We start from the raw sequence: 68,930 nt of genomic DNA, 5'->3' as shown, positions 1-68,930 counted from the left end.
CCATGTTTGTCTACTCAGAAAGTCTCTCTATGGCTTAAAGCAAGCTTCACGGCAATGGTATGTTCGGCTTGCAGGTGCATTAAGTTTCAAAGGTTATTCTTTCTTCATGAATGACTACTCCTTATTTTTTAAACATAATGGGAATCTAGCCTCTATTGTTGCAGTATATGTAGATGACATTCTCATTAGTGGTAATGATTCTTATGAAATTTCAGCACTTAAGTCTTTCCTTAGTTTAGAATTCAAAGTCAGAGATTTGGAAAATCTGCATTATTTCCTAGGAATGGAAATTCTCAGGGAAGCACAAGGGATCATTGTATGTCAAAGGAAATTTACCTTGGATTTATTGCATGAATTTGATGTTTCCATTTCATCTTGTGTTTCTTCCCTTCTTGACCATCTTCAAAGCTCAGTGCTGATGAAGGACCTTTGGTCTCCAATCCCACTGTGTACCGGTATCTCGTTGGGAAGCTGAATTATTTGACTCACACAAGGCCCGACTTGTCCTTTTTTGTCCTTAAGCTCAGCCAATACATGCAAAGTCCCCGACTTTCTCTTTATATGACAGCTATTCGAGTTCTGAGGTACCTCTGTTCAGATCCCGGACAAAGGATCATTTTAAACTCAGATCCCTCTCAAAAGTTTGTTGCTTTTTGCGATGCCGACAGGGCTTCTTGTCCTGAATCTCGGTGTTCTGTTAGTGGCTTCTATATAGCTCTAGGGAGATCACCCATCACCAGGAAATCCAAGAAACAAGCCTCAATTTCTTTGTCCTCTGCTGAAGTAGAATATCGATCTATGCGCCGAGTTGTTGCTGAGTTGACATGGTTAACTCGATTACTTGAGGATTTGTCTGTACCTCCATCTTTACCTGTTCTTGTTCTCTCTAATAGAAAATAGGCGATTCATATTGCCCGAAATCCAGTATTCCACGAAAGGACATAGCACGTGGAATTAGACTATCATTTTGTCTGGCAACAGTACCTTTCCGGTCTAATTTCACTCTCACATATTCCTTCCTCGCCACAGCTCACCGATCTTTTCACCAAATCTCTCTCAGGACCAGCTCATATTTCTGCTCTTCGCAAGTTGGATATTACTTTCGTTCCCTCCAACTTGAGGGGGTATGTTGAGATAATAGTCTCTCATGGTTCATCTCAGAAGAAGATTAAAGAAGAAAGTTAGAAGAAGAATGAAGAGTCGCCACTTAGGAGATTTATGGTGTCCCAAGTCACCGGTTGAATCCCGAATCGAGGAAAAGATTGACTCTGTATTATAGTCCGCGAACCAGAAATCCGAGTAAGGAATTCTGTTAACCCGGGAGAAGGTGTTAGGCATTCTCGAGTTCCGTGGTTCTAGCACGGTCGCTCAACTGTCATATTCGGCTTGTTTATCTGATTTTAATACCTGTTGAACAACAACAACAACAACAACAACAACAACAACAACGACCCAGTATAATCCCACAAGTGGGGTCTGGGGAGGGTAATATGTACGCAGACCTTACCCCTACCCCAAAGGGTAGAGAGGCTGTTTCCAGGAGACCCTCGGCTCAAAAAAGCAACAGGAGCCGATATATTAGTACCATAAAAATGCATAATAAAATAACAGCAATATATAAGAGATATGAAACACAGAATACGAAATACGAAATAGATGGCTGGTATAGTAAAACTAGAAGGTAAAGCCCTGCATCAATAGACGACCAATGACATTCTTAGTCTAACTCCTAACTAGATAGTCTCCTCTATTGTGCTGTAGAAATATTCACACTCTCCCCTAACCTACAACCTTAATGCTCGACCTCCATAATTCCCTATCAAGGGCCATGTCCTCAGTGATCCTAAGTCGCGCCATGTCCTGTCTGATCACCTCTCCCCAATACTTCTTAGGTCTCCCTCTACCTCTCCGTGTGCCCACTACAGCCAGTCGCTCACACCTCCTCACCGGTGCATCAGTGCTCCTCCTCTGAATGTGCCCGAACCATCTGAGTCTTACTTCCCGCATCTTGTCCTCCATGGGGTCCACACCCATCTTCTCTCGAATATCTTCATTCCTAATCTTATCCATCCTTGTATGCCCGCACATCCACCTCAACATCCTCATCTCTTCTACTTTCATATTCTGGGTGTGTGAGTTCTTTACCGGCCAACATTCAGTTCCATACAACATGGCAGGCCTAACCACTGCTCTATAAAACTTACCTTTTAGTAACGGTGGCACTTTCTTGTCACACAAGACTCCCAACGCTAACCTCCACTTCATCCACCCCACCCCTATAAGGTGTGTGACATCCTCGTCAATCTCCCCGATCCCCTGAATAACCGATCCAAGGTACTTGAAACTACCTTTCTTGGGAATGACTTGAGAGTCAAGCCTCACTTCAACTCCCGCTTCCGTCGGCTCAACTCCAAATTTGCACTCGAGGTATTCCGTCTTCGTCCTACTCAACTTGAAACCTTTAGACTCAAGAGCATGTCTCCAAATCTCTAGCCTCTCGTTGACGCCGCCTCTTGTCTCATCAATTAGAATAATGTCATCAGCAAATAGCATGCACCATGGAACCTCCCCTTGAATATGATGAGTCAGTGCATCCATCACTAGGGCAAATAGGAATGGGCTGAGCGCAGACCCTTGGTGCAACCCCGTAATAACTGGAAAGTGTTCAGAGTCGCCTCCTACTGTCCTAACCCGAGTCTTAGCTCCATCATACATGTATTTAATCACCCTAATATAGTTACTCGGGACCCCTTTATCCTCTAAGCAGCTCCATAAGACCTTCCTAGGAACCTTATCGTACGCTTTCTCCAGATCAATAAACACCATGTGGAAATCCTTCTTCTTATCTCTGTACTGTTCCACCATCCTCCTAATAATGTGGATAGCCCCCCCCAAGATTTTTTATATTTTAGCATGTAAATATTTAATTTAGGCCTAATATAGCTATTTCAGCTAAGTTTTACTCTTTTACTTTATTTTATTACAAGAAAAATGAAAATTATAAAAATTGTTCCATTAATGTTTTGTATTCATTTTTAATCTTGAAAAATACCAAAAAAATAGTTTATTTTAATGGTCAGTCTTATTTTAACAATTATTCTACTTAAGTAGGACTAATTAATAAATGAGGTCGTATTTTAACCTCGTTCGCGGGAAAAGAATAAAACTTGGGCTCGAGCAACCTATTTTTAGAACTAATTTTGGACCTAGCCCATAATTCCTAGGCTCATACCCCTAACCTAATATCTACCCCTATATAATAGTACCTAATGCCTAAATAATGACCTACATCTAAAAATTTGGATCCGTCGTTTCTTCAGTAAAAACGCACAATAAAATCTGGTGCTTCCTCTCCAAACAGGACAATCCTCCTTAAGCCATCATGGACACCATGAGCTATACCCCTTTCCTCCGTTAAAGCATCTACAAATATTTTCTCAAAAATCATCCATTGAAGTACCTCCCTCCAACCTTAAACACAGTCCCTGTTTCTATACAAAACTCTAGCAAATAACCTTCAAAATTCACCAGATAACAACGACTTTTTCACCATTAAAACCAGTCCGAAAATCTCCATTAATGCAGCTTTAAAACCAGCTGTGTCGCCCCAAAACCCATGTCCAAAACGACCTCCAAATTAAGCCCCAAAACAACTTCAAAATTGCAGCGGAAACACACTACTTCTTTAGCCATAGAACCAGCAGCAGAACCAGCTGCAAACAGTTCCGAAATCACCAAAATCGGAGGTTCTGTCGAGGTCGTCGTTCGAGTGCTCATGTCGCGGATCTTGTTTGACTCTTTATTGGGGTTGTAATCTTTGGAATTAATATAGTTTGTCGATGTCGGGAGCTTCGTGTTTTCATCTATTGAAGAAGTTTATTTACTGAATATTAAGGTTCATTCTTACCCATGCTATTTGAATTCTTTAGTGGTTTTTTTGTTTTAAAATTTTCGTTTGCCATTAAATCCTTTTTCCATATGTTTGTTTGGATTCTATTAATGCATCTGTGATGAGAAAGCTTTGAATGCTTTTTAATTCTTTGTTGTGATGAACTTTTCCATGAGTTTGTTGTGAATATTAAGTGACATAGGTATCTTGCGATTTTTGAAGTGAACCAAAGAATAAGTGGATAACTGATTTTTTTGTATAATACAATTCATAGAGCATATAGTAAAATAGATATTTTCGAATGTAAATGAATGATACATAACCATGTTTGGTATACAATCACGTGAGAATAGTTTGAATTGCTTGGTTGTAATCAATATTAGTACTGTGTGTGGTTTACCTTTATGTGGTCAAATATTGAATCATGCTTTAAATGTTCATATGTGAATTCCTCCTGGTTGTCATGTTTTAGATAATATCTAGTGAGACAATTTGTGTATTGCTGCATGGATAATTTAATTGGAGACAAACCAACAGTTCATTGATTTAGGATTTTGAGCTAATAATTTTGGTGCCATTCTCATTAACTAACCCATGACCCTCATGTAATTAATATTAACTCTTTAGAAATCGAGGCATGTCATTAGCTGAATTATCCATGGCCCTCGCAAACTTAAAAGTGTGTAGTTGTTTTAGGCGCGTTATTTAAATTAATTTCCTTAAACTCGGGTGTGCATTTCATGTGACCCAAATCTAAATCTCAACAATGTTAAATAAAATGTGTCGTGGACCGCGGGTGCATTTCATGTGGCATGGTTCAAGGCGTATTTTAAATAACGTTGGATCTTCCTAAAAAATAATTAAAAGCGGTTTAACGAGTTAAAATGTACCATAGGCTAAAACATGTATTAGAATCAGATAATAGGCCAATTATGATAGTTTAAGCGACCGTGCTAGAACCACGGAATCCGGGGGTGCCTAACACCTTCCCTCGGGTTAACAGAATTCCTTATTCAGAATTTCTGGTTCGCAAACTTCAAAAGGAAAGTCGAAATTTCCTCGATCTGGGATTTAAAATAAACCGGTGACTTGGAACACCAATTAAAATATTCCTAAGTGGCGACTCTGAATTGAATAAATAATCCCATTTCGAATAATGTCACTTAAATTGGAAAAACTCCCCTATATACCCTCGGGTGTGTAAAAAGGAGGTGTGACAGCTCTGGTGACTCTACTGGGGATAAGAACCCAGAACTTCTGGTTCAGGGTTAAGAATTCGAGCTTGGAATAAGTGTTATACTTGGCTTTATTTATTATCTGATTTTTACATGTTTGAGCCTAATGTGCTAAATGCTGCTTTTTACCGCTTTGATATTGTTTGAATTGTATATAAATTGTTACGAGACCCTCTTCTCTCTAAGTCTTCTAAATCATCTAGGAAGTGTGCACTTCGTGTGACTTATTTTTCTATTAGAGTCTTATCCCAATTTTAGAACGAGGTTCGGACAAGTTGCAAATCTGGTGAAGCTTCTGTATTCCCGGTACGCTGCCCCCCCTTCTTCAGCTTGAGTTGTCCGCTCGGGTAAGCCAGGTCTAGAACAATACACCCAGGTTCTTAACCCTAGTATAACATAGCCTCATGTCGGATCCCTAGTAGGTACGTTTGTTTGCATCACGTGCATCTGACTTTGGGGACTCAACACAGGGGATGGGTCCGTCTAGGACAGGTGTACCCAAATTAAAAAGACCATCCTGATGCATATTACGTGCTACTTGAGCATCTGTTTTTTCAGCTTACATGTTGACCGGCTTTTAGAATAAGGAAATAAAATCAAAAAAAAAAGAAGGGGTGAGGTAGGTATTTAGAAAATTCTGAAACTCTACCGAAATCTGGAAAAAAAAAAGTCATTTCAAAATGAGCCAAAAATTTTCAAGTGCCACGCCTCCCCTGTTCTGTCAAAACTGACCGAACTACGCGGGTTTGATTCTCACCGGATGTGAGATACGTAGGCAAACCTCGTTGGTTCCGGCCCCAATTTTTAAAAATCCAAAAATATTGTCCTTCACTTCTTTTTTTTAGAAAAGTCTTTCTTTGAGACTCCAATTTTCAAAAATCCAAAAATATTTTTCTTTAGTTCCTTCTTTAAAGATCTTTCCTTAAAAAATTCAAAAAAAAAAGAAAGTCTTTTTTTAACTCAAAATAAATAGTTTCCTTCTTTCTGAAGTCTTTCATAATGAAAAGGAAATAAAAATCAAAATCCAAAATACAGGTTTCCTTCATTTTGAAGTATTTTTCCAAAACATCCAAAAAAAATCATTACAAACAAAAATCCAAAAAAACTCTTTCGATGTCTTTCTTTTGTAAATGTCCATAAAAATTTTGAAAAATTGAAGTCCAAAAATATTTTCGCTTTTCTTTAGAAGTGCTTTTGTAAATAAATAAAAACTGAGAAATCCAAAATATTTTCTTAAAAGTCCCTCTTTCGAAAATTAAGAGGCAACATCTGAAATCCAAAAATATTTTTCTTTCTTCTTTAGAAAAAGAAAAAACAAATGAAAATTCAAACAAAATATTTTCTTTTTACTTTTAAAATTCCCAAAGTTCGAATCAAAAGCAAATGAATTTTTTTAGAAGTCTTTCTTTCAAAAAAGCAAAACAAAAAATCAAAATCAAAAAATCAAAAAAATATTTCCTTTCTTCTTTTAAAGCATTTCTTTCAAAAATTCCAAAAAAAAGAGTTAGTTTATTTACTCTATTCTCAATCTTCCCGAACTACGTAAGATTTGATTCATGTGGGGTCATGATACGTAGGCAATCCTCATCGGATTTGATCATAGCCATAATATTAGTTGAGTGAAAAATAAATTGAAAAAATAAAGAGAGTGAAAAAAAGAGAGTGACCAAAAATAAAAGAGTGACAAAAACAAAAAAGAAAAGAGAGTGCAAAAATAAAAGAGCGGCAAAAACGAGATGAAAGAAAAATCAAGATTGATTAAAGAGAGGCAGAAATGAAGAAAAGAGGTACAGAGTGAAAAGGGCTAGTCAAGGCTGGGATGAAACATGCAACCGTTCAAACACATGGTAGAAGCATTTAACTGTTAGGTGCATGCATCTCAATGTGCGATTTCCTATATGTTAAATGTCTCAAAACTAACAAAGTTGTTCGATGTGCAAATTAGCTAGGTTTTGGTGGTTGGTTTTGTTGGTAGTCTAGCTTCCCCTCCTTCACAAGATCCATAGGCACAGATGGCCTCCGCAATCAATCTATCAATCATCGGTCCTGAGGATAGCCCGACATCGGCTATTTTGCTGTTAAAATCAGCAGCTGCTGAAGAGAATAAGATGTTGCGTCTCCGCATATTGGAAATGTGAGATGCCTGATCCAATGGTAGGGAGCTGCCAAGTGCAATCTCTGGGTTCCCTGAGTTGATCCCCAGGTCAAGTGAGGTTACCAATGCCTCTATACTCAACCCGCTCATCCCATGCGGGCACCCTCCAATGCCCTCCAATGATCCTGGCATGTCTTCTGTGGTTCGCCCCCAGGCACCAGCTTCAAGGGCACCGCCTCCAATGTTTATCTTTCAGGTCCATAGCTTCAACCAGAAATAACATATGTGACCCCGTACTCTTTCACTCAACCTCCACAATATGATCTCCCGGGGGAGCAAGAAAAGGTTGTTAAGAATCCCGAGCAAGAGGAAATGGCTCGGAAGATGAAGAGACTGGAACAAAGTCTGAAAAATATGCAAAGTCTGAGTGGCCAAAAGAGTGTCCCATACTCTGACCTCTGTATGTTTTCCCGTCCACTTGCCAGCTGAGTTCAAGATGCCAAAATTTGAAAAGTACAACAGGCATGGAGACCCGGTCGCTCACCTGAAACGATATTGTAACCAGTTGAGAGGCGCTGGCGGAGAAGAGGAGCTGCTAATGGCCTATTTTGGGGAAAGCCTCATTGAAATCGCTTCTGAGTGGTATACGGATCAAGAAGTTACTCATTGGCACGTGTGGGACGATATGGCCCGAGATTTTGTCCGCCAGTTCCAGTATAATGTGGACATCGCTCCCAACAGAAATACTTTGTCCAATTTGAAAAAGAAATCTGCGGAAAGCTTCCGCGAATATGCTGTCAAATGGCGCGAGCAAGCTGCCAGGGTAAAGCCTCCAATGGATGAACTTGAAATGGTCATGGTCTTTCTACAGGCCCAAGAGGCGGACTACTTCCAGAACATGATGTCCGCTATGGGAAAGCCATTTGTTGAGGCTATCAAAATTGGAGAAATGGTTGAAAACGGTCTAAAAACGGGCCGAATCTTGAGTCATGCTACTTTAAAAGCCACATCATCAGATGTTCAAAATGGTTCGGAGGGTTTGATGAACAGAAATGGGACTGAGGAGGGAGCCATGATGGTTTCAAGCTCGAGGGGGCCCGCAGGTCATTCAGCAAGTCATATATGCCTCCTATGGTCCCACACTATTATCCCCTTCAAAATGATGCTTATGCAGTGGCACCTCCTCCCTATGCGGTGATGAGCGCTCAATCTTACACCCAACCACAACATTATACACAAAGTCGAGCTCCACCTCCCAGAAATATCTATCCTTTCCAAGCTCCATATAATCCTCAACCAAATGATCCTCAATACAATCTTCGCCCAAGAGAGCCTTTCAGAAAGAATCAGTTCACCCCTATTGGTGAATCGTATTCAAGCTTGTTCCAAAAGCTAATCAGGCGAGATCTACTGCAGTCGGTGGCCCCAAACCGGCCAAACCCCGGGTTCCCTCGCACTGAGCAGACGCTGGATGTTAATACCACTCTGGAGCAATGAGACATAGTACAGAGGATTGTTGGACCCTCAAAAGGGCGGTTGAAGATTTGATGGAAGCTGAAAGAATCATTTTTCGGGATGGAAAGCTTCTGATATGATGAACAAGTTTGGGGGAGTTGATAAGTTAGGATTTTAAAGTGTTTATGTCCCTACTTGCCTATGCTTTGAGTATAAATTGATACAAAAACAGTCCCAAAATGCTCACAAGTTGTGCTTGATTGCAGGGTTGATTGACAAAGTGACGAAATGTCAAAGATCGGCTCAAAAAGGAGTGAAACCTGCTCAAGTATCAAAGACCAAGAGAAGTGAAGAAAAAGGGGCCTAGTGCGGACCGCGGCCGCACTAGGAGGTTCAGAGACTGGACATTTTCAAGCTTAAGGTCACGCGGCCCGCGGAGAAGCTTCGTGGACGCACTCCTGCTCTATGCGGTCCACGTTCATAGGGTTCAGCAAAGGGCATTTGTCCTCACGCGGTCCGCGGTCACGTCTGTGCGGACTACGCCAGTTGCCTTCGCGGTCGCGGTACACTCCCACGTGGTCTGCATCCCCCAGTTCAAGTCATCAAACAACTGAAGCCCAAGAGCCAGTGCGGCTGCGGTCCGTTTTGTGCGGCTTGCACTGACCCCACAGGGGTATTTTTATCCAGTTTTTCCAGCCTAGTATAAATAGAACATTTTACTATTTTTTTAAGGGGGCGGTCAGATCTGAGAACAGAAGAAAAGTTGTGCTTGGTGTTGTAGCCATTTTTGGTATATTTGTTTCCCATTAACAATAAATTATTGTAGTTTCTTCTTAGTAATCAATTAATATGTGTAGTTCTTCATCTATTTCTTCAGTTTCTTCTTTAATTATGTGTAGCTAAACCCATTAACTAGGGTTGTGCCTCAACCTTAGTGTGGGTAATTGATGGGTGTTTCCATCTAGGGTTAGATTGACTATGGGTGTTTGTTATTTGGGTTAATTTTATGATTTAATTTAGAATTGGTGGTTGCAAATACTAATTCAAGCAGTGTGTGTTTAACTTTTCTTGAGAAAGAGAGTCTATGACCTCAAAATTGACCCAATAAGGAATTGGGATGGACTCATGAGAAATGATAGTCCCAAGTAACGGGTTAAATCTCGAGAGAGTAATCACCCTACTTGAACCCTAGTTGCTTGGTCGAATTTGCCAACCCAATTGGTCTCGAGAGAGTCAATTGGGCAAAATCACTCTCTCTACCGAGAGGTGTGAGAGTGGGTAAAATTGTGTAACGGTTATAGCATAAGCCCCAAATAAGTCAATCGAACCTAAGTAACATCTACCCGTCAATTAGCCACCAAGGTAATGCCATGACCCTAGTGCTCTTCCTTCCCATTAATTACAATTTAGCAATATTCTCCTAGCATAATCTAGCTTTAATCCGTAGTTTTATAATAGTAGTTATAAATACAAAAACTCAAAAGATGCTTGAAGTGACATTAGAAGCACAACCGCAACTCTAGGCTAGACAGAAAATACAACTCCACTACTAGCTCCCTGTGGAAATTCGATCCCGGACCTCTATTCGGGTAAAAGCTATTGTGATCCGCTCTTCCTACCATAGTGTAGTGTCGAGTCGGCAGCGATCAACTTTTTGGCACCGTTGCCGGGGAGCTTACGGTGTTGACTATCTGTTTAGTTAGTTTTGTGTTTTGCTACTCTTTCCTTCTTATTTACTAATTTTGTTTGTGTCGGTCAATCAGGGACAATGGCTCTTAATGCAAATGACCCTCTCGGCAATGTGATAGCGGGGGAGGAGGTAGAGGATCTAGAACCAGATGAGGTCTTACCTCAAGTTCCACGGAGAAGCCGACATGTCAATGTAACTGCAAATGAGAACAGCAATATTCCAGACCCTCCTTCGGCACCCCCGAGAGTGGCTCTCAAAGTTTTACCAAATCAAGGATACACCAGTGCTATTGTTCCTCCCCGAATTCCAGGCGGGGAACTTTCAAATTACAAATGTTATGCTGACCTTGCTCGAGAAAAAAGGGTATTTCACGGGTGCCTCCGATCAAAATGCCAACAAGAACTTGAAGGGGTTCGTAGATACATGCTGGGGTAGCAAGCAGACAAACGTGTCCGAGGATGCGTTAAGATTGAGGCTTTTTCTGTTCTCTCTTTGGGGTAAAGCATTGGATTGGTTAGAAAGGCTCCCCAGTCATTCTATTACAACATGGGATGAATTGGCGGACAAATTTATTTCCAAGTTCTTTTCTCCAAGTCATATGGCAGCTCTTCAGGATGAAATTCTAGCTTTCAAGCAAGAGCCAACGGAACCTTTGCACGAGATATGGGAAATATATAGAACAATGGTAAAAGAGTGCCCTAATAATGACATGATCGAGGCTATGATTCAACAAACCTTTTATCGGGGCATCAACACCACAAATCAATGCATTATGAACCAATTGGCTGGAGGGAACTTTATGAAACTTTCTTACCAAGAGGCATGTGATATACTTGATGAAATGGCCGACACCTCTTTGGCATGGCAAAGCCGAGCAAATGTGCCCCAAGGTGACCCCACGGTCATCCATTTGCACAAGGAATTGCACGATCATGGCCAAGCCATCGCCGAGCTTACAACAACTACGAATCAATTGGCAAAGGCGCAATTGCAACAAGTCCAAAACCCGCGCCAAGTCAATGCAATGGAAGGTGTTTCTATGTTGAAAAGGAGGCAAAGAGGACGACAACCTCAAGGTAATTGTGAAAAATATGACAACAACAATGATGGTGGTGGTTATTTAAATGAGTGCTATGATGATCAAAGCGAAGAGGTCCAATATGTCAACAACTACCAAGGGAATAGAGGTAACTCTTCAAATCAACAATGGCGTCCTCAAGGAAATTGGGGCAATCAACAACAAGGCGGAGGTAATTGGAATAACAAAAACCAAAACAACAATTGGGGTAATCAAAGCAACCAAGGAAATTGGAATGGTAGTAACAATAATTAGGGCAACAACAACAATCAAGGAGGGTGGAACAATAGCGGGAACCAAAGTAATCGGGGGCAAAGCTTTCAAAGGCCTCCCATGTACCAACAACCGAACAACCCACCCCCTTTCCTTCTCAAGGTCAGAGTTCGTCCGGAAGTGATATGGGGAGAATTGAAAGCATGTTCGAGCAAATGATGAAAAAGAACCAAGATTCCGAGGCCCAACTAGCTTCGCATAACACATCTATCTGGAACTTGGAAGTGCAATTAGGCCAAATCTCTCAAGCATTGAATACTCGTCCCAAGGGTGCGCTACCAAGTGATACGGTGGTGAATTCGAAGGGTGGGAATACTAATCATGTGATGGTGGTTACAACAAGAAGTGGGAAAGGCGGTGATGTGAATGCCTCAATGCAAAAGCAAGTTATGGATGAAGATGTTGAGTTGCAGGATGATGATGTACCTTTGATTATTGATGATGTGGTTAATCAAAATGCGAACAATGATGTGCGGATTGATATTAATGATGAGGCCGAGGTAGAGACTCAAGATGCCGTGAACCCGTCTAGGGAACACCTGATTGACATGCCTAAGACGGTTGTACAAAAAGCCAAGGCACCTTTGCCTAGGCCACCTCCACCTTATCCGCAATGGTTAGCAAAGCAAAAGAGTGACAATCAATTCAAAAAATTCATTGACATGATGAAGAGCCTCACAATCAATGTCCCTTTGGTTGAGGCACTTGAGCAAATGTCGGGGTATGCGAAGTTCATGAAAGATTTGGTTACAAAGAAGAGGTCGATGGAGTGTGAAACAATTAAGATGACTCATCAAGTGAGTGCCATAGTGCATTCAATGGCACCCAAGCTTGAGGATCCCGGAGCTTTTACTATCCCTTGTACCATCGGAAGTGCGGATTTTGCAAAGGCCCTTTGTGACTTGGGGGCTAGTATTAATTTGATGTCGTACTCGGTCTTCAAGAATTTGGGCATTGGGAAACCTCGACCTACCTCAATGAGACTTCAAATGGCGGATCGATCGATAAAGTGACCATTGGGCATAATCGATGATGTTCTTGTTCGTGTTGATAAATTCATATTGCCGACCGCCTTTGTCATATTAGATTGTGAGGTAGATTTTGAATTGCCGATTATTCTTGGAAGACCTTTCCTGGATACGGGGAAGGCATTGGTTAATGTTGAAGTGGGTGAGTTGACATTCCGAGTGGGAGATAAGAAGGTGGTATTCCATGTTTGCAAATCAATGAGACAACCCAATAGCACGGAGGTGTGTTCATTTGTGGACATTGTCACAGTTGTGATAGTGGATGACACAAATTCCATGATCAATGTTGAAGATCCTCTTGAGATCGTGGTTCTTAACATGGATGTCAATGATGATGCTAGTAGAGTGGTGCTAGTAGAGTGGAGTGCGTGAATGCATTGCATGGTATGGGTTCATATTCTTATGAGCCTAGAAGGCTATCTTTAGATCTTGAAAACCGCAAAACTCCACCAACGAAGCCATCGATTGAGGAGCCACCGGTGTTGGAGTTGAAGCCACTTCCTCCACACCTCAGGTATGAATTCTTGGGTTCAAATTCTACTTTACCTGTCATTCTTTCTTCTTGCCTTACTAACATGCAGGTTAAGGCCACCTTGGCAGTTCTTCAAAGGCGAAAGAGGGCAATCAGATGGACTCTAGCTGATATTCGGGGTATAAGCCCTGTATTTTGCATGAATAAAATCATATTGGAGGAGGATGCGAGGCCTTAACTTGAGCATCAAAGAATACTAAATGATGCTATGCAAGAAGTAGTAAAGAAAGAGGTTATCAAGTGGCTTGATGCAGGTGTGGTTTATCCCATTTCTGACAGTTCATGGACTTCTCCGGTACAATGTGTACCGAAAAAAGGTGGAATGACTCTGGTGACCAACGAAAACAATGAGCTTATTCCAACTCGGACAGTGACGGGTTGGAGGGTTTGCATGGATTACCGGAAGCTGAACAAGGTGACTACAAAAGATCATTTCCCATTGTCATTCCTTGACCAAATGCTTGATCGTCTTGCGGGTCGGGATTTCTATTGTTTTTTGGATGGTTACTCGGGGTATAATCAAATTCTCATTGCCCCGGAGGACCAAGAGAAGACGACTTTCACATGTCCTTATGGCACATTCGCTTTCTCCAGAATGCCATTTGGATTATGTAATGCTCCGGCGACCTTCCAACGTTGCATGATGGCTATTTTCACCAACATGGTGGAGGATATTTTGGAGGTCTTCATGGATGATTTTAGCATGGTTGGGGATTCTTTTGAGGAGTGTTTGGTAAACTTGGATAGAGTGTTGGCTCGGTGTGAAGATACCAACCTTGTTCCAAACTGAGAAAAGTGCCATTTTATGGTAGAAGAAGGCATAGTGTTGGGTCACAAGATATCGAAGCGAGGAATTGAAGTGGATAAGGCCAAGATCGAGGTTATTTCAAGGCTTCCTCCCCCTACTTCTGTCAAAGGGGTGAGGAGTTTTCTTGGGTATGCGGGATTCTACCGGAGGTTCATCAAAGATTTTTCTAAGGTAGTTAACCCGCTGTGCAAATTGATAGAGAAAGATGCCAAGTTTATTTTTGATGAGAAATGCATGGAGGCTTTTGAGCTCCTTAAACAAAAGTTTACAGATACCCTCATCATCATCGCACCAAATTGGAGCTTACCATTCGAGCTCATGTGCGATACTAGTGACGTTGCGGTGGGGGCGGTTTTAGGGCAAAGGATCAACAAGATGTTCCACCCGATGTACTACTCAAGCAAGACCATGAATGAGGCTCAAAGGAACTACACAGTCACCGAAAATGAGTTATTGGCTATTGTTTTTGCTATGGAAAAGTTCCGTCCTTAGCTTATGGGGGCCAAAGTTATTGTGCACACCGATCATGCCGCCCTTAGGTATTTGATAACCAAGAAAGATTCAAAGACAAGATTGATGAGATGGGTTCTTCTTCTTCAAGAGTTTGATTTAGAAATTGTTGACCGGAAGGGTAGTGAGAATCAAGTGGCGGACCACTTGTCCCGTTTGGAGGAGGAGGGGAGGCCTTGTGACGGCCTTGAGATCAATGATACATTTCCCGATGAGCAACTCCTTGCGGTGTCAATGAGTGGAATGTCGTGGTTCACCGATGTTGCAAATTATCTTGTTACCGGAATCATCCCGTGTGAGCTCTCTTCTAACCAAAGGAAGAAACTCAAGCGGGATAGCCTGGATTATTATTGGTATGAGCCCTATTTGTTCAATATTTGCACTGATGGTGTGATTCGATGATGTGTCCCTGAGGAGGAGCAATTGGGTATTTTGGAAGCTTGCCATTCCTCACCCTATGGTGGACATCATGGCGGGGCGAGGACGACTTCTAAAGTGCTTAGTTGCGGATTTTATTGGCCTACTTTCTTTAAAGATGCCGGTGATGTGGTCAAAAGATGTGATGAATGCCAACAAGCCGGCAGAATTTCAAAACGGGATGAAATGCCCCTCAATACAATTCTCGAGGTAGACATTTTTTATGTTTGGGGCATCGACTTCATGGGTCCTTTCGTGAGCTCTTGTGGAACACTTACATTCTGGTGGCGGTAGATTATGTCTCCAAGTGGGTTGAAGCCGTGGCTTTGCCCAATAAAGAAGCCCGGAGTGCTGTGGCATTTCTTAAAAAGAGTATCTTCACGAGGTTTGGCACTCCCCGTGCTATAGTTAGTGACGGGGGATCTCACTTTTGCAACAAGGCTTTTGATTCATTGCTAGACAAATATGGAGTTAATCACAAAGTAACCACCCCCTATCATCCTCAAGCTAGTGGTCAAGTGGAAGTCTCCAACCGAGAAATTAAGAGTGTCTTGTCTAAATCTGTAAATGCAAATAGTACTGATTGGTCGAAAAAATTGGATGATGCTCTTTGGGCCTATCGGACAGCTTACAAGACTCCGATTGGTATGTCCCTGTACCGGTTGGTGTTTGGGAAAGCTTTCCATCTTCCGGTGGAATTGGAGCACAAGGCTATGTGGGCCTTGAGGAAGTTGAATTTAGAATGGGATGTTGCTGCAAATCTGAGGGTTGAACAACTTAATGAGCTCGATGAGTTTAGATTCCATGCATACTCCATCTCGTCCTTGTATAAGGACAAAATGAAGTACCTTCACGACAAATATGCTCGGGGCAAGGAGTTCAAAGTTGGGGATATGGTTCTCTTGTTTAATTCCCGGTTACATCTGTTTTCGGGTAAGCTCAAGTCAAAGTGGAGTGGGCCATTTGAAGTTGTATTCGTGACCCCGTTTGGTGCTCTTGATCTAAAAAACAAAAATGGTAAAGTCTTCAGAGTCAATGGTCATCGGGTCAAGCATTATCTCGGAAAGTTCGATGGCAGCCACGTAGTTCCGCTTCTTCATCTAAAGTGATGTGGTAGTAACATGCGTCGTGCCGTGACGTTAAATCAGGTACTTCTTGGGAGGCAACCCATGTGTAGCTTAGGATTTTTGAGCTAACTGTTTATGAGATGTTGCAGGGATTGTGTTGAAGCAGTGCAAAACAAAGTTGGAAAATGGCATAGTCTCTGAAGATTGCTAGCGCGGCCGCGATGCATTTTATGCGGTCCGCGCTGACATGAGTCAAAAGGGGGACTCTCTAAAGTTCTTCACCGTGGCCGTGGTCAAGTTAGTGCGGTCCGCGGTGGGCTGACGCGGCTGCGTGACACGTTTGTGCGGTCCGCGTAAGTTTCATCATGAGGGGTCACACAAATAAACCCAACACGGTCCGCGGTCACTTTTGTGCGGCCGCGCTGGTAGGTAAGTACGGGTCCTACTAGGGCTCTATAAATAGAGACCAAGGGTCTCATTTTACCCTTTTGGCAAATTGGAAACCCAAAACCCTAATTCTACTGTTCATCCTCGTCTAAGACTGAGATTCTTGCTTGTGTGGATAGATTGCATTCATTCTTCATAATCCTGGTAACATTTCATGCATTTTTGATTATTACTCTTTCATTTTTATTTTAATTGCTTGCCAGTATTCTGTAACTTCTTTACCTTCACAATTGTCTTCGAATTGTTAGTCTAGGGTAGCTTCAATGTTAGTTTGAAATAACTAAGGATTGGGTACATGAGTAGGGACAAGTAGGGGTAAAAAGTTGAACAAAAATAGAACAAAAACATGCAATCCCTAGCTTACTCACTGAACCTAACCCAGTTCAGCCCGCGGTCACCTTAGCATGGTCCGCGGTGCCCTAACGTGGTCCGCGATGCTTGAATGACTGAGGAACAACTTGTGTCCAGCACGGCCGCGGTAACTTTTGTGCGGTCCGCGCTGGCCCACCGCGGCCGCGACCCCATTTTGTGCGGACCGCGGTGTGAGATTCAGAGAAGACCCTTCCTGGGGTTTTGTTCAGTGCGGCCCGCGGTCGCCTTAGCGCGGTCCGTGGTGCCTCCAACGCGGCCGCATTCCTGATGGTGCGGTCTGCGGTGCCTGGTTCTGCAGCAGTGTCTGCAACTTTCATTTTGCTTCTGCAATTTTAATTCAGTCACATGTTTCATTTCCTGTGCTTTAACTAACAATGTTAGATGTGTTTGTTTGCAGACAATGGTAAAACAACGAGGAAGAGGTGCTAAATAACTCGGCCGAGGTGACTCCTCCCGGGGAGGAAAAGGGAAACAAGTTAAACTCACTTCCCGACCTAAACTGAAAACAAGGAAACAAATTGTTATAGACGACCAATCGGGGAGTGAGTACGTACCCTCTCAAGACCTCTCTTCTGATTCAGGGCCAGCTACTGCAGTCCCGGCTTCACATACTGCCCAAGCCTCACAATGTATACCTTCTTACTCATTTGATGGCTCAGAAGCAGGCAGTGGTGAATACTCCACCTCCCCTACAACTTCAGTATCTCGGGAGAGTGCAGAAGGCGGGACTAATAGTGATAATGAGGTACCAAACAATGGGGTGCCCCAGGTTGGGGGTGTTGAGAGAACTAGAAAACCTAAAGTTTGGGAAGATCGATTTGTCAGCCAGGTGGCGTTCCACAAATTTAGAGAATGGTGGCTGTCACGGAAGTTGATACTTGAGCGGAGCTTTATTGACAAAGACCTTCTACCCATAAACCCCAATGTGCATGGACAGTTCCAGGCTCGAGTGGGTTAGGAGTTCTTTAAATACAATTGTTTGAAGGCAAATAAGCATATGGTCAAGGATTTTTACACCAATGTGGCTCATATCTTGAAAGGCACTAAAGTGACGAAAGTGAGAAACAAAAATATGGTTTTTACCGGGAAGGCGTTGAATGAGTATTTGGGGTTCATTGAAAAAGATGAGTCCCTGTACAATAAAAAGTTAGCAATGGGCGAGGAGGTTCGTCCGTGGTTAGCTTCGTACCTGGCAATCCCGGGTACGGTTCCAGAATGGTTACAACCAAGGACCAAAATATTTCGGAGAACTTTCAACTTCGAGGCTAGAGGGTGGTTGACCTTTGTATGCAGTTGTCTCGACCCGACTACTCATGATCAGACTATTCCACTTGCCCAGGCGGTTCTTATTGCTTCTATTATGGCAGTTTATCCTATCAATGTGGACAATGTGATGTCCCGCACCATTTCTGCAGTAGGGGTCGAGCATGACCGGAACTACCCTTTTCCCAGTACCCTTGTATTTCCGGGACTTGGAGGTGGAGAAGAGACCGTTTGACGTCAAGGTAAAACCTGTGGCTCCATTCTCCTGGTACAGTTTGAAGGGGGCAGACAACCCCAAAGACAAAAGTTACAAGCCTCCTTCCTCTACTCCAGCTGGCCAGTCTGAGGAGCCAGTGGCGGTAGTGTCTTTGGTTGAGCCCCTCATAGAGCCTTCCAGCATGCCTACTGTCACTACTGATAATGATTTGCCTCCACGACCCTCCTCCTCTGCTGGCCCTAGTACCTCAGTTGACACAGGAGTCCCTTCTTCCCGAACTCATCCTTTCACGGCCTAGCAGTTGAGCCGGACACTAGCCAGTTTGAACAACTGGATGTCAGCTACGACATCCAAGTTGTCTACATTGTTTGCTACAGTTGAGGCCCATTCAGCACCTTCCACTACTCAGTTTCCTCAGTCCATTGAGGACACACTGAAGAAGCTCCTGGAAAATCAGGAGAAGATTATGAGGACTCAAGACGTCTTGACTATGGCGGTGGATTCATATGGCAAGGCTTTGAGGGAGCTTGCCAAGGAGCACAAGAAGATGAGGAAGTCAAGGGCGTCTAAGGAGTCGATGAGAGTGCTATGGACTGATGTGGATAGGCTATTAGCAGAACATATTCCTTTAGACTTGTTATTGGGGGATCCAGCCCCAGCAGCAGATCCAGCCCCAGTAGCAACACCAGTGCCACAGCCACAGCAGGAGCAGGAGCAGGCACCAAGGCCCCCAAGAAAGAATCCCCAGTTCAGTTGGTGCAATTATTGAGCTACTAGACCCACATGAGACCCCCTCCAGTGATGCACCTATCAGTCAGCTGGTTCAGGAGCAGGCCCCAGTCCCAGCAGCTGAGCAGTAGGAGATCGGGAACCAGTCTGAGGTTCCCATACATACAGAGGACTTGGGGACCACTGATGATCCCATGCAGATAGACCAGGCCTAGGGAGATCCTATATCCTTTCTTTTGTTTTGATATTTATTTGATAGTTGGCATTGAGGACAATGCCAGCTTTTATTCCTGGGGGTGCGCCCTACTTTTTTCTGGATGACTGTATATATATAGATTCTTAGTTTATTTTTATTTATTTTGTGTTTTTTTTACTTTGGGCTGTATATAACTTTACATTTCTGTATATATTTATCCCTCGTTGTATATTCTACTCCCCTATTGTAAATATTCATTCTATTTTCTATTTTCGCAAAATTTTTGTTTTTAGCTTTGTAGTTAGGCTCGTAGCCGCTTATTTTGATTTTGGCGTTTCCAATAAGCTCTTGGTTTTCATAATGCCACGGTTCTTTCCAAGAGTGGAGTATTGTGCGAACCGGGTGGCTCTTCCCAATAATAGATGGCGTGACAACCTTCTTAAGGGTTTGAGTCCGTTTCTTTGATTTTTCTTTTGTTTTTGATAGCATAATTAAAGGCACCTCAAGCAAAGCTTCACTTGGGCCTAGTACATTTGCCTTTGATCCCATGGTCAAAGACATAATGTTGTGTTCAAGATGGTGAAAGTCGTAGCTTTGAGACTCTTGCGTTGACCAAACGATCATCATGTAGTCTTTTTGGACCATTGTGTGTTTAAATCATAAGTAAGGTCATTGTGGTCCCTCGACTTGATGTCTTTAGCAAATCCCTAGCGTGTATGGTGAGGAATTGAAATTTTAGTCCAAGTCCCGAGCCAATGGTCTAGAACTTGGCCTAAATGTCTGTTGAGGCGAAATCCTAGGTGAAATTTGACTTGAGAAATGATTATAGACTCTCCTTGATCCAAATGCTAAGTTGAACAATTTCATAGCCTTCCAATGAAATAATCCCTAGTTAACCCTTTTGAGCCTTAAACCTTTTTCTTTCAAGAACCAATGCTACAAGCCTATACACGTTCTAAACGATTACCCTCTCTCGGCACTCAAATCTTCCCTTGAGTAATGGCAAAAATCTAAGTTTGGGGGAGAGACAAGAAATGAAGCAATGCAGTAAGGTACAAAAGAAAGAAAAGAAGGCAATGAAAAAGCAAGAAAAGAAAAAGGACAAAAAGGAAGTCCCATGTGAACAAGAATAAAAAAGGATTCAAGGAAAACAAAAGTGAAAAAGGTGTGGAGAAAGTAGAAAAAGGAGAAATATTTTGAATTGTATAAGAAAAAGTGACAATGTATCTCTAACCCCTTGTGAAGAAGTGAAATCCTCAAAAAGAGCCAAGAAAGTTGCGCCGAAATGAATCAAAAGAAGTGCTTAAGGGAAGATTGAACCCACGTGAATAAAAATATGTCCTACCCTTGCCTAAAAGCCTTTACAATGACTCCACAAAAGCCCTATTTGATCTCAAGTTGAAGGGAGCTTACATTAGTGGATACTTACATAAGGGGCAAGCATATGGTACTTAGAACCGGACTTGTGACCTTCCTTTTTGAGAGAGATGAGTGAAATTTCATTTGCTTCGATTTGTGTGTCAATATTTAAAAGGTGATGTTCGCTTAGGGAGAGTTGATGATGTAAGAGTTTGGGTTCCACAATAACCAAAGTAAGTGAGAAAAGCTCTTTGATGAAATGTGTTAACTCTTGATGCTCTTGTGTCACACTTGATCCATAGTTTCAAAGTTTTAAATGTGTTAATGATGCATTCGTATTGAGGGCAATTGTTAGTCCCAATTGATACTTGTGGAGGTTATTTTAAGATAGCTGGAATTACTTGGATGTTCCTTTAAGGGGTGGGTCTTATTTGTTTGCTAGAGGACAAGCAAAGGTTTAACTTTGGGGGAGTTGATAAGTTAGGATTTAAAGTGTTTATGTCCCTACTTGCCTATGCTTTGAGTATAAATTGATACAAAAATAGTCCCAAAATACTCACAAGTTGTGCTTGATTGCAGGGTTGATTGATAAAGTGACGAAATATCAAAGATCGGCTCAAAAAGGAGTGAAACCTGCTCAAGTATCAAAGATCAAGAGAAGTGAAGAAAAAGGGGCCTAGTGCGAACCGCGTAACAATGACCGCGGTCGCACTAGGAGGTTCTGAGACTGGACATTTTCAATCTTAAGGTCACGCGGCCGCGGTAGGATTCATGCAGCCCGTGGAGAAGCTTCGCGGCCGCACTCCTGCTCTGTGTGGTCCGCGTTCATAGGGTTCAGCAAAGGGCATTTGTCCTCACGCGGTCCGCGGTCATGTCTGCGCGGACCGCGCCAGTTGCCTTCGCGGCCGCGGTACACTCCCACGCGGTTCGCATCTCCTAGTTCAAGTCATCAAACAACTGAAGCCCAAGAGCCAGTGCGGCTGCGGTCCATTTTGTGCAGCCTGTACTGACCCCACAGGGGTATTTTTATCCAGTTTTTCCAGCCTAGTATAAATAGAACATTTTACTATTTTTTTAAGGGGGCGGTCAGATCTGAGAACAGAAGAAAAGTTGTGCTTGGTGTTGTAGCCATTTTTGGTATATTTGTTTCCCATTAACAATAAATTATTGTAGTTTCTTCTTAGTAATCAATTAGTATGTGTAGTTCTTCATCTATTTCTTCATATTCTTCTTTAATTATGTGTAGCTAAACCCATTAGCTAGGGTTGTGCTCAACCCTAGTGTGGGTAATTGATGGGTGTTGCCATCTAGGGTTAGATTGACTATGAGTGTTTGTTATTTGGGTTAATTTTATGATTTAATTTAGAATTGGTGGTTGCAAACACTAATTCAAGCAGTGTGGGTTTAACTCTTCTTGAGAAAGAGAGTCTATGACCTCAAAATTGACCCAACAAGGAATTGGGATGGACTCATGAGAAATGATAGTCCCAAGTAACAGATTAAATCTTGAGAAAGTAATCACCCTACTTGAACCCTAGTTGCTTGGTCGAATTTGCCAACCCAATTGGTCTCGAGAGAGTCAATTGGGCAAAATCACTCTCTCTAACGAGAGGTGTGAGAGTGGGTAAAATTGTGCAACGGTTATAGCATAAACCCCAAATAAGTCAATCGAACCTAAGTAACATCTACCTGTCAATTAGCCACCAAGGTAATGCCACGACCCTAGTGTTCTTCCTTCCCATTAATTACAACTTAGCAATATTCTCCTAGCATAATCTAGCTTTAATCCGTAGTTTTATAATAGTAGTTATAAATACAAAAACTCAAAAGATGCTTGAAGTGACATTAGAAGCACAACCGCAACTCTAGGCTAGACAAAAAATACAACTCCACTACTAGCTCTCTATGGAAATTCGATCCCGGACCTCTATTTAGGTAAAAGCTATTGCGATCCGCTCTTCCTACCATAGTGTAGTGTCGAGTCAGCAGCGATCACATGCCCACAATATCGGGCCAATAGTCGGAATGCTTTGTGAAGATGAGGAATTTGATTCGGTACTGAAGGCCATTGCAGCCATTGCCGAGATAGAAGAAAAAACAAAAATGGTCGCCAAGCATGAAAGTTCCCCATCAGACGGGAGTCTCGGTAGCCAGTCTTGCTATCCTTTCTACGTTCGGATTATCTCAGGGTGTGATCCGGATGTTTTACTTTATTGTCTTACTTTCTGATGTAAACCCTTCTATCTCCAAAAAAAATCAAAAAAAATAATCAAAAATCAAAAAAATCAAATGAAATTAATATTTCATTTTTCAAGAATGTCTCTTTTCTTAATCTTGTCATTTTTCTTTCTTATTCTCTTTTTAGTTCTATTAAATGCAGATTTTAATAACATGACATGCTTGCGGACTTCATGCCCGGATCCTGAAAGCTGTCAAACCTCGAAATAATGAATCAAGGATTAGATCGCAATGAAGATAAAGTTTAAGGAAATAAAATAAAGAGTTGGAACAACTGAAGGAAAATTGGTTCTAGAATTGGAAAGGTCCATACATTACAACAAGAGTACTGCCAAAAGAGTGCGTTGTACTTGGGACACATCAAAGGAAATGTCCCTGAAATAACTGTCAATACAAATGTAGTCAAAAGGTACTATGTTGGATCCATTATATAATATTAATGTTCTCCGGTTAGGATGAAGAAGGCTTTTCTTTCTCACTATCCAAACACTATCAACCCTTTGCAAACCCTTTGAGCCGATTACTTTTATTTGATTACCCTCTTTGGAACCTAAAAGTGTTATTGAAAAAAAAAGAATGAGATGAAAAGTAAAAAAAAAAGATAGAAGAAAAAGAAAAAAAAAGGAAGAAAAGACAAAGAAAATGAAAAAAACAAAAAAAAAAGAAGAGGAAAACCGGAAAGGAAAAAGAAAGAGAAAACAAAACAAAGCAGAAAACAAAAGAAAATCAAAAACAAAGTTCCCTGAACTATGTTCGACTTGATTCCGAAAGGATACGTAGGCAAGCTCTCTCTAGGGTTCAGTCACACCAAAACAAAAATCCAAAATTACCCCAAAAATGAAATTGGGGCATATATTATAATGGTTCGGCGACAGTTCGCCTAAAAGGTTCCAAAGTTTTAATTCAATCCAAATTCTTTTTACCCCAAATCCTGCTCAATTCCTTCCGGTCAATCGATGAGAATGTTAAAGGATAGGAGAATACAGCTACTTGGATCTGATGCAATCAAAATGAGAGAAATAAAATGAGAGAGTCTTATTGGTGAAAACCCGCACGGGCACCGTAGGGCGATGGTAAGCAGAGAAATTGAAATTGAGAGAGTCTTGTTAGTGAAAACTCGCAAGAGCACTACAAGGCAATGGTGAGAAGAGAAATGAGAGAGATCAGCTCGTGAAAACCCGCAAAGGGTACCACTAATCAAAAAAGAGGATCTTCAGTCACTGATATTAACAGAGTCCTGGCGAGGTTCTCTATTTCAAGGTAAAGTTGTGATGAATTTCTGAGAGTCGGGCGGTTTACACAGATCAAGCATCTAGTCCAAAAGGCATGTCATGTTCATTGAAGTCTGCATTCACTCTAGATAAGTCATTCTTTCCTCTCCCCAAAAGGGATACCTCTCGTTTAAATTTATTATCTTGTCCATTGTTTATTTTTCTTTAAATCCCTTTAGGTTTAACTCTATTCCGGAACTGAGACAAAGAAGGGATGGAAAGACTGATTTGCAGGGCTTTCATTTGACACGAGCTAATGTACAAAAGGCACCCAGCCTCGTCAAAGGCATCAAGCCGACCTCGACTGCCCATGGCGGCCGATGCTCCGGAATTGAAAACTCTTGGAAAGAGAAAATCAAATCGAAGTGCCTATAAAGGCAAATGAAGTTGAAAAGGTTGAGTCCCACGTGGTCAACCATCTCAGCAAAAGTTTGAAAAGCCAAGGTACTAAAATGATCTGAAATTAAAGTTGGAAGAAAGAAGCCAGAAATGAAAGGCCTACAAAGGCGAAATAATGTTGAAAAGGTTAAGTCCCACGTGACTAGTCGTTGCAGTAAAGTTTGAGGAGCCAAAAGTTCCCCAATGTTTCGGAAAAAAAAAAGAAAATAAAAGAAATGAATGAAAAAAGAAAAAAAAAAAAGAAAAGGAAGTCAGAAAGGAAAGGCCTACGAAGGCAAAATAAAGTCGAAAAGGTTGAGTTCCACCGACCAACTGTCATGGCAAAATCTGGAAAAAACCAGAGGTTCTCAGGGCCTGAAATGAAATTGGTCCCCAGGAAACAAGCAGTTGCAATTGAGATCTTCATCAAAGAAGCTGGGTCGAGATCAAGCGACTGAGACAATCAAGGCCCCAAAACTAACCACCATTTCAAACTAACAATTGTTCTTTATTTGAAAAATTTGAAACAGGTGCAATCCAAAGCAACCGTGCAAGAAGCAGGTGCAACCAAAAAAGGAAAAAGAAATGCGCAAGTGCTAGAAACAGCTTTGCAGCAACAATCCATAAAAAGGAAAGTCCCCTCCGAGTTTTTTCCCGCATTTACTCATTCCATAAAATAAAAAAGAAGATAAAGGAAAATGAAATGAAAAAAAAAAAAGATAAGAAGAAAATTCAAAAAAATGGTAGCTTAGGACCCCTAATCTCTACTTTTACGCTTTTCCAACATAGGGCTCCAATCCCTAGTTGAGAATTTTAGACATAGGGTCTCCATTCTCTAGTCACCTTTGTGCCAACATTAGGGCTCCAATTCCTAAGTTGAGATTTTTGACATAGGGCCTACATTCCCTAGTCACCTTTTTTTTTCTAATATTAGGACTCCAATCCCTGAGTTGAGATTTTTAGACATAGGGCCTCCATTCCCGAGTCGCCTTTTTTTGGCCAACATTAGGGCTCCAATCCCTGAGTTGAGATTTTTAGACATTGGGCATCCATTCCCTAGTCGCCTTTTTTTGCCAACATTAGGGCTCCAATCCCTGAGTTGAGATTTTTAGACAAAGGGCCTCCATTCCCTAGTCGCCTTTTGCCAACATTAGGGCTCCAATCCCTAAGTTGAGATTTTTAGACATAGAGTCTTCATTCCATAGTCGCCTTTTACCAACATTAGGGCTCCAATCCCTGAGTTGAGCTTTTTAGACATAGGGCCACCACTCCCTAGTCACCTTTTTTCGCCAACATTAGGGCTCTAATCCCTACGTTGAGATTTTAGACATAGGGTCTCCATTCCCTAGTCGCCTTTTTATGCAAACATTAGGGCTCCAATCCTTGAGTTGAGATTTTTAGACATAGGGCCTCCATTCCCTAATCGCCTTTGTTTTGCCAACATTAGGGCTCCAATCCCTGAGTTGAGATTTTTAGACATAGGGCCTTCATTCCCTAGTCGCTTTTTTTTTTGCAAACATTAGGGCTCCAATCCCTGAGTTGAGATTTTTAGACATAGGGCCTCCATTCCCTAGTCGCCTTTGTTTTGCCAACATTAGGGCTCCAATCCCTGAGTTAAGATTTTTAGGCATAGAGCCTCCATTCCCTAGTTGCCTTTTTTTTTGCCAACATTAGGGCTCCAATCCCTGAGTTGAGATTTTTAGACATAGGGCCTCCATTCCCTAGTCGCCTTTGTTTTGCCAACATTAGGGCTCCAATCCCTGAGTTGAGATTTTTAGGCATAGAGCCTCCATTCCCTAGTTGCCTTTTTTTTTTTGCCAACATTAGTGCTCCAATCCCTGAGTTGAGATTTTTAGACATAGGGCCTCCATTCCCTAGTTGCCTTTTTTGCCAACATTAGGGATCCAATCCCTGAGTTGCAATTTTTAGACATAGAGCCTCCATTCCCTAGTCGCCTTTTTTTTGCCAACATTAGGGCTCCAATCCTTGAGTTGAGATTTTTACACATAGGACCTCCATTCCCTAGTCGCCTTTTTGCCAACATTAGGGCTCCAATCCCTAAGTTGAGATTTTAGACATAGGGTCTCAATTCCCTAGTTGTTCTTTTGCCAACATTAGGGCTCCAATCCCTGAGTTGAGGTTTTAGACTTGTTGCCTCCATTCCCTAGTCGCCTTTTTTGCCAACATAGGGCCTCCATTCTCTAGTTGAAAATTTTAGATATAGGGCTCCATTCCCTAATCTTTCCTCCTAAAGACACACAATCCTTATTTTATCGCTTTCAAAAAAATATTTAGATTTTAGTTACAAATAACTCACGAAATTTTCCTAGTGAAAATTGGGGCAGAAAATTTCTTTCGTTTGTTTGTTTTTGGTGTCTGAGCAGGTTTTACCTCGGGTCACAAAGTTCGAGACGACCAAAAGAATGAGTCTCAATCCAGAACAAAGAAAAGAAGAAAAAGAACAAGAAAAAAAAAAGAAAAGAAGTGAACTCAAGGTGTGGAAGCGGATAAAGATGCGGATTGCTCAAGATATGATTGAAGTCACAAGCTTCGCATGTCCCGCCTTGATCCGAAAAGCTGAAGAAGAAAGAACCATCACCTACAGCTAACAAGTATCAAGATTCAGATCAGGGTCCGTATGAAGAACCAACCAAGATTCAGGATCAAGTTTCAGAAGACTCATAGATAGGAATTTTGTAACTCGTAACTGATAAGCTTAGTTAGTCTTTTTTTATTTTTGATTTTGATGTAATAACGGGACCGGAACCTCGACGGCACCTCGCTCGGCTCTCAACCTTGGTACTCCATCACCTCATTCACTTTTGAACTACACGTGACCTGATTCCTTTATAGCCAAGGATAGGTAGGCAGCTCAGATACCAGGGCTCGATCACATTCTCCTTTCTTGTAGCTTTTGGTCTCTCCAAATAAGGGTCGGGTCAAAAACCTGTCTAGTCATTCTTTGTCTGAAAACTCTTCGCGTTTCCAGTCAAAGAGGGGCAGCTGTAGACATGTGATTTTTGACCCTCCCCAAGATTTTTTATATTTTAGCATGTAAATATTTAATTTAGGCCTAATATAGCTATTTCAACTAATTTTTACTCTTTTACTTTATTTTATTACAAGAAAAATAAAAATTATAAAAATTGTTCCATTAATATTTTGTCGTCATTTTTAATCTTGAAAAAAACCAAAAAAAAATAGTTTATTTTAACGGTCGGTCTTATTTTAACAATTATTTTACTTAAGTAGGACTAATTAATAAATGAGGTCGCATTTTAACCTTGTTCGCGGGAAAAGAATAAAACTTGGGCTCGAGCAACTCATTTTTAGGCCTAATTTTGGACCTAGCCCATAATTCCTAGGCCCATACCCCTAACCTAATCTCTACCCCTATATAATAGTACCTAATGCCTAAATAATGACCTACATCTAAAATTTTGGATCTGTCGTTTCTTCAGCAAAAATGCACAATAAAATCTGGTGCTTCCTCTCCAAACGGGACAATCCTCCCTTAAGCCATCATAGACACCATGAGCTATACCTTTTTACTCTGTTAAAGCATCTACAAAGTTTTCTCAAAAATCAACCATTGATCTACCTCCTTCCAACCTCAAACACAGTCCATGTTTCTATATAAAACTCTAGCAAATAACCTTCAAAATTCACCAGATAACAACGACTTTTTCACCATTAAAACCAGTCCGAAAATCTCCATTAATGCAGCTTTAAAACCAGCTGCGTCGCCCCAAAACCCATGTCCAAAACGACCTCCAAATTAAGCCCCAAAATAGCTTCAAAATTGTAGCGGAAACACACTGCTTCTTCAGCCATCGAACCAGCTGCAAACAGTTCCGAAATCACCAAAATCGGAGGTTCCGTCGAGATCGTCGTTCGAGTGCTCATGTCACGGATCTTGTTTGACTCTTTATTGGGGTTGTAATCTTTGGAATTCATATAGTTTGTTGACGTCGGGAGGTTCGTGTTTTCATCTATTGAAGAAGTTTATTTACTGAATATTAAGGTTCATTCTTACCCTTGCTATTTGAATTCTTTAGTGATTTTTTTTTTGTTTTAAAATTTTCGTTTCCCGTTAAATCCTTTTCAATGTGTTTGTTTGGATTCTAATAATGCATCTGTGATGAGAAAGCTTTGAATGTTTTTTAATTCTTTGTTGTGATGAACTTTTCCATGAGTTTGTTGTGAATATTAAGTGACAGAGGCATCTTGCAATTTTTGAAGTGAACCAAAGAATAAGTGGGTAACTAATTTTTTTTGTTTAAGACAATTCATAGAGCATATAGTAAAATAGATATTTCCGAATGTAAATAAATGATACATAACCATCTTTGGTATACAATTACGTGAGAATAGTTTGAATTGCTTGGTTGTAACCAATATTAGTACTGTGTGTGGTTTACCTTTATGTGGTCAAATATTGAATCATGCTTTAAATGTTCATAATGTGAATTCCTCCTGGTTGTTATGTTTTGGATAATATCTAGTGAGACAATTTTGGTATTGCTACATGGATAATTTAATTGGAGACAAACCAACAGTTCATTGATTTAGGATTTTAAGCTAATAATTTGGTGTCATTCTCATTAAATAACCCATGGCTCTCATGTAATTAATATTAACTCTTTAGAAATCGAGGTGTGTCATTAGCTGAATTTTCAATGGCCCTCACAAACTTGAAAGTGCGTAGTTGATTTAGGCGCGCTATTTAAATTAATTTCCTTAAACTCGGGTGTGCATTTCATGTGACCCAAATCCAAATCTCAACAACGTTAAATAAAATGTATCGTGGACCGCAGGTGCATTTCATGTGGTGTGGTTCAAGACGTGTTTTAAATAACATTGAATCTTCCTAAAAAATAACTAAAAGCGGTTTAACGAGTTAAAATGTACCATAGGCTAAAACATGTATTAGAATCAGATAATAGGCCAATTATGATAATTTAAGCGACCGTGCTAGAACCACGGAATCCGGGGGTGCCTAACACCTTCCCTCGGGTTAACAGAATTCCTTATTCAGAATTTCTGGTTCGCAGACTTCAAAAGGAAAGTCGAAATTTCCTCGATTTGGGATTTAAAATAAACCGGTGACTTGGAACACCAATTAAAATATTCCAAGTGGCGACTCTGAATTGAATAAATAATCTTATTTCGAATAATGTCACTTAAATTGGAAAAAGTCCCCTATATACTCTCGGGTGTGTAAAAAGGAGGTGTGACATTTATCATTTTCTTTTATAGCTTATTTACATCGGATTTTAGATATGGAGTGACATATACTTGTATATATACAGTGTCTTGCAAAGAAAGTAATACACAGCAAATTTTCTACCATTCTTCTATTCTATTCCCTTCAAAGAACAACTTGAATTTGGAACCAAATATTTCATTTGAATTTTATTAATCCAAATGCTTCCATATATAGCCGTGTACACAAAGGAAATGGTGGTTAGTTTATCAAGAAATTTAGGGAAATTTGATAGTTTTCAGATGACTATATATTTACATTTTTATGCATACGCAATGTAAAATCTTATTGATTAGTATAGTATGACATATGTATAATATAGTATGACATATGTTACTGTATGGATGTAAACTAGGGATTCTGGATATATGTTATATACGTCATCAATACACACGTGCACATTCCAATTTTGCCTGCACGAGTAGCCCAATATAGTAAATTGATTGACTCTACTCGTACATGCACGTGTTATAGTAAGTTTTATATTAATTCTCACGTACGTTATGTAAACTTTTTACTTTAATGAATTATTTGGCCAAGAAACTTCTGAATATGTCTTGCGAATGTCTTTAATGAATTTATTCGACAGCGTAAATATTGCACGATATATAAAATTCATCTGTTCATAGGTAATTCACTGTTCAATGAAAACCATCTTCAATAAGTAAATTGATAGTTGCATACATAGATTCAATCTCATGTGGGCCAAATGATTAAGACCTTTGGTGAATACTTCATGAGCTGCCCACTGATCCGATACCGAACCATAGTGTAAGTTGTGATGTACTTTTGTGGATCCGAAGTTATATCATATTTCAGAATATCGGGCATCTTGAATCTCTTTAGAATCAACTCCGGGGTCGCACTTAGTTTGAAAGGCAACTATGTATATTTCTTCGAATCCGACCCTTCAATACGGGTGGTGCTCCCGGGATTTGATCCATCCGATCATGAAATTCTTTAGCATTTTGATCCATTCGTTCATTCATTTTTCTCATAATCTCATGAGCTCGGTTTTAAAAGGATCATTTGTATTGTCATTATTCCCGGATCCACTTCCTGAACCACCTGCTTGATTTTCATAAAATTGAGCTCCTCCCTCGAAGCTATATGTTACCGGTTCTTTGCGCGTTTGATATGCAGGCACCCTAAAGGGCTCGAACTACGCTATTGAAATTATTGGAAGCAACCGAAAGTGCTTGTTTCAGCTCCGTCATTCACGGTCTTGTCCCGAGAGATGATTTATGATTTTCCTTTGTTGCGCTCTCAAAACTTTTATCGTTTCAACAATAGGTTCATGTCCATATCATCAAGAGTTGGACTTCTCACATGCCGAAGATTTCATTCTTCGTGAACCGGAGTTCTCTCATCACCTTTGTTGCGAGTTTCACTGGTTGAATCATCACGCTAGAACATATTCCCACGCTCATTGTTTTTTCCAACATTGAAAGAGTTGTTTACATCGTTAGCTGTCATATTTTATTTTTCTTTGAATAACTAAAGAAAAGCATCAAAAATGCGTTAGTAACAGATGAATGGGTTAAAGTAATAACAAAATTGTGTATGCCCCATTGTGGGCACCAAACGGTTTAACCGAAAAATGGTACAGTTAAATTTGTATCGTGGTTTATAGACATATGAATGAATTGGATCCAAGAATATAAGATAATGAAGAATAGAAATGAATTAATTAAATAAAATTAAAAAAAACACAAGCCTGACTGTGTGCTGAGCTTCTCCGAAAGCAATAATAAGAGCAATATGAAGAATAAAAAGAGAGAATGTTGCTTGACAGAATAAGAGCTAGGTTTGCTTTTTTTGTGGAGATGTTTCGTGTCCAACAATGGATGCAAATTATCCTATTTATAGCTCAATCCAGGGAGACATCAACCCCAAATCAAGCTCTTCTTTAATATGAATAAAATCCCTCTTGATGGCTGCATAATGGTTGCGCATTAATGCAAAGATTCTTTGTAACGGCTGCTCATTGAATATTTTCTTTTCCAACCGATATCTTCTTTTTGTCCCCGATTTCAATGCCTTTGAAAATTATTTAGCACCGATCACATATTCGTAACTGGTGTTAGCTATTTGTTGACTCATATCGTACTTGTCTTTTACTTTTACGTGTCAACCCGCCGAGCATCCACCTGTCGTTTATCAATTTTACCTCCATACAATCATCTTGTTGATGTCAACTTGCTGAAAGGGGGATACATCAGCTATTAATGCTTGCATTAGGTTAGACTATTTACACTACACACTTTGGGAAGCGGCCCTTCCTCGAATCTTGCGTGAATACAAAATACTTTGTGCACCGAGCTGTCCGATGTCAACTTATTTTGCCATATAGTTATGGCATGACACGGCTACTAACTTGAATACAGGAGCGGCTCAACGGATCTCGTGGTCTAAGGCAAAACCGTATTGAGGGGCTTTTCAATTTATTTTATTAAATATATACTCTAACAATAAAATTTGCTTTTTAAATAACAAATTAATTATTTAATACAAAAAAGCGAATTAAAAAAATAAAAAAATAGGAAGAAGAGCACAAAGAATAAAGTGGTGGACTACAGGATGTTAGGTCCAGAACCCAAAGTGAAAATTTTGAATTGGTTACCATCACAAACAAGAAAAAATAGTAAAAATACATAATAGCTTAAGTTTTGAACATTGATGATATCAAAATTATTTACTCCTTTAATCAATTTAAATGATAATCGTAGTTTATTAAATAGCACTTATTGGGAGCACTCAACAGCAGCAACAATGAAAGAGTGAACCCAAAAAAGCTTTTCTCTCTCGGTGTATGTTACGTTAGGGTTACTAACGTGCGCCGCCAGTCGAAATGGCGAGGAAGAAGCGGCAGGTTGCTCCGGCACCGGCCTCACCTAAAGCTAACGAAGGTACATCTAGGCAAATAACACCAGAATCTGGCATTCCTCAATCACTAGCGCCGATTCAATTGATGCATTGGCTGCCAGTGATGGAAAGTGCTCCAACAGTAATGCAAACGGCGATTCCGCTAATCAAGGAAGAGACTCCACACGATCCAGAAGTAGGAGCTTCAAATGCGGCGAGGAAGCTCACTTTCTCGGTCAAATCTAGTGAAATTAAGCCTACTATGGCAGAAGTGGTTGAAGGGAATCGACAGCAAAAATTGGGTATGAAACTCGACTACCACCCGCCGGTACTGAAGGATGGTGTCAAGTTAGTTGAATTGAACCCACAAGAAATTGCAACACAGAACCAGAAATGGAGTCTAGCCTTAATTGGGTATGTAATTGGAGGAAATCCTACATTCAAAGAGATGCTAAAATTTGTGTATGGAACTCAGTCACTACCCCTCAGGTATTTCTCCATAACGACGGGTACTTCATGTTCAAACTTGATTGTGAGGTAGATAAGAACACAATACCGCAGAATGGCCCGTATACCTTCAATCACAGACCTCTAATGCTCAAGCAATGGAGATCATATTTTCAGATGAGTAATGAGCCTGACCAAATCATTCCTATGTGGGTAATGCTACCAAATTTACTTATCCAATTTTGGACTACTAGAAATTTGGGAAAAATAGCCAGTTGTCTAGGACGACCAATCTGCACTGATAAGCTTACAACATAGGAAGATAGAATTGCTTATGCTTGGATGCTAATTGAAATGGACATATCCCAACCATTGCCAGACGAAATTCCATTAGAGATGCCCAATGGGCAACGTCGAATGCAGGCTGTGGAATATGAATGGAAACCTCTATTTTGTCAAGAATGTCTTCAAATGAGACATGTCACAGGCAGCTGTAAGAAGGCACCAGATAATGCTGGTAACTTGGAGCAACAACAAGTGAACAAAGGAAGGAACCACCAAAAGAAGGAATGGAGGGCCAAGTCTGATCCTATCCCAAACAAGGATGTGGGGAATGCACAGATACTGGTATCAACAGCTGAGCAACCTGATAATTCAAATGATGGTGCCAATCTGATCACAACTGGCCAAAAATATGAAGATATGCCTATGGAGAAAGCAAACAATACTGATAGAGGAAAGCAGCTAATGCAGATGCCAGAGATACAAGATAAGATACAGGCAAGTATTGAAATGGAAAGGATGCTAAGACAGAATAAGTTCAATGCCTTAAAAATAGATACAGAGAAAGCCACTAGCAATTTGGTAAGGGTTACTAGTCCAGTCAATAAGAATCCTCCATGATTTTTGGATCATGGAATATTAAAGGGCTGAATAAGCCCTTCAAGCAAAAAAAATTAAAATCCATTCTGCTTAAGAATAAGGTGGTTCTGATTGGCTTCCTTGAGAAAGTTAAAGCTAATAAAGCTGAGAGAATAAAGAGGAAACTGGGGGCTGATATAGATACAGACTATCACTCAAGTCTTAACGGCAGAATATGGGTATGTTAGAAGCCACAACAGGTTACGGTTAAGATTCTATCATCACATCCTCAAGTAGTCCACTGCTATGTGAAAGACAAATATTCTAGAGTTGCTTGCCATACCACCTATATATATGGTTATAACACTATTGAAGTAAGAAAGCAAATTTGGGAGCAATTGAAAAGGATCAATAATAATATAACTGAACCATGGATGATAATGGGGGATTTCAATACTGTTTTGTCGGTCCATGATAGAGTTAATGGGGCTCCTATCCAGCAAGCAAAAACACAAGATTTTCAGGAATGTATAGATGAAGTTGGCTTCGCCAAATCAGAAGGAAGGGATGTCAGTTTTCATGGAGCAATAAGCAAAATCCTGAGGATAGAATTTATAGCTTAATTGACTGGGCTCTTGGCAATGATCAATAGTTCACCACTTATGGTAATCTGAAAGCTTGTTATCTTAATCAGGGATGCTCAGATCACTCACCCATCCTCCTCTCTACCATTGTGCCTAGATAGAGACTTCCCAAGCCCTTCAAATTGCTGGATGTGCTACTGCATCAGGAAGCATTCAAAGAGGCCACTCAAAAAGCTTGGGAGATTAACATCACATGGTATACTATGTACAGAGTATGCAAGAAGCTGAAGCATATTGAGCAGGCAACTAAGACCATAAACAGAGAAATGTCATCTCTAGATCATAAACTAAAGGAGTTATAGTCAAAGCTTAGTGACATCCAGAGTGAAGTAGGGAATGATCTCTATAATCCACAACTAATTTTGGAAGAGAGAGATATTGCTGAAACTAGAGAAATTGTCTACTATTCATGAAAGAGTGCTTAGACAAAAATCCAAAGTTGTCTGGATCAATCATAGGGATTCCAACTCTAAGTTCTTCCATGCTCAACTCAAAGCTAGACAAGCTAGAAATAGTATTGTTTCAATATGGAATGATCAAGGAGTGCAACTAATAGAGCCTACACAGGTGCAAAAAGAATTCACAAACTTCTTTCAAAGGCTGCTAGGAACAACTGCTCATGAGGTGTCATGCCTAAACACCTACTATGCCAAAGATGGACCATGCCTCAATAGAGAGAAACAACAAGCTCTTATTCAACTTGTCCCAAAAATGGAAGTGCTCCAGGCACTGAGGGATTTACCTAATGACAAGTCTCCTGGAATAGATGGGTTCACTGCAGAATTTTTTAAGGAGTTTTGGGGAATGATAGGAGAAAAAGTTACTCAGGCTATCCTACAATTTTTTGATAATGAAAAACTGTTAAAGGAGATCAACTGTAACACAATAACATTAGTACCCAAGGTCTCTAATCCAACATATGTGAGAGAGTATAGATATATAGCTTGTTGTACCACCATGTACAAGATCATAGCAAAAATCCTCACTGTTAGGTTGAAGATAGTAGCGGATTCTTTAGTTGGACCATCCCAATCAGCTTTCATAGCAGGGAGGAGTATACTGGACAATGTTATAATGGCTCATGAGCTAGTTAAGGGCTATACTCAAAAAGGATTATTACCTAGATGCCTAATCAAAATCGACATCAGGAAAACATATGATTCAGTGGAGTGGGGTATTCTAAAGAGTGTTCTACTAGAATTTGGCTTGCCTAGGAAGTTTGTGAACTGGATCATTGAATGTATTACCACAGTGAGCTACTCACTCCTAATCAATGGAGGGCTTACTCCTAAGTTTGTGGCTAAAAAGGGACTGAGGTAGGGGGACCCTGTGTCCTTATCTCTTTGTTCTGGCTATGGAATACTTGAACAGGACCCTCAAGCAACTACAACATATCCCTGACTTCAACTACCATCCAAGGTGTGGGAAGATAAAGTTGGTGCATATATGCTTTGCGAATGATCTCATAATGTGTGGTCGAGCGGATAGAATATCAATTCAGCTGCTGCTCCAAGCATTCAATCACTTCTCAGATGTTTCTGGCCTCGGAGCAAATCTGGACAAAAGTTCTTTATATATCACTGGTGTCTCAACAATCCTGAAGGAACAAATCTTGACTGAAATGCAATTCACTTTAGGGGAGATGCCCTTTAAGTATCTTGGTGTTCCCTTCTCTGCTAGGAAACTAACTATACAGCAGTGTATGCCCTTGGTAGAGAGAATGATATCAAAGATCATATGCTGGACTACCGAGCTGCCATCATATAGTGAAAGATTACAACTCATCAAAAGCGTATTGTTTGAGATTCAAACATATTGGGCTCAAGTCTTCCTATTAAAGTAATACAATTACTAACGAGTATCTGCAGAATATTTCTTTGGACATGCAATTGTGATGCATCAAGAAAGGCACTAGTGTCATAGGAACAACTATGCATGCCCAAGTTAGCTGGAGATTTTAAATATCATCAATTTTCACACATGGAACAAAGCATCAATATGTAAACTTCTTTGGGCAGTGATCACAAGAAAAGAGTCTCTTTGGGTACTATGGATTCATGGATTCTATGTAAAAAAAACAGGGACTTAGTCACTATGCTAATACCTAAACAAGCGTGCTGGCTTGTGAGAAAATTTTTGATGCCAGGAACTGGTATAAGGACAAGGACCTTACAGTGGAACTGCAGAAATATGCTACACATGAAGGTTTCAGCATAAAGAAAGCATATCTATCTCTATGTCCACAGTACCAGAAAGTCCCTTGGAAATACATTACTATAGGAACACAGTTGATACCAAGACATTAGTTCATATTGTGGCTTGCAGTTCGACAACTATTAGCTACCATTGATCGATTGGAAAGATGGGGGATTCATGTTCGTAAGGAATATGTTTTATGCAACTCAAGTGAAGATGAAACGTTTGCACATCTGTTCTTTGGATGTACCTATTCAAGACATATATATGGGCTATCTTGCAGCGATGGATAGGAGAACCTAGATAGATAACTACATGGAATGAAGAACTAAATTGGATGACTAAAAGAACGCGGGGAGGCAGAGCAAGACAAGAAATTGTAAGATCGTTGTTTGCTGCTACTATCTACCATGTCTGGCATGAACGAATTAGCCGAAGGTTCCAGCAGGAAAAGAAAGAGAGTGCGTATAGAGTGAGAGAAATTGTCCTCCAGCTGCATACTAGAGAGCAGAGATATCACAAATGGCAAAAAGTGTTAAAAAGTCTGAATTGTTTTCCTATATAGAAGTAGCAAGTTCTTTAAATTCTTTGTATAGTTTAAGATGCTACTTAGATAAGTATTGACTATAGAGGACTAGTCCTAGAGTCCAAAAGGATGTACATATATACATTTGGTTGAATAAAAAAAATTATTTTGACTCATTCTATTAAGTAGCACTTATTGGTGAATATCTAAAATAAATTATAAATAACCTAATATAATATGTCGAATTACACCAAAAGAAATCGGTACATGAATGTTTTTGTGTTCATGGAGTTTCAGAGAATATTATAAAATAAATTTATTTTGTTGTCGATATATATAACTTAATTCATGTATAAAAAGAATAAATTAAAATTGAAGAATGAAGCAAATAATCTAATTAATGGTGGAAGAAAATTATCATAATTTATAAATTTATTGGTATAAAATAACCTCAATTAAGTAAATAAAAATATATTGTAACACTTTTTTTATACTAATTATTTATATAAATTATATAGTATATAGTAACAATAATAATAAGAATTTAAAATAAATTTGGGGCCTTCAAATTTTGGGGACCTAAGGCAATGGCCTCACTACCCAAAGCCTTAGAGCCGCCCCTGGCCGAAAGGGATTCATCATCCAAACTCGTTTACCTGAATATTATATTGTGAATATAAATCAAGATGTTACTTCAATCATGAGCATCAGAAACTACGTCCTTTTTAACGTTGGGAAACTCCAAGAATTATTTCAACAGAAACCCAAGTTTTTTAACCTTTAAAAGTTACAATTAGTATGACCAGAAATATACCTGTTCTTACCAACTTGACCTTAAAACAACTTTTGAATTCACCTACATTGAAGAACAATGGGAGAGATCATGCTTATCTAAAATAAAATTGAAATCTAAGAGCACTTCTAACCACTTTAAACCTGGAAGTTCTCTAAGAGTACTTTCAATAATCCTCATGGAATTGTACTGCATGGATACTCCATTCTTTCAGAAGTATTTTGCTACTATCTTCTCTGCTGCTGTATATTGTCTCTTTTCGTCTTCTTGAGCCGAGGGTCTATCGGAAACAGCTTCTCTACCCCTCGGGATAGAGGTAAGGTCTGCGTACACACTATCCTCCCCAGACCTCACTTGTTGGATTTTACTGGGTCGTCGTTGTTGTTGTCGTCATCTTCTCCACTGCTAATTAATATGGCTTCAAATCGAGTATATTTGTATTAGCCTCTAAAAATGAATGTAAGTTCATATCCTTGATTCGTCACGCTAAATTGACAATTCAATGAGCAATTTAATGTAGAATTATTTATCCAAATTCAGACTGAAATAGACTGGAAAATATAGTTCTACTTCCTCCGACACAACCAACATTTAGCTGAAAGTTAAGACTTAGAGGAAGAGCAAAAAGGACTAAAAAACTCGAATTTGCCAAGTTGCTCAGAACATGCATAACATATTCAATACTTCAATTGAATACCTCACTACTATAAAAATAACCAAGTTACTTAGAACATGCATAACATATTCGCGGAACCAACCCCCCCACCCCCCCTCAAAAAAAAAAATCAAATGCATAAACAAGGAAGGCCCAGTAGAAATTCTGCGTAATAAATTTATGTGATTAGTAGAATCCAGCAAAACTTGGAAAGAAAAAAAGGCATATCTATATATTCTTTCACCAATTAAAAAATCCAAGAAAATTCTTGTAGCAATAAGTACTTTGAATAAGCAATTGGGGTTTAAAATAGTTGGACAAGCTGGTTAGAACTTAACATGAGCTCTGTTATTTAAGAATCTAAAACCTCAATGATTGGAAGAAAAAATTGGAATCAAATTGACAGGTGTGGTAGAAAAATAAGTTGGGCTTTGTTATTTTTGAGACATCAGCAACAGCTTCTTTGAGCACACGAAGTCTCTTGATTGGTAAAAATAACTTGGACTTTGTAGTAGTCCCGGCAGCATCTTTTCATTTTTCTTCGTCTGAATTATAAAACTCTCTTCATGTACAATTAACAGTTCACATAAAGTCAAATTGGTAACTTTATACGAATTTTCAAGTGAAATAGTTTCAATTGGGCATCAGATATTCAATCGCAAGCAACAGTTGAGCTTGTCAACAGTGTGAAAGAAATAACCTCCAACCTTGACGACGAGAATGTTGAGTATCTTTAATTCTTTATTTTATTTTCTATTACATGAGAAAAGGGGAGGAAAATTGGACAGTGAGAATCCAACCCACATATATTGTGTGAATGACATCTGCCAGTACCACTAAACTATAAGCTTTGGTTGTGAGATGTTGCATTAGAATGTTACATTCCACATTCCATGTACAGCAAATATCATTCATTTTTTTTCCTGTATGAGAGATCCAACAACCCCACTAATGGGATTTCACTGGGCCGTTGTTGTTGTATGAGAGATCTGACAAATTCCATGTGGATGGCGGGGTACGTCCCCCTTTACAATACCTATTCTTTAGTTCCATTTATTTGCACTGATGAAACTAAAAGAATATGTAGCTTATTCACTTGGACCCTTACAGGGAGATGAGCACCTTGAAGAATCGAAGCCACTTTGCAAGAGCATATCATGGTTGATGGATGCCAACTGAGAGAGATTCTGTTTGAAGAACAAATTGGAATACATATGGTTAAAAACTCTCATACAGATTTGCTGTTCTTGACTTTGGATCATAAATCAAAGGTTACATATAGCAGTTCAACGTTTTTTTCCCACTTCATTTCTTTATTCATTTACTGCTTATAAAGTAGGGAATATGATTGCGGTTGAGCACTCACGATTATATAACGTAAACATCATGGCATACCTTGAAAGAAAAATTCATCAAGGACAGATCAAGAGGAGAAGGATCAAACTGAGCGAGATCACCACATTCATCCATATTCTGCAAAGCAAACATCAATAGAGACTCTATGTTAGATATAATCAGCAAAAAGAGTGTGATTAATGAATACATGGTATCCTCCTTTAAATTTATTAACGTGATGAGTTCAAGTAAGTTATTGCATTAGATTCTGGTATGCATATGCTGAAACTTTAGCAGGCCATGTAGCATATCAAGTGAGCAGAAAGGAAAGAATTTGCATTATTAGATGTCATTCAGTATATGCATAGTGGGGGGTGGGGGTGGGGGGTGGGGAGGACAAAAAGTGTTCTCGCCGATATGGTATGTAACTAGCTACTCGTGATAGAGTGAATTAGCATAATGCAACATGGCCATACATTGAGTATTTCTTGAAAAGTGAATGATTGCATTTACGTAGAAAATTTAGTTTACCTCAAGTGCGAAGTTCGACGAGAACTCAGAGCTGTCGGAAGCAGAATCATTACAATCTTCATCATCTTGCACTCCACTTAGACCATAACGGGATACGAAATAGCTTGTGTCATCAACACCATCAGTCTGTGGTACAAAGGCTGCCTATAGAAACAAATGAATCAGAAATTAAAGAGAACAATCTGCCTATACTAAAGGGGAGCCTTGGCGTAACCGGTAAAGTTGCTGCCGTAGTGACAAGGAGGTCACGGGTTCGAGCCGTGGAAACAGCCTCTTGCAGAAATGCAGGGTAAGGCTGCATACAATAGACCTTTGTAGTACGGCCCTTCCCCGGACCCCGCGCATAGCGGGAGCTTAGTGCACCCGGCTGCCCCTTTTTTTAAAAAAAATCTGCCTATACTGATTCAATTGTTGATGAAAGATATGCAAAAGCACTATATGGGAGTCTACGTTATCCAAAAGAACGAAAGATTTCTGATTACTGAAATTCCTAGTTATGGCATAGACAATGAATCTAGACACATATTAACAGAAATTACAACTATGTTCAATAAAATGACTGCATTTGCCATTACACAAGTTAACTGGCACTCAACTAATTACCACTATCCAATATACAGAAAATGGAAAAGATAATGGTTAAAGAGGAAGGAGCTAATTCTTTAAGAGAAAAACTATAATTAACAAAGTGTGCTGCCCAGTCCTTTTTCACAGAAATCATGAATCTAAATATGTTAAATGAGATTATCAAAGAAGCTGAGCAGGCTCAAACCCACACAACTGATTTTTTATACAGTAAGGCCTACCTTCTGTAAGGCAAGATTATCCCAGTCAACTCCACTGAAAAATTGGTGTGCTTTTACCTGTAGGAATATGGAGGAGTAGATGATGAAAGTTAGTGCCAACCATGGAAGTTTCATCCCATATAACTAGTACACAAAGAGCATATTATTCTTTAAGAATATGCACAAGACAACCTCTGATGCTCCTTTTGCTCCAAGGCGCAGATTTGGGTCATGAACAAGAAGCCTACAATAAAGCTCTACAACTGAGTTAGATCATCCAGCAGACAAAATCAAGGGAAAACATTTTATGGTTGAATTGGCAGCCCAAGTAATTTAAACAACTAGGGTATTCAAGGATGAATGGTACTATTAATGTTTCAAACAGAAAATAAACAGTAATTGCATCAATGATGTCCAAGGAACAAATACAAAACTGGTACCCAAGAGAGCCCCTAGGCACTGGAAATGTGCTACTGTGAGATCACCTAGGAACATGATTTTGAGGTGAAAACTCACAATAAAAACCAGAGACGTTTGTTTCCAACTAATCAAACTACAGGCACCAAAAGATGTACCAATTACCAACCTAGTCTATGCAAAATCCATGCGTGTTCTTCAGTACAAAATAAAGACTTAAACGAAGAAAGCGTTTCGGACCTGACCATTCTATAAGAGGATGCTAGACTGCCATTGAAATTGGTCCCCAGAGGATTGTTCATGTATAAAATTTAAAATGGTATTATTAGCTAACCTGTCAATCAAATCTTGTGCCTCAAGGGACATCTCTTCTGGGACAAACGGCCAGGGGATTTGCTTGTTAAGAATATTATCAAAGATAACCTGTCAATCCAGAAAGAGTAATGTGTTGAGGAGGTGAAGTCCCATACTTACTGCAACTATTAAGTCATCTGGTGCTATATATTTTCCGGGTAGCTTTCTTAAAGATAAAGGCAGCAAACAAATAAGGCAAAATTTGTCAACTATCATTTAGAAATTCCTGCTTCTTAAAATGCGTTGTAGTTTATATGAACTTAAAGTCCAACTTAGCATCTGTCAACTGGAGTCAAAGTCTGTCCTCAAGGAATCACATGCACACATTACAATTGTCCTAAACTGAATGGAGGACTTTAGTGAAAGACCAATCTTATATAGCTAGGTCACACCTATTTAATATTATGACTGGCAAAATGACTACTGAAAGAGTTACATTTTCCCTATAATTTCAATATGACAAAAAGTAATACATTAGACAATTGCAATGTGAATGATGCTCAGAATAGGGAGGAACCGCAATATAATACCTCAGGGTGCTCGGCATTGAAAGGCGGAATCCCAGTGATGAGTTCAAACAAAATGATTCCTACTGACCACCAATCAGCAGCGCTACCTGTACATATAATCAGATGGCAAAGTCAACGTTTTGTTCCTTTCACTGTCACTCCTGACATCCCCCTTTTATCTATATTATGTTTTATTTTTAGATAAAGGTGACATGGGGAGGGAGTATCAGCATATCACCAACTCTAGTATAGCAATTTCTTTCTCACCATGCTCAGTTCCAAGAAGAATTTCCGGAGCCAAATAGTCAGGGGTACCAACAGCTGACCGTTGAGATTTGTCCAATAGATGATCTGGATCTTGCTGGCTACCAACATCAGGAAGCACTACATCCTTTGTATCGGGTCCAGATAGATCATCCGTGCTGTTCATTAGTCCAATTTTCGACAAACCAAAATCTGTAAGCTGGTTAAGCATATCCAAGGTTAGAACATGATCCCCTTCAACACAGACTAGAAATACATCAAAAACATGCATGTACTCTGCAGAACGATTTATGATGGAGTTGATACTAGGATTACAAGATTCCTATCAGAGCGATCAAATTTGGGACACCTTTGGATGGGTGGGGGGTGGGGGCGTTATCAATACTGGCAAATTGAGAATCACTTATCATTCAGCAAAATACAATTAATTTTAGCTTCCTCATCATTTCAAAGATCTCTAATATACTAAACCAACCTTTATATGCCCATCTTGAGCAATTAATATGTTGTCTGGCTTGAGGTCACGATGGACAATTCCTAAAGAATGAAGGTACTCCAGAGCAAGGACCTGAAGAAGGGCAAAACACATCCTTCAAAGAGCTCGAAAGGTTGCAAAATTTCATGACAAGAAAGTTTAGAAAAGTACCAATTCCGCGACATAGGTTCGAGCTACATCTTCCTCAAGGCAACCAACTTTTTTAAGCAGAGAGAATAGATCACCGCCATTAAGATACTCCATGACCAAATAAAGGTAGTCTCTGCTGGTGAATGAATAAAAAAATCGGACCTACAACCGTGAAAGCATCTTCATGATCCTACTGAGACCGACAAAAGGAAAAATAAAAAATAAAAATAAAATTAATACCACAAAAGGGTTTCTGACGGTAATCAATATATTGCGCTCTGCCAATATGCGCTCAATATCATTCTTTCGCAACAAATCTAATTTCTTGAGAACCTGCATATAGGATGAATGGCATCATGTCAGAAATCGGTACCAACTTGGTCATACAAAAGAAGTTTTCAGTAACAATACGATGGCAGACAAATACTTCAATGAGATATTTGTTGATACACATAAACATGCTGCATAACTAAGATAGTCCCTTAATCTAACCACAAGCTTCTCCAACTTGTTAATTCTCCCATTCGCAGGATGCAATGCAAAAGTGGTCCACTGACAAAGCAGTTAATGATTAGCATAGAAATTGAACTTCCATGTCTCTCAGGTACTTATAACCAGCATACTTTGAAAAAACAGCGTCTTGTTAAAGATGCAAAATCCCCCCCCCCACCCAGTTGTACTTCAGTGCGACTCTTACTTTCATCATCGAAAATGAATTCACCCATTCATTGTTGTATTCTAAAAATATGTGTTCCACTAGCCCACCTAAAAAAAGGTCCTTAATTCTTCTTATTGAATCCACAACAAGATCCGTCAGCACTAAAGTTGGGATAAATTAAGTGGTATCCCTAAAATAATAAATAAAATAGAAAACCTCCTTTCCAACAACAATCCCTAGAAACCAACAAACGTGAGATCTTTTCTGTAAAGGAATGTAGATGTCTACTGGTATCCACAAACATAAGGAAAAGAGTTGAATAATATCATTTATGCAAATGCAAATATAATTATCAGATACATTAATTGATTTGAAGGCTAAGATGACTCAAAAGGTACCTTGATTGCAAATAAATCTCCAGTTGACCGCTTGCGTGCCAGAAAAACTCTGCCAAAGGCACCTCTGCTGATTGGTTTGATAATCTCAAAATCATCAATGCTTGTTCTTTCTTTGTGTGATGAACTTGAAGGAGTTGACATTATACTGGAATGAGATGAATTATCCACTAACATTTTGGAGCCTTCTGAATGTCCAAAACCGTCTTTTCTATCCACAAGATCACAAGCAAGTATATATTTCTCTCTGCATGTAGTGGAGCAGTGTCAGTTCTGCTTCATCTATAAATTCTAATATACGACGAGTCCAAAAAGTTGTACCGCAAAAGGTTCTCTATTCGTCCCCCAAATGTATCTACTACAAGAGCTTTTAGCTTGTTATTTTGTAAAGTATATTGTAGGTCTTGCATGAAAGCAATTAAAGGCTCATGAGATCCTTCTTCTGAAAGATCTGTTCCGGCCGCACAACGTGCAATATCTGCTAAATCAGCAATCTAAGAAGGAAAAAGAAACGGAAAGGACAAAATCAGCCCATCTAACATGCAGGAATGAGTTAAGTCCTTAGCTCTTTAATAAAGAAACTATTGATCTACACAGTATAGTTAATTCTGAAATGATAATAATTTATGGAGATGGAAAAGAGGTACACTAATACATTATCAGCTATAAACTTCTGAAACATAGCAGCATTAGCGCCATATCATCACTTACACAGATTTTTCACAGAAATCTCAAATTTAGAATGTTTTTATTTATATTTAAACTGCAAAACGAGTTAATGAGAAGCAAAAGAAGTCTTGGAGAATTATTATTAGGTTTAACGAAACATAGGTAGATCATGTGTTTCAATCAATTAAAAACCTGAAACTATACAAACTCATCCCAGTAACTAATACGAAAGATTTCTCTTATTAATTATTTAGTACTTCTCTTGTACCAATTTATATGACACTCTTCCCGTTTTCTTTATAAGGCTGGTGTCACGTCCAACTTGCACGCACCTCAAATATTTCATTAGGAACCTGCATCCTCCAAGTAGAATACTGTCTCATGAAATGGGACAGAGAGTGTATAAGAATATTAATAACGAGACATGGAAAAGAGTTGGTTAAGAAAGTTCGGAAAAAGAAAGAGATGATAAATCAAAGAACATAATCATTAATGAATCTTTTGTATTCTCCAGAGATGAATGATCGGAACAGGTAGCAGAAAAATCACTGCAGTGACTTGAGAACTTAAAGCACTACTCTATTTCGATTTAGCCCAAATTGATTTATTGGTTTCTTGTCAAACAAAGAAGTTCCTTTTATGAAATAGCACTAATGAACAATTGTAAAAAATAAGCCAACTCTAAAATCCTCCTTCATTAGGCTATGATTTCCATGGAGATTTAGTAAGGAAAATGATCAAGGAAAGACTTTTAGAAACTGACGCGTCTAGTAAGCAACCCGATAGAAATATAAGATTTAATACACCAAAAGAATGAGCTGTACACAATTATTTATAGCTATCCATATTGCTAAATGATCATCGCCAGCATTAGAATCCTTTATTTTGTTCACATACTCTCTCTTACTCCATTTTCCTCCTCTTAGACAGACACAAGCAAAACAAGAGAACTTCCTGTGATTTTTCTTAATTGATCATTAGTATATGGAGTGAAATACTTGGATTCCAACTTTAGTGCTTCTTCACTACTAAATTTTGGATTTCTGGACACGAACCAACACATATTTCTCACTAAGTTGAGACAAATTGCCAACCAAAATTCAGAGTACAGTGACAAACCTGCTGGACATCCTCTAGCTCAGAAAGATTGTTATGCTCTAACCAGAAGTCAAAATTTACTGCCCGAGGGGTATTTGTGGAGGATACTGATGTCATGCTCCCTGTTGAAGATGGTGGGCCACAATGATTAAACTTTGCACCCAAGTGACTCTTCAAATTAACGAATGCTGCTAATGGAGAATCCTCTATACTGGCTGTATCCATCTCATGAAGATCCTCGAACATTCCATCTATCCCTTTGCTTCTCCACTCACCCATATTTGGTGAATAACTTTCAGATGTATTCCCAGAATTTGCACTTCTCAGCTTTGAATTTTCTTGGATCTCAGACGTTGCATGAAATCCTAAATTACGTGATTCCACAAGCTGATCCAGTAACTCTGCAAATTTCAGAAGGCGCTCATCTACATCTAGAGATTTCGAATCACATTTCTCTGCATAAGCACATATATAGGAATGAGACTCCAAATGAATAGGGGGAACAAGTTCCTCACAAATTCTACATATCACCAAAGAATCATCTGAATACTGTTGTCTACACTCGTTTTTCAATTCTCCACTAATTCGGTCGCTGATATGGTTTAATGATTTCATGTTAGACTGAATGTCAGGATGGTTAATAAAAGATGATGTTGGTTCAATAAACATGGGATCTTTTTCTAGTGTAGTGACACTTCCATCCAAGAGAAATTCAGATTTCTGCTGATGTGTGTGGGAGGAAAATTTTGAAGTCTTTTCTTCCTCCGAACTGCATTTGCCACCAGCCTTTGTGTTCAAAGTACAACCTGCTTCCGAATCAGATATCCCTCGCTTGAGAACCCAATCCGTTTTAATAGAAGGGATTCTATTTAGACATTCTTTAAGCTTGGCCAGAGATGTCTCATCAACTGGCTCACTGTCCTTAGCAAAATACAACAGCCTTGTGCACCGTGTCAATATAAAAAGCATACGTGTCAACAACCATTTCAAAAGACCCATTTGGCATTCTTGTCTTTTCATAGTCAGGTCTTGGACAATTGCTTCACAGTTGGAGCGGAACTCTAAGCACGTCATTTTGATACAATCTTGAGCAAGAACAACAAGTTCTTCAGCCATCTTTTGTCCATCCAGAGGCAAGGAATCATTCTTCTCATTCTTCTGTACAATTTCTACAACCTCCTGCAAGAAACCGCCTAGTTCGGTGTTCACTGCTTCTTTAGCAGCATCAAATCTTAAACGAAGAGATCCAATCAGCTCCTGCATCTCATCCAATGGAACAAAAGTTAATATTGAACTTCAAAACCATATCAGCCACCCCATTTGACCTACTTATCTTGATCATTACACTCTAAAATGAACGTAATTCCTTCCTATGCTTATCACTTACCCCCCAAAAATAATAACTGGAAGTATCAGAACCTAATTCTTTCCTATGCTTATCACTTACCATCCTCAATTAATAACTGGAAGTGTCAGAACAAGAAATGTCGAAAGAAATACCTTTAGATCATTATAGCTGTGAGCTCGCGGAGGTGAAGGTTGAATGCCACCTTTTGGACCTAGCTCGTGTGAAAAACTTTTGAATGTTTTGCTTGCTTTACTATTAGGCATTGTTCCTTGGGAAGATTGCCTCATTGTCACATGCTTCCCCATCTTATGCACATTCCTTCCAGGACCCTCCTTGTCAGTAACCTAAAATTGCAAATCATCAAACAGTGAGACATAGCACAGCACATCAAATAACCAGCAGAAACATATCATAGCACATCCAGAGTAACTTAACAAAACTACTTTTATGTGCAAGCTAAACCATTTCTTACCTGATTTACTGAAATTCCACTACCAGCTTGATCTAAATCCTTAAAGAGATATGACGCAAACCAACTAGCTATCTTCCTGCCTTTACGGTGTCCTGTTAGGTAAAAGGACCAGAAAGTTTAGTAGAACAGAAATCCAATTTGGACAGAGAAAAAGAGCTGCCGAAAATTTTAAAAAAAAAAAAAATGGAACTTAAACTCCTTTGAGTTCCTGCATCACTAACAGAAAGCGCGAGGGAGGGGGGGGGGGGTGCAGAGAGATTCCACCCAATTGAGAAGATACAAACTTAGGGAATTTACAATCAAAGTAATTTTAAATCTTACCAAGGAATTCCAAAGTTTAGGCAATGATAAATAATCTATGCATCGGAAGCACTAGTACAACACGGAGGATGACATTTTTAAAGGTGAAAATCACAGTCTGATCATATAACAGCTTAAAGTATACTTGCTCAGACTGCAACTTCACTAAGACAAATGACCAGCTTCCTCCCTCTCAAACAAGCTTCTCCATTCATATGGGAGGATAGGGTCTTCGAATACTCGTTCATTCTATGACTACTCGTTCATTCTATTATTATTAGACGTCGGCATTAGGCTGTGCATACATTCGTTACGGAAATTATTATACATATACCAACTTTCTTTCTAGAAAATTACCATACAGCTTTCAGCTGAAAAACTTCAGTAATTAAAGCAGATATTGGCTCCCCAATGTCTACAATCTCCTGATCCCAACTCTAAGAGTTTCTTTTCTATCAGATCCACTAGCTTCTCTAGACAGGAGACCAATAAATCCAAAGTATATCTTCCTTCATCTGAACAAAAATCCACTACTTTTTTTTTTAAAAAAAATCCTTATTAAAAAAAGGTATCATTTTTAGACATGCAGAGACAATATGGCTAATACACCTATAGATGGGAAGTAGTAGGCATCCGGTGGAATACTCGAGTCATGCGCAAGCTAGCTCGGAGCCTCGGGCACCACCATCATAAAAGAATTTTAAAAAATAGCTAATACACCATTCGAATGCCCAATGGCATCATCATGTTCAGCCTACCATTTGACTATATCAAACAATAGAAATTTTCTACCTCCCCTTTCCAATGCAAACTACACTCTATCATTCCAAAATGCTCAACACCACTCCATTATTAATATTATTCTGACTATTTTCAAAAAATTCATTCATTTAACTACTCAATATTAAACTTTGACGCGACATTTTATCTATTACTTTAATATCTTCTTCAATTGCCACTACTATAATACACAAATCAAATAAAACTCTTAAACTAACACTAATCAAAAACTTAATAACTGCATTAAAAAGTATCGTAATGCGTAGAACAGAAAGGTTAACTATTTAAAAACTACAGGAGATTTAGCAAAAAGACCTTTACGTCCTTTTGCGGCAGCTCTTTGGTCCTGCTTCAAACGAGGCGTGGAAGCTCCAGAACGAGGAGACTCATTCAACTTATCGGAATCTACTACAAGCCTTGAACTCGGCCTTTCCTTCGACTCAAGCCGCCTAGTCTTAATCCGGTTCAAACCGGTCGGAATTCCGGTCTCTGGCGACGACGACGACTCAACACCAGCGGTCCGACTCGGTTCCGCCATCAGAAACTCAGCCACAACAATCTTAAATCCCTAGTTTTATTGAAGAAAAACTGAAATTAATAAAATGAGAGTTTTTGAGTAAACAGTGTGGTTTTGGTGAAGCGGTTGTTGAGGTAACGGTTCCAACTTTTCAAACAGAAAAAGGAAGGAGAAGGAGAGGGAGTGATGGCGTGTTTCGGATGTTCTAATTCTAATAGTAATATACAAAAAGGCAAAATCTATGTTGTGTTTGTTGAGAGAACTTTATTGTTTTTAATCTCAGGATCTGAGTTGCAACTTGGAAGCATAAATGTTGCAACTCTGATCCTATTTCAGAGTTTGAATTCAACCTAAAACTCTTTTTACTTCTACCTTCTCCTTTTTATTGTTTATGGATCTGTGTCACAAGAATTTAAACCACTGTTTTTATTCTTTTCTTCTTTAGTACTTATATTATTTCCTTTTTAATATGTCTTACTAATACCCTATTTGGCCAAACCGCAAAAATCAACTTATTTTGAGAAGTGTTCTTTATCAAAAGTACTTTTGGTGAGAAATAATTTGTTATTGGCTAATTAATTTGAAAAGTAATTCTGAGCAGCAATTAGTATTTGTCAAGCTTTTAAAAATTGCTTTTATTTTTCTCAAAAGTGCTTTTTTAAAAAATGGGTTTGGAAAGAAGATATTTTTTTCTACTTTTCTAAACTGTTTACGCTTCTACTTAAAATTATTATTATTTTCTAAAAGTTTGGCCAAACACTTTAATTTTTTTAAAAAAATACTTTTTTTGAGAAAAAAATATTTTTGCTTTGGTGAAGCTTGGCCAAACAAGCAATAAGTTATTATTCTTAACTTTTTCTTATGGAATTACAATTTAATAATCTTTCTCGTAATGTTACCCAAAGTTGTCCATATTTTATTTATTTGGCAGTGTTTATTGGAAGGGAGCCTTGACGCAATGTCAAAGTTATTTATGTGTGATATATAAATCACGAGTTTGAGCTGTAAAATTAGTCATTGATGCTTCCATCAAGATAGGTCGTCGGCTACCTTTTTGGGGTGATGAAGGTCACAGTTCAGTTGGACGTTACTATCTCGAAGGGGAGCTCTGGAACAACGGTCAAGTTATTTCCGTGTGATCATGATTCATGAGTTCGAACTATGAAATCAGTTGTTATTGCTTGCATCGGAGTATGCTACCTACATCACACCCCCTTAAGATACGGCCTTCTCCGGACCCTGCATGAACGCGAGATGTTTTGTGCATCGGGCTGCTCTGAATAGTCACTATCTCATGTCAACTTTATGAAATTCTGATTCACAAAATATTTTATTAAAAAAAAAAACATAAATACTTCACAAATCTATACATTCACTCGTTCAAAAATAAGTTAATCTTTGACCGACAATTAACTATATTTATTTAATTTCTGTTTCCAATAAGCATATTAATCAAAAAAAATAGATTACGTTGACAAATTAATTGTTGGGAGTTAGTAATTTTTAGTCACGGCGCAAAATATAAATCAAATAATGGGTGGCAAAGAAATGAAGAATAATAATTCCCAAATGAAAAGGATTGATTTGGTCGTCCTTGTGCAACGGCATTTTCAGCTTTAGATAAACCAAGTTGCAACGGTACGCACACATCATTTTCATTTAGTAGTTGTTTTATTCCAATTTAAAGTAAAATGTGGCTCTTTTTTAATCCAGACAAAGTATTAGGCTATCTAGTAACAGTGACATAGGCTAACAGATGGTAGAATATATGCAACTCTAGCCACCATTCTCGGTACGATTTTAAAAAGATAAAGTTTGAAGGGGATTTTTGAAGCAACTGTCTAAGTCATTTTCGATTTATAAGTGGCGAATTCGAACCATAGAATTAGCCATTGACCTTTGCATTAAGGTATGTTGCTTATATCATACCTCCTTGGAGTGCGGCCCTTTCCCGGATTCTGCGTGAATACGGACAAGGACGTATCTAGGTTAAGGGGTATGGGTTCATGTGAACACATGCTTCTCTCTGTAAACCATGTATAACAATGTTATGTTTCTTTAAAATTACTTAAATACATATGTGTGCACATATGCTTAAAGACTCCTATGGTGCAACAATTATTGGTGCACCTCTACAAATAAAATTAATGGTTCAAATCCCACTTTGAGGGTCTTATTTTCGGTACTAAGTATAGATATATGTGTGTGAAAATCACTAAAATTTTAAAAAGTAATATAATTTTGAATCCACAATTTCTAAAGCGTAGTGGGTTCATGGTAAGAGACAAAAGTTAAATCCGTCAAATGTAAATTCTATATCCACTAGTGCACTCATCATCTTGAAATCCTAAATTCACCTTTGAATACGGGATGTAAATGCACCGAGCTACACTTTTTTAAGTTATCCAGCGTTAGAAAATTGATTCTAAAATTAAACTTGTAAAACTTTTTGATTTTTATCTCCCTTTAATCATGTAACTTGTTTCCACTTATGGGATTAAATTGGATTTTTTATTTCTGTTGTTTAATCCCGTAACATGTCTTCATTTATCTTTTCGGTGATATGATATCGTAAAAATTCTCTTGACTCGTGACGCGAAAAGATCCATCTGCCCCTACGTATTGACTTGGTCCGGCATGCCAATTTTTAGCAACAAGGCGTGGAAAGCTTCGATCGAATAACTTAGTGGAAGTTAATTATGAGAAGGTTTGATAAATTCCAAATAGTAAACTATCACCAATAAGTCTTAATAACAATAGGTGACGACAGTGGCGGAGCCATGATGTCAATCGACACCCCTTTGTAGAAAAATTACACTGTATTGCTAGATAAATTTTTTTATTTTATGTATATTTATTATATATTGACTCCTTTTGATTTTACGGTATATTTAAATTCTTATATTTTGATATTCCTTAGTAAAAATACTAGCTCCGCCACTCGGTGACAAGTGAAAAATGGCTGTTAAAAGATGATGTTTTGCTTACTAAATTCAGCAGAATATATATGGTCCCCTCCACTTTTGAAAAGGCCAACCTTCCTTACCCGAGAATGTGATGAACTCATCAGTACGTTATATGTAAATATGCATTCTTTCTATTTAAAAATTTAAAAATAAATATCCAAGTTTCAAAGACTATGAATTATACTTATCGAATATATCTAGAAAGCGAAGTAAATCAAGTGGGCCTCTCAAGATTTTGAAAGGTTTTTGCCTTTTTTGGAAAATCGTAAAAGGAAATAATTTAATTGGAAGAAAAAAACGAATTACACTACTAAAGATAGATGTTTGTCCCTTCCTTTCTTTTCCTAATTTGGTACGATAAAAGCTTCTCAGACGAACCAACTTTTGATAACTTAAATTGATATCACGTAAAGTATATTTCTTTGTCAATTTTTTCCAATGAATACAATATATCAATCAGCTAAGATTTTGTCTTACTATCAACATACTGCAAAATAATAATAATAATAATAATAATAACAACAACAAAAATTAGTGATTGATAGAGAAAATTACTTACAGCATTAATTTGATTATCACTACTCGTACTATGTCTTGGAGCAACGATCAAGTCTCCGTGTGATCAGTAGGTCACGGGTTCGAGCCTAGAATCAACTATTAATACTTGCATCAGGACAGGGGCGGTCCTTCCATAAAGCAAGTAAAGCAACCGCTTTAGACACCATATTTGTGGAGGCCCCATTTTATGTTACCACTAATAGACTATGTATAAGTTTAAAAAAAAGTTCTGTAAAGTGAAAAAGTTTGATTTCTTTCTTTAACAAATATAGAGAAGAATGATTTGGAACTGCGATGATTTCTACCAAGGAAATTGCAATTGAAATGAATATCAAACCTGAATTTCGTAAGAAACGTGTGATATATAGGAAGTAACAATTTGATGTGAGTGATGACTGCTTATAATGAAATCTCAAAATCTTTCGAAGGATCCTTTAGAGTTGATTATTTTAATACATAATAGACAAAGCTATTTTTTCACTTTAAAATAGATTTGAACAATTCAAAGCATATGAAAATATTTTTGGTTTTCTAGTTGGCAATATAGATGTTGGAAATTTGAAAAAATATTGTCTTAATCTTGAATGTTCTTTAAAGCATAATAATCAATTCGATATTGATAGTTTAAATTTATTTTTTGAATTAAAAGTATTAAGGAATAGTACAATTAGAAGATAACGGTTTAATTGATACATTTAATCAAATAAAAAGATTTAATTCTTTTTCAAATGCCTAAATTTCTTATGGAATAATGTTAATAACTCATGTCACCGTTGCTTCAGCGGAAAGAAGTTTTTAAAATTAAAATTGATAAAATCTTACCTAAAAACAACAATGTCAGAAGAAAGGTTAAATGGATTAACTATATTGTTAGTTCAGAAATACTAATTAGGAGTTACTGATTATAAGAAAATTATTAATAACTTTGTATCTAAGAAAAGCTAAAAAAAATAGACTTCAATTAAATAATAATAAAAAATTAAGACCCCTTAAAAAGTTTGGCTTTATGCCACAAAATTAGTCGGGCCGCCTCTGCATCAGAGTAAACTGACTACATCATCCCTAATGATGCACGCCTTCCCGAACCCTACGTGATTGAAGGATATTTTGTACACCGAAATTTTTTACTGCTCATACTGCATATGACTTTTCATAGTTACGTATACACATTTATTTCTTTTTCAGATAGTCCTAATAATCACCAAACACAACTCTTAATGTACAACCCACCGTCCACTACACCATACTAATGCAATCTATATCCAACCAAGTGTTGACAATGACTTACAGAACAATAATTATTCCACTGCACAAAATATTTCTTGTGAAAAATATTCTCAACAAAAACATTTAACATTATACTGACACTAAGGTATTAAATCTAATAGAAAATATCTTGTTTATCGCTATCAAATATTAATATCCGGAGTGCAGCTACATCTATAAGCAATGGCTACTTTTGTACAGGATAAGAAAGGAGGGGCTCGATCGAGCCGTGGAAACTACCTCTTGCAGAAATGTAGGATAAGGCTGCACATAATAGACCCTTGTGATCGGACTCTTCACCGGACCCCACGAATAGCGGGAACTTAGTGCACCGGGCGTCCCTAAGAAAGGAGGGGGCAAGACACAACTCACAAAGGGAAAACTTGAGGAAATTAAACTGCCCACTTTTTGGTATAAAATTGATATACTGAAATTTGCAACAATTTTTATCCATGTGGATAATGACAAATGACAATCTAACATCTTTAGAACCTTGTGCTTCTTCTATATATTGACTAACTCTGCCAAATGCTGTCTTCTAAAGCTTAAAACACTTTTGGTAAACAAATGAAATAGGTGACCAAACCAAAACCAAAACTAAAACCAAAACCAAAGGCTTTCTGGAAAGACAATAACAAATGGATTATTCCTTCCTTTCCCAGCCACCAGAAAGAAAAGGAAAAAAGAGATTTTCACAAGATTCAGCTTGTCTTAAATAATCTGAGCTCTTGAGAGAATATTATGGTACCTATAGCACATCACTTGCACCACACTTGAGCTTAATTGTCTATTAAAATCATGATCGTTTTCCCACTGAGAAACATGAGCAAGCCCTCACAAATTGAATTCATAACAAACCGTTTTCTACAACCGTTTTCCACATTTAAAAAAAAAAAAAAAGGCAGCTCGGTGCACTAAGCTCCTGTTATGCACGGGGTCCGGGAAAGGGCCGGACCACAAGGGTCTATTGTACACAGTCTTACCCTACGTTTCTGCAAGAGGCTGTTTCCACGGCTCGAACCTGTAACCTCCTGGAAGCCGTTTTCTACATTGATTAAAATTATTGGTACTCTACTTGGAAAACCAAGCAAAGACCTGCTGCTGCCACTGCATGATATAGAAGAAGCAGCTTCTCACGAATACATGAGCATAAACAAATTGCAACCAAACATGACACTAAACAATTAAACTTTAATCCATGATAAAATTCAAATAAATTTCCATTTGCACGAGAGCATTAAATGCTCAAGCATGAATTGTAAGAACCTCGACATTTTTGTTTTGATGAAAAGGTAAAGATAGTACGAACCTAAACATTCCTCAAGGAAGTTCTCCTACATCAACTTTTTTCCCCTTCGAACAGAGTAATAGAGATGAAGATATGATGGTGATAATGACAGACAAAACTAAAACAGTTTCAGTGACAAGTACCTTACCTCAATCGTTCCACCAAGCCACAAGTTAATAAAGTTGCATTGCGTAAATGAATCTTCTAAAGGTTAAAACACTTTTGGTAAACGAATGAAATAGGTGACCAAACCAAAACTAAAACTAAAACCAAAGGCTTTCTGGAAAGACAATAACAAATGGATTATTCTTTCCTTTCACAGCTACCAGAAAGAAAAGGAAAAAAGAGATTTTCACAAGATTCAGCTCATCTTAAATAAGATAAGCCTCTTGAGAGAATATTATGGTACCTATAGCACACCACTTGCACCACACTTAAGCTTAATTGTCTATTAAAATCATGATCGTTTTCCCACTATGAGCAAGCCCTCAGAAATTGGATCCATAACAAACCGTTTTCTACATTAAAGAAAAGGACATCTCAGTGCAATAAGCTCTCGCTATGCGCGGGGTCCGGAAAAGGGCCGGATCACAAGGGTCTATTGTATGCAACCTTACTCTACATTTATGTGAGAGGCTGTTTCCACAGCTCGAACCTGTAACCTCTTGATAATCATTTTCTAAATTGATTAAATTTATTGGTACTCTACTTGGAAAAATCAAGTAAAGACCTGCTGCTGCCACTGCATGATCTTCAAGAAGCATCTCACAAATACATGAGCATAAATAAATTGCAACCAAACATGACACTAAACAATTAAACTTTAATCCATGATAAAATTTAAATAAAATTTCCATTTACACGAGAGCATTAAATGCTCAAGCAGGAATTGTAAGAACCTCGACATTTTTGTTTTGATGAAAAGGTAAAGATAGTAAGAACCTAAACATTCCTCAAGGAAGTTCTCCTACATTAACTTTTTTCCCCTTCGAACAGAGTAATAGAGATGAAGATATGATGGTGATAATGACGACAAAACTAAAACAGTTTCAGTGACAAGTACCATACCTCAATCATTCCACCAAGGCTCCTTTGGCTCCATCTAAGATAGTTGAAACTCAAGGCTATTCTACCACGTATCAGTTTAGGGCTCGGCGACCAGACCGAAGTAGTGAGATCCAGTGATCATGATTTCTCCTTTCCTCTTTTTTCTTTTTTTCTTTTTTAAGGTTGGCGGGTGGAGGTGGGGGATCTGCTTATCTTTTTCCAACTTGATCTCAAACAGGACAGATATCCTTCAACGATTGTGTGAGTAATCTCTCCTAGAACTTAACTTACAGCTGGATTGCGCATACTTGGAATAAGTTTTAGCATAGAAGGAAAAAAAGAAAAAAAAAATTGATAACAAAGATCTCCTTGATTACCAATTCAAGGTAAGTCAAAACTGAAAGCTCAAAATGTTCTTTTTTATTTCCACTGACCACAATTAGTAACCATTGCAAAGTTACAGCTATAGATTGTCAGCTTACCCACGTGTCAAAAATGACAGTAAGGTTGCTGAATTTAACACATGTACCTGATATGAACTACAGATTACTTGCCATCATCCACAATTTGACTGTTTACAAATAGGCTATCTCTCCTTTTCGGAAAACCTGATGTTTCTAGATTCGACCCCCTAAATTTCAACTCTGAGGTAGTTCTAAAGTTGGGATCAACAGAGGAAGGCCTGGAAGCTGTATCGGAAGGATTTGATCTATAGGCACCTGTTGTTCCACCAGGATAGCGCGATGGAGAGACATACCTTCCAGATGGAGCTCTGAGGCCGCTACCCCTTAGATCCATAAGATCTGCATTCCTCGACGAGTCAGTATAAGATCTGTCACCTTGGCTGGATCCCAATGGAGCCCCACTTGTAACACTCGCCGAATTGAAAGGATCGTCAGGTCCCCATGAGGTAAGAGCTTCCTTTTTCTTGGCAAAAAAATAATATGCACCTAAAAGGAAAAGGATGAAAAATAAAACGGGACTCGTCCACATCATGGTGTTGAACTCATTTTTGAAAATTGGAAGGTTTGAGCGATATATCCCCAAGTAACCATTTCCCAGTCCAAGAATAACGAGCTTTTCTTGATCACTGGCTACTAAAGGAATCACCTTTTTATCTTTATCATTTAATTCCAAAGATTGATAGTTCAAAAATGATGCTACAATCTCATCATGACCAGCAGAGAACAAAAGCCTTGGTCCACCAGACCGGACATAATGTTGTGATGATACATTATACAGCGATACCTTCTCCTGGTTAGCAATAAGCAAATATCCTTTAATCGCCTGAAATGATAGAGGCTCGGCCATTTCTAACTTCCTCTTGGATCTAACCCTGCACTTGAAGTTCATATTATCTCCTAAGAGTAGCACATGAATCAAATCACCATCAGATGTAAACCCATATGCCTTTGACCGTTCAGTTGCATCAAAAACATAACTCCTAGCAATAGAAGTGTTTAAACCTTCACATTCAGATTCCCTAATTCTCATGGTCCTCAAGTCTAATGACCCCGCACCAGTCTCTGTTAGAAATAGAAGCCTTTGTTTCAAAAAGGCAAGCGGCCTGCTCTTTGGCACTGTCAACCCAAAAACAGTGCCATTCTCCCTAAAAACCCTAAGTTTCCCGGAAAAATCCGTGGACAAAATATACCTATTTCTTCCAACATGATGCACATCTAAACTTGTAATCGAAGACCCACCTTCCTCGATTTCAGGCGAAGCAAATTTTCTTACGGTTTCCATATGAAGAGTAGCCCTGTCATCACCATCAGGGACTACCTCCCAAATTCTATGCATCAAAATACCGCCATTTTCATGCCCCGTAACAACCAAACTCTCATTTTTATAAACAGACAAGTACGACACATAAGCTGTTATTGGTGAACTCAACCACGTCTGAAAATCAATCAAAACTTCCCCATTTCTGGAGAATGCATACACCTTTCCGCGATCATCGCCAATGACAACATACTTACTCAGTCCTTCAGCATCCCTAAATGGCAACACATTAATGCTAGTTGCATCTGATCCCAATCTCACTGCTGATATAAACTGAAACCTCTCCAACCAAAGAGGACTATACTTTGTAACAGACACTGCTCCCATTCTCTCCCCATCTACTACCTTACTCTCAACTAAACTACCCTCACTACTACCCACAAAACCATCACTTTGAATCTTCTTTTTCTCATCAAAAACAACTTTCTTAGTCCCTTTACAACTCTGCTTCTTATCTTCCAAAATTTCACCTTTAGGGTAATCCAATAATCTTGATTCTAACTTAGAAACAAGCAAGCTAAGATTTTTAACAAGCTCTTCTAGCTTTTCTAATTGAAGTTGGTGTCTTTTTAACACATCTAAAGCATCAACATGTTCAAATTTCTGTTCAATCTCATGATTGTGCAACTTGTCTTCTTCAATTATAGCTGATTCAGAGCTTGAACCATTTTCAGCAAAAGCACTAAAAACCCAAACATCAAATAACAAAAGCAAAGAAAACAAGAAAATCTTGCCTTTGTTTGAGCTTGCCATTGCACAAAGTGATTGCTCGTATCAAAGCTTTTGGGTCATTAGCTAAGTGGGGAAATTACAGATCTTGACTCTTGTTTGATGGGGTTTTTGATTTTTAAAGTTCAAGATTTGGAGAATCAAATGAAAGTAATTTTTTTTTTAGCTGAATATCCTCACTTGTTCATACGTTTTTCTTGACTGTCGGACTGTGCTTCGGTCGATTCAGATTTTAGGGCTACTAAGGAGGTTTTTTAGATTTTTTTCTTTTTCGTTCAGGCAAAGGTTTGACGTGAGAGACTATGTTGTCACTGTAAGAATGAGAGTGGATCTTCTACGTTGCACCCCATTGTAAGTACAAGTAGAACTCAATAGGGCCTGTTCGATAAGTAGGAAGCTAGATAAGTGGATGAGATTAACTGATTAAGGAAACTATTAATATAATGAAATTGTAAAGTTTCTCCTTGCATTGTTTGAGTCGGTCTATAGAAAAGGGAAACTTGACTTGCATTCACATTAGGGAAAAGGTACAAAATTATCACTATATTATGGTATATTGTTTACTTGTGTCATTTGTTATACTTTTCGTCCAATCTAGCCTTTACCATTAATCAAGTTTTTAAAATTATCTCTAATCCTAATGTCCTTCTACCGTGGCAGCTGATCTCCTCAATTTTTCCACGTTAGCAGGTCCCACTAATTAACCCACCAATTTTCTTATTAAAATATTATCATCTTCTTCTCTCTCCCCCTCTCTCTCAGCTAAGACATCGAAGAACAATAGCGAAGCAGAAGAATTCTCATATCTTTTGCCTTTGTATTTTTTCTATTATATACACTTTTTGACACTACTGCCCACGACGACAAACGCCGAAGTAACTTCCGTCAAGATACTGATGGTGGAGTTGCTTCTACCCATTTACTATGCATTTGAACCTTGTGCTTGGAGCTCAACATTAGCTTCATTACTATGCATTTGCTGCCTGTTTTGAACAAATTATTGAAAATTGAATTTGGAGGCGGCAGCGGAAGTGGAGGAGGCGAAGTTGTTCTTGCTGCAGTGGAAGGATCGGAATGTACACGTTTGCTTTTCCTATTTTTCTTGAACAGGTTTTGGAAAATCTTAGACGGGGGAGACGGAGGTGGTGAAAGAGGTGGCGCTAACGGTGTTTGTGGTGGTAGGAGTGGTTCTGCAGATGATGGAGAATCAAAGACGCTCTCAAAAATATATCTCTTCTTTGTTCTCTTCTTTTTCTTCTTACTCTGATTGTACAATGAGGCAGTAGTTGTGGCTAATTCCTTTGTACCACTCTTTCTCCGCTGAAGCTTTTAAGGCTTTTCCACCTGCGGTGATGGCTGCTCGGTTAGCGGCGACGATGACGGCAATGATGTCGGTGGTGAAGGCTCTTATTTTTAGTTAAGCCCAACTGAAATAGGGTCTGTGAGGTTTTAATTTGGTGGGATCGAGTGACTTGGCAGCTGACATGGAAAAAATTGAGGGGGTTAGTTGTCACGGTGGAGGAACGTTAGGGTCAGGGGTAATTTTAAAAACTTGATTAATGGGTGGCAAAAGTAAACAATATATCATAGTAGATGAGCAACTTTGGACCTTTTCCTTTACATTATTAAGATTAAAATAAGTATTATAATACTAGTTATTTCACACTTAACGTCTTAATTTACTTTGTATAATATTAAGAGAAAAACTTACAAATTTTAATAGTTTAGCATTTGTTAGGAAATATGTGTGACAGTTCTTTTTCGTCTTAAAATAGATTAGAAGAAGTAGATTTCTAGAGAAAAATAAATGTATGTGACTTTTGTGAATGGAAAGTGAATGGTATCTTAGTTCAGATTAAAACAATAGTGACATTCAATTTTAAAATAGAAAAAATAGTTAATAAGTACTAAAGTTGCATTGTGTAAATGAATCTAAATTTTTGATAATCCACGAGTTGATAAATAATTTACAAAATGTCTTTTCTTTTTCTTCTCGAGGTGAAGCAAGAGCAAGCTCATAATCTTATTATCTTGGGTGGGAACTGTATGAGTTAAAATATGTTTTTAGAATATTAAACCAAGATAACACTAAGGGAAGAGTTCTCAAGTCGTCGTTTGTCAAGATGGACCAAGAAGCAACAAAGTCTGTGATCGAAGAGTCAACGAGAGCCATAGTCGAGGTGTCAACAAGGGTCAAGGTTGAGTACTGTTGAAGAGTTGTAACGGCTAATTTTCAAGATAGGATATTAAAGAGAACATTCTAATGGATATTCTCTGCACTTGTACTATTAGGGTTTCTTAGGAATATATCCCATATAAATAAATAAAAAAAAGACAATGATAGGGGCATGTGATATTCATTTGTAAAGAATACACCTTGACTAAAAGATTCGACTCTCACTTGCTAAGATACAAACATCACCTTTTCACTAAGATTCTTATCCATACTTTTCCATCAGATCCGAGAATAACTCGAATATTCAAAGATTTGTCTATCATTCACCATTGTCAGGAGGAATTTCCACTTATTTCATCCTTTATTGGGTGAATCATTCCTCCTATTTATTTAAATGCCATTTATTGTTGTTCATTAGTATTGAATGTTGCATTATTATTTCAAGAACACTTATTATATGTTATTATCACTGACCGACCAGATCCACACGATATTTATTGCTTCTTTAACAACCTCATCTAAGGATATTATTGTTAGCTAAGATTAACTCTTATTTACATAAATTTAATTATTTGAACCAAGATCTATATTTTTTGGTCAAACAATTTGGCATCGTCTGTGGGAATTTCTTAGTTAAATTTTTGGTTTTCTCTAGATCTAAAACTAACAAAGGTCACTAACGTAAAAAAAAAAAAAAACCAATATCTCGTTTCTTTGTATATACAAACCCCTACATGGTAGGTAACCAAGAAGAAAGGACGAGAATAACAAATGACCTCCCAACCAACCTCATGAATGTCATCAACGAAAGTTGTGAAACAGCAGGTGAGTACACGACGCCCAATGTGTTCCCTAGGTGAGATGGATTAACGCCCCCACGCTGCAGCATAACAAAACCCTATAGTAAAGGAGCCTCCACATCTATAGAGGAAGGGACTCCCCCAGCTGTGAAAGAACTCCCCGAGGCGTGGCTAACCGACATGCTTACAAGCGTCTTCAACAAGCCTGCTCCAGGTACGACTGCAGAAACCGCAAGGACCTGCATGATGTAGCAAACAAACGAGTAGTGCAACCAACTTCTCCCTCCAGCAATAGGTATAACTCATAATGTCACTGATAGTTCAAGTGACAACGCCATCGCTGCCATTCTAAAAAGGATGGAAGAAATGGAGAATGAAAATAAAGTGCTCCGAGACCTGATGAAAGAACACCAAGAATGGTTTGATAAGATATCGGCCGCTCCTAAACAAGCCTCGGAATAGAAATATAATGGTTATGTTAGCTTCGTTGGATGATTTCGGGGTTAGGAGCGTGTTCGGAATGTGTTTTGGAGGTCCGTAGCTAATTTAGGCTTGAAATGTCGAAGGTTGAATTTTTGAAGTTTCCGGTTCGATAACAGATTTTGATCCAAGTGTCAGAATGGAATTTCGAGAGTTTAAGTAGTTCTATTATGTCATTTGGGATGTGCGTGAAAAATTTAGGTCATTCGGAGGTGGTTTGGTTGGGTTTTTGATAAAAAACGTAATTTGGAAGATTTTGGAAAGCTTAGGCTAGAATCCGATGTGTTTTGATTGATTTGATGTCGTTTGAGGTGTTTTGATGATTGGTACAAGTTTGAATAATGTTTTAGGATATGTTGATGCCTTTGGTTGAGGTCCCGGGTGCCTCGGGTGTGTTGCGGATGCTCAACGGATCATTTTTAGTTGTTAAAAAGTTGCAGAATTGCAGGTTCAGCTGTTGCAGAAATTTACTCTTCGCGTACGTGAGTGGACCCTCGCGTTCGCGAAGAGTCAGTGGAGGTTAGTGAAATTTTATCCTAAGGCTCCAAATTCGCGAAGGGATTGATATTGTGAACCGCGTTCGTGATTGGGCTTCGCGTAGAAGGAAAATTGGCCCAGTAGAATTTACTCATCGCGTTCGCGATGAGAGGAACGCGTTCTCGAAGGCTTGTCTGGGTAAATCATCGCGTTCGTGACCTTGTCGTGTTCGCGTAAGAGGACTTTTGGTCAAAGTCTTTTTTTGCTTCGCGAATGTGAGGCCTTGACCGCGTTCGTGAAGAAGGAATTATATGCCTAGGCAGAATGTTTTAAAAGGTTTATTTCGCGAATTTTAGCCTAGTTTCCTCCATTGTTAGGCGATTTTGAAGCTTTTTGAAGAGGGTTGAAGAGGGATTCAAGGGGAATCACTTGGAGGTAACATTTTGACTTCATAACTTATTTTTCTGTGATTAAATACCTGATTAGTGGTGGAAAATTTGGGAAAAAATGGGTAATTAGGGTTTGAGTTTAAGAGACCCAAAAAGGGGTATTTGAGAGGTCAATTGAACTCTGTTTTTAGTGTTCTTGTTATGCATATACTCGTGAGAGTATGAGGATTTCGAAAATATAAATTTTACCCGATTCCGAGACGTGGGCCCAAGGGGCGTTTTGGTCATTTTTCATAATTTCGCGTATTGGCTCAGACTTTAATTGTAGAATCAGTTGCTTGAAGTGTTATTTACATTATGAAATTGGATTGAATAGATTTGGGCCATTTGGAGTCGAGTACTCGTGGCATGAGCGTGGTTTCAGATTGATTTTTGAGCCGGTTCGAGGTAAGTGGCTTGTCTAACCTTGTGTGGGGGACCTTCCCCTTAGGATTGGTATATTTGGTAATTGAAATGCCTGGTACGTGAGGTGACAAGTGCGTACTTGTGCTAATTGTTGGAAATTCGGTTTTCTTTAAGTAAGTACTAGTATGTTTTCTTTTCCTATTTCTATTACTTGCACTATTAAGCCTGTTGTTAGTTTAGAAAGCATGTCTAAGTGACTTATTGCTTTATTTGCTCAACCTGCCTTACCTGAATTCTGTGCAGCATGTTAGGCTATAATCACTTGTTGCCTTAATATGAAATTTTGCAATTTCTGTATATTTTCCTGTTGTTGCTGCGTATTTATTTTGGGACTACGGATGTGGGATTTCGGTAGCTCTCCCTTGTCTGTTTATTTTGGGACTACGGATGTGGGATTCCGGTAGATCCCCCTACATAGTTATATGGAAATACGGGAATGCACCCAGTACATTCCTCTAGTACTGGGTATTTGCATTTGGGACTACGGAATGGAATTCCAGTAGATCCTCGCGCACTATGAGTTGGACTACGGGACGGGATCCTAGGAGATCCATTGGATATGTACATATGGGACTACAAGACGGTATCTTGGGAGATCCCCGATTGTTATTATTGGTTTTGAGCTGTATTTCATTTCCGTGTTTACCTTACTTCTGTATAGTTGTTGCTATCATGTACATCCTGTGTTATTTTACTGTTGTTCTTATTTATACTATTCTGTTTTATACTATTGATCTTTATATTTTATTTAACCTCAGTAGGGCCCTGAACTTCCTCATCACTACCCAACCGAGCTTAGGCTTGGCACTTACTGAGTACCGCTGTGGTGTACTCATGCCCCTTCTGCGCATGTTTTTCATGTGCAGATCCAGGTACCGCTACTCAGGCCTACTATCCTTGAGGGAGGTGACTGCTCTAGAGACTTCGAGGTACATCTGCCGCATCCGCAGACTGAGAAGTCCCTTTCTATTCCTGCTTTAGTATTTAGCCCTTCTGTATTTTTCTATTCTTATTAGACATTCCGGAGTTAGAGCTATGTAGCATTGATCTTAGCTTGTTATTCGTGGGTTTTTGGGTCTTGGATTTACGTATTGGTATTGAGAGTTAAATATGGTGTATGCCGAGTGGCACATTTAAACACTATTATTACTAAATTTCTTGTTTTAAATTGTTTTTATTTCCGCAAATTTTGGTTTTTCTTCCGCAATTTAGGCTTACCTAGTCGTAGAGACTAGGTGACATCACGATGGTTCACGGAGGGGGAACGGGGGTCGTGACAAGTTGGTATCAGAGCACTAGGTTCATAGGAGTCATGGATCACAAGCCGGTTTATTAGAGTCTAGTTGATCAGTACAGAAATGTCTGTACTTATCTATGAGAGACTATGTAACTGTTAGGAAAATTCCACTTCCTTTGATTTCCTTGTTGTGCGATATTTTGACATCACAATTCTAAACTTCTGTCTTCTATTCTCTCACAGATGGTGAAGACATGTGCTACCCGAGATGATCAGGCACACGCACTCACTACTACAGCCGTCAAAGGTCAGGGCCGGGGTAGAGGCCGAGGACGCGCACGTGGTGCAGCCAGAGTGTGAGCACGTGATTTTTGTCCTACAAGAACTACAAAAAATCAAAATAAAATAGTTTTGTGTTGCTTGTGATTTATTTGTACTTGTCTGTGCATGTTCATTTTCTTACTTTAATTAAGAAAATACAAAAAATATATGTGTTGCATTTGCATTTACAATTTAGGATTAATTAAGTAACTTGTTTTACGAAAATGAAAAATCATAAAAAAAATAGTGTACTTTGCATTTTTTTAGCATTTAATGTTGAATTGTATGATTTTATGTTAATTGGCATTTAATTATATGTAGTAAATGTTATTATAAGATAATTAGTATTTTTAACATGTTAACTTGGTTTATAATTTTAGAAAATAATTTAGGAAGAAAATAAAAGGAAAGGGAAAAGAAAAGAGGAAGGAAATAAATCTAGGCCAATTCCCAAGTCCAAATACCCAACCCACCAAAAAAGAACCAGCCCAAATCACCCCCCATCTGGCCCAATCGACCAAGCCAACCAAACGACATCGTATGGTCACGTTCGATCTGAACCGTCGATCTCCTAAGATCTAACGGTCCAGTTCACCCCCAACATCGAAGAAACGGCGCCGTCTCAAGCCTGTCGACCCAAGCCGTTCATCTCATTTGATCCAACGGTCGCAAATCGCCCCCATGCCCCGACCCATTCCCATCCAAAGACCGATACGGTCTCGAGGTAAATGAAGCGACGTCGTTTCCATTAATGAATGGATCCAAGTCGTTGATCTCATCAGATCGAGCGGCCTGGATTCATTCCGCCCCTTCATATATATACTTCAAACCATACCCCCCCCCCCCAAACCAAACCCCCTCTCGCCCCATCGTCTCCCTTAGATCCCTCAGAGACCAAACGACCCTCCACCAAACCCTAGCCGCCCCCATACCCCTTCGCCTGAAAGCCAGCGGTAACGATGCCGGTGACCACGAAATTCACACCCCTGAACCTTATAACCGCCCTCAATACAAATCCCTACCCCTTTAACCTCGAATCATCCCGGTTTGTTTCGAATCTTCAATCGAAGATTCGAGCAAAACCCTAAACCTACCCAACCAGTCCCAAGTTCACACCCCAACTCCACCTGACCTCCCTCGTTCCCAAACTACCCTTACTTTCGCTCGAATCTTGCTAGAACTGGTCGAATTTTAAATCGATTGAAGAACCCTAGAAGGACCAAACCTGGAGTCAGTCCGAGGGGAAAAAGAAATTGGGGTTTTAATCGACTTTAGTCGAGTGTTCTCAGTCGAGAACACTCGATTAAAGTTCGTTTTCTCCTCAAAAGGTTCAAGTCGAAGGTCAAACTTATTGGAGTTCGGTCTATAGATTTTGAGGTATTTCCTTTCCATTTCTTTTTCATTTTTTGTTGTTGTTTGTTGTTTATCTGTTTAAAGTTTCATTGTAGTCCGATTTTGTCAATGATTTTCCTCCTCCTCTCTTCGGACCTTTTTCTTGGTCCAAATTTTCTGTTGTTGATTATATGTTATAAATTGTTTAATCTATTGAATAAGTTTCGTCGATTAGTCCGGTAGGTTTGAGTGTTAGTTTAACACGATAGTAGTTTAATTTTTGTTTTGATTTCATAGTTCATTCCAGTATGTTTCCCCTCCTGCTTCGTTTATGTTCTAAATATTGTGTTGAAATGAGCCTGTTGGTATATTTGAACTTAGAACTGAGTCTGTTGGTATATTCAGTTCATCACATGGAACTGAATTTATTGGTCATTTGTTATCCTGAATCTGTCAATCCCCTTAAAGCTCTTCTGGGTGTTTCTTCTTTTGTATTCCAATTTAATTAAGTGTATGCTCGTCTAGTTGATTTCAGTTCATTTGTTTCTGAGCTAAATATGATTGGTTCCCCAATATAGTTAGTTCAATATGTGCTGCCCTGAAACCTTAGTCTTCATTTTTGATGCCATTTGATTTGATATGAGTTTCTATTTTGAATTACTGACTGATTTGATAAGTTGAATTGGTTATATCTATTGTAGTTTGTTGGTTAATTAGGATTCAGCTTAGTTAGTTGGTAGGTTTGAATAGGTTAGAGCTGAAAGGTTTAATACAGATTAAAAGGGATTGGGTAGGACAATAATTTCAGGGACTTTAGGAGGGTATTTTGGGATTTAAAAAGTTTGAAAATGGTTTAAGTTGAATGGTCTGACAGTAGGGTACTAAAGTACCATTAAACTAATGAATTGTTTAGTAATAGTGGGGAACAAGGCTTAATGGCATGGGAAGTTGATTAAACAAGTTAAGTCACCCATAACCTTTGATTAAAACAAAAAGAACAAGACATATTATGGTAGTGGGGGTTCAGGGAATGTGGGCAGAATATTTTCTGATTAGTTTAAGTGTTTCAAGACAGATAAGGGCTGTAGTTTTGGTATAAATAGGGGTCTGGACAGAGTTAAAGGGAGGTTGGCTTTTGAAATTAGACTCAAAGGTGACACAAAAAGAATATCAGGAAATATAAAAAAAAAGCAATTAGTCCTCTTAGGTTCTGCATTTGATCCTTCTTTAATCAGTAAAAAATAGCATTACAAGCTTGAAGTAAAGTACCTGATTTTCAATTGTTGGGGTGTAGTTTCCAGTTTCAAGTCTGTTTACTGGAGTGTTTGAAGTTCACTGGTTGGTTTTCTTGTTGAGTTTGAGGTCCAATTAGTTGCCTGGAGTTATTTGTTGTTGTTGTTTGATTTCACAACTGGTTATGAGCTGTGGTCAAGTGTTTTTCTGATTTGAAACTGGGTTTGGAGCTGTTTCTGAATTCCAATTTGCTGTCTGCTGGTGTTATTTGTTGTTGTTGTTGTTTGTTGTGCTGTACTGTTGCTGACTTCCTCTTTATTCTTTTGTTCACTCCAATCCAGGTACACAACTAAGCTCAATTTGATGTAGCCTTGAGATGTAAACATGAAATGGAAGTGCTCGGGCCCTTAATTATTTGATGTTGTATATGTAGCTCAGTAGATATAGATGATAAGTAGTTGTATAGTCCAATTTGATCTATAACTCAATGAAATGTAGACTATGAAGTTTGTACCTAATTAGGACTG

At 38.8% G+C, this 68,930-nt stretch overlaps 2 protein-coding genes across 3 annotated transcripts; both read right to left on the bottom strand.

Annotated features, from left to right (window-relative positions):
• Positions 1 to 39,528: 39,528 nt before the first annotated feature.
• Positions 39,529 to 50,278, bottom strand: LOC107769392 (putative serine/threonine protein kinase IRE4). Of its 2 annotated transcripts, XM_075232560.1 has the most exons (17): positions 49,656 to 50,278; positions 48,261 to 48,352; positions 47,941 to 48,132; positions 46,462 to 47,697; positions 44,995 to 45,167; positions 44,677 to 44,920; positions 43,861 to 43,953; positions 43,642 to 43,782; positions 43,471 to 43,563; positions 42,999 to 43,194; positions 42,753 to 42,838; positions 42,203 to 42,291; positions 41,644 to 41,695; positions 41,473 to 41,529; positions 40,667 to 40,810; positions 40,196 to 40,273; positions 39,529 to 39,987 (listed from the first exon to the last, which is right to left on the bottom strand). In XM_075232560.1, exons 1-17 carry the CDS (start codon positions 49,876 to 49,878, stop codon positions 39,889 to 39,891), a joined length of 3,288 nt encoding a protein of 1,095 aa, XP_075088661.1. In that variant the 5' UTR covers positions 49,879 to 50,278; the 3' UTR covers positions 39,529 to 39,888. The 2 variants fall into 2 exon arrangements, 1 of the variants encoding a protein (XP_075088661.1); XR_012699914.1 differs by lacking the exons at positions 39,529 to 39,987; positions 40,196 to 40,273; positions 40,667 to 40,810 and having other exon boundaries at positions 41,467 to 41,529; positions 41,644 to 41,708.
• Positions 50,279 to 57,380: 7,102 nt separating this feature from the next.
• LOC107769394 (putative membrane protein At1g75140) lies at positions 57,381 to 59,817 on the bottom strand. The gene has a single exon (XM_016588600.2). It carries the CDS (start codon positions 59,515 to 59,517, stop codon positions 57,529 to 57,531), a length of 1,989 nt encoding a protein of 662 aa, XP_016444086.2. The 5' UTR covers positions 59,518 to 59,817; the 3' UTR covers positions 57,381 to 57,528.
• Between the last annotated feature and the right edge of the window lie 9,113 nt (positions 59,818 to 68,930).

Source organism: Nicotiana tabacum, chromosome 16 (genome assembly GCF_000715075.1).
Source record: "Nicotiana tabacum cultivar K326 chromosome 16, ASM71507v2, whole genome shotgun sequence".
Taxonomy (NCBI): Eukaryota; Viridiplantae; Streptophyta; class Magnoliopsida; order Solanales; family Solanaceae; genus Nicotiana; species Nicotiana tabacum.
The sequence above is the reverse complement of the archived record's forward strand: the minus strand, read 5'-3'. Positions and strand labels throughout refer to the sequence as shown.

Coding starts and splice junctions, on each gene's coding strand:
- LOC107769392 (XM_075232560.1), bottom strand. CDS start 49,878: ATGGCGGAACCGAGTCGGACCGCTGGTGTTGAGTCGTCGTCGTCGCCA. Junction 48,133..48,260: donor GTGGAATTTCAGTAAATCAG/GTAAGAAATGGT, acceptor TTGCAATTTTAG/GTTACTGACAAGGAGGGTCC. Junction 42,292..42,752: donor TCAATGCCGAGCACCCTGAG/GTATTATATTGC, acceptor CTGGATTGACAG/GTTATCTTTGATAATATTCT.
- LOC107769394 (XM_016588600.2), bottom strand. CDS start 59,517: ATGGCAAGCTCAAACAAAGGCAAGATTTTCTTGTTTTCTTTGCTTTTG.